Below are 72089 nucleotides of genomic sequence, written 5' to 3'. Positions count from 1 at the left end.
ATTTCCAACAGCAACAAGATAATGATAAAATGAAATAATCATATATTCACACAGTGTAATACTGTGAAGCAATTAAAGATGACGTTTTAGGAAAATATGTAGTGAATATATAAGATTCTTTTTTTTTTTTTTTAAAGATTTTATTTATTTATTCGACAGAGATAGAGACAGCCAGTGAGAGAGGGAACACAAGCAGGGGGAGTGGGAGAGGAAGAAGCAGGCTCATAGCGGAGGAGCCTGATGTGGGGCTCGATCCCATAACACCAGGATCACGCCCTGAGCCGAAGGCAGACGCTTAACCGCTGTGCCACCCAGGCGCCCCATATATAAGATTCTTAAGTGAAGAAAACAAGTGATAAAACAGTGTACAATTATAATTCCATTTAAAATATAGACATATATACATGAAAATAGATTAGAAGACATGTTCTGGGGTGTTAGCATTGCTTATGACCTGGACAGAGGAATTACTGGTGACTTCTTTCTTATTTTTGCTCGTACACATTGAGTATAATGACCAGGCATTGATTTCAATGAAGGGGAAATGTAGGGTTTTTTTTTTGTTTTTTGTTTTGGGTTTTGTTTTGTTTCGTCTTTTGTTTGTTTTTTAGAAACTATAAGCAAAAGATATTCTTCAGTGAATAGAATTCTCTAGCATGGCTTCACATGGCTCTAATCTGTTAATATTAAATTTAATTGTACCAAACAGCTGTAATGGACCACATTCTACACCAACAATGTTCTTATCCTCAAGGTCAGACAAAATACTGTTATTAAACCTAAAGGTGTAGCTAAATAAATCGACAAATTCAAGACTCAGAATTGTTTCTAACAACCAGGAATTGAGGGCTGAAACCAACAAGTTGAAAGTTAAAGGAAACAAAAAATAAAATCTTGTATTTTGAATAAAACCAAAGTTATACAAAAAAGCATAGGAGAAACCTGGCTTACGAAAAAGATTTGGAGGTCTTAGCTGACCTCAGGTTTAATATATGCCAAAAGTATGAGAAGACACAGAATACTAACTTGCAATTTTTGGAAGTATCCTTTCAAGATCAGCAAAGATAACAGCCAAAAAGAGTCTTTGCAGTTCCTGCACTATATTTTAAGGACTTCGACGCACTAGAAAAAGTGACCTGGGTAATGGGTTTAAATGCATACCAAATGAGATCGTTAGCTTGGGGAGGGAAGGAGCTGTAGAAGACGTGATCAGTTTTTCAAATATTGGAAAAACTTGTGATGTAACGAGAATCAATCCCTTCAATGTGAAAGACAGAATAAAGGGAAAGGGATGGATGCTACCAGGGTGTAAATTACAAGGAAAGCTTTCTGAATACAAATAGAAGCTGTTTCAGCAATGGGACAAGGATACTGCGTAAGAGCCCAAACGTGAATGGAGAAACCAACTCCTACTTTTCTCCTTTAGATCAAGACACGTGGTATCAATGATGCTGTTACTTGCCAATATCCCCGGGCTTCAAAAGGGATGTAGAACCGAGCCTGCGTGGCTCAGTCTGTTAATTATCTGAAGCTTGATTTCAGTTCAGGTCTTGATCTCAGGGTTGTGAGTGCAAGCCCCGCATTGGGCTCCATGCAGGACGTGGAACCCACTTAAAAACAAAACAAAAAAAAGGATGTAGAGAATAATGTAGAGAAAGGAAGAAAACCTGACTGTATAAACCAAAGATAGAAAAGGCAAAAAGATAAGAAAAAGGCAAACATTAGCAGGGGACAGATGAAGAAGAGACAAGGGAAGAAGAGAAATCCTTTCCTTTTGCTTTCTATTATTTAATCTCTCCTGTGCCTGTTTAAACCCACATTCTTGCTTCTGTTTTTCCTGTTTCTTAAAGAACGAACAGAGTTTGGTTTAGTGAATTCCAGAACACTTGGGAATTTAATGAGGGAACTTTAGAACCTCAATAACCACAAAGTTTGCATAGTAATAAACATTCCAAGATATTGCACAAAGTGGTAACAAAGTAGAGTTTAGATGTACTGATGGAATATGAATTTATAATGAGTCATTAATGGGACTTGGGGACATATCCTGTCAAGATGGAATCACTGAGCCCACACCGCTCTCTTCTATATAAAGAGGCCCTTGGTTCTTTCCCAACCATTAAAAAAAAAAAAAAAAAAAGTTAAATGCCTGGTGGGCCACACCTGGTTTTGAACTTCCACTGTTTCCCACTCTCCCTCCTTTCTGAGCAACTACCTTAGAAAAGCATTTCGGAGTAGACAAAGTCTGGCTCTGTCTATGGGAGCTAGAGTTACCTGTCCTGGTGAACAGAAAGTTGTATCCGTGGTTTGGTAATTTAAACATAATTAAACATAATGAGTAGATAAAACGAGGAGCTGTGATGGAAGATAAGAAGGAGTGGGACTGTTGTGTCACAGGCACAGGGATCTCTTAGCTGATTTCAAAAGATAGAAATAATTGTCAGTTCCCGAGAAGAAGCGCATGGTCAGTTGGTCAGCACGTTACCACTTCTCGATGGACATTGGATGCATGTCCAATCCCAGGTGAAGTCACAAAGATGGCCTACCTTGGATTCATTTGATGGCTTTGGAGGAAAGGGAGGGGGGCTCACATCTCACAAAATTCTCATTCAGAAACCATTTCTGATATTATCTTGTCTTTGAGAGATGAAAGGGGACTATGTAAAATATTAAGTCTTCCAAATTATATTTTCCTTGGCTGTATGAATAAATAGGTATCATTCCCCATGGTCTTGGCCCGTATCAGCTGGGACTTAAATAAAATGGTTAAACTACTCTATCCTGCTGACTTGTTCCTCTGAAGAGAAAAAAAAAGTAATTGTTTCACAGGGATAAATGGCTAAAGTAAGCAAGAGACAAGTGTGGTCTGGTGCACGTGGACCTGAAGAGTGAGAAGGAGTATAAATCTTAATACCTGTAAATGGCTTGCGATAGCCTCATCGCGTCGACCTGCTTTCACACATGGTGATGCTCTCCGTTACTTTCTTGTGGCTGCTACATCTATAACGTGTGCTGAGGCATCTTCCCGGCACATTTCTAAATTTCTTCCTGCAGATAGTAAAAGAGGCAAGAATGAGCTGCTCCCCCAAACTTGGAAATAACATTGCCCTTCAAGGGCCAAGAGATGGGAACATCATAGGGCAGAGAAGAAAGGTACACAATTACCCTAAAGAGACACATGGCTCCCAGATTGTCAAGACAGACTCTTCCACCACCAGCTACATTAACATAACAAAGGACAGGGGCGCCTGGGTGGCACAGTGGTTAAGCGTCTGCCTTTGGCTCAGGGCGTGATCACGGCGTTATGGGATCGAGCCCCACATCAGGCTCCTCTGCTGTGAGCCTGCTTCTTCCTCTCCCACTCCCCCTGCTTGTGTTCCCTCTCTCGCTGGCTGTCTCTCTCTCTGTCAAATAAATAAATAAAATCTTAAAAAAAAAAAAACATAACAAAGGACAGGTGTGACTGTTAGTGAGAAACCTGCTGTATCAGCAAGGTTCAGGGCAGGAAACTGAACTCACAACCATGGAACCCTCTTCCCAGCCATGAACCCTCTCCCCCAAGAACACTGCAGAATGGACTCTGTCTCAGTCAAGAGGATAAAGAAATTGAGATATTGCCATGGAAACTTTTAAATTCAAGAACATACCATGATAGCAATGATGTAGGGGCCAAAGAAGCTGTCACCACCTGCAACTAGTTCTGAAAGCAAAAGACTGTTGCTCGTTAGCAGAAAACAGTCCTAAAATAAAAATGGCCTCAGCCTCCTGTCTGCATCTCCCTGGAGGGACCTACTTCATCTCCAGAACCCTAGTTATGTCCTAGGGGAGAACAGAAATTGTAACCAGTGCAGAAATGCCCGCTAGGAGGTGAGAATGGATGTTCAGAGCCCATCTACCTTATCGGCCACGGCCACATTCTGATCACAGAGATGGATGCATGAAATTAGCTTAGTCTGATTTCTTTCAATACTTACATCAAAGAACTCTTTCTGATTGGATTCCGTGTTCCCAAGCAACAGTGTGATGATAATTGCGCTTCCTGTGTACCTTGCATACTGGGAGAAAATGCACCGGCCAGAGGGTCCTCGTCTTCTTGCGACTTGTATTTTACATCTTAATTGCCGTTATTTCCTCAACGCTGGATGCTGGTTATAATGCACACCACTCATTTCAAAAAATGTTCAAGTGTTAAAAAAAAAAAGTTTCAACTTAGCATCTGGGGAATCTAGTAATAAATTTCCATCTTGATTTTACAACATATCCTCTAAGGTTAACTAAATTTGTTTTGAGAAACAGATCATTTTTATTGTGTTTATATATTCTGGTTTCTAAGTCAACATAGCTGAAGACCAGGATCTGGACTGCAGTACTTGAACCAGGGCAGTGGGGTCGCTGTGCAGATCCCTCTTGGTGACCAACCCATCTTGAGTGGATGATGTCTGTGTCTGGCCTTTTGTCCATATCACCTGGCCCATTAAAAGCCATAACACTTATTCTTTTGTTCTTTCTTTCTTTCTTTCTTTCTTTCTTTCTTTCTTTCTTTCTTTCTTTCCTTCTTTCTTTCTTTCTTTCTTTTTTAGAGAGAGAGCAAGAGGGGGGTTAGGGGCAGAGGGAGAGAGAGAATCTTAAGGCAGGATCCACGCCTAGTGCAGAGACCGATGTGGGGCTCCGTCTCACAACCCTGAGATCATGACCTGAGCTGAAATTAAGATTCGGACACTTAACCCACTGAGCCACCCTGGTGCCCCTAAAAGCCAACACACTTTTAAATTGATGTCCATTTATTCAATGAATTTCAGTGAGGACAAAAAGGCAGGTCACATTCAGGCCCTCCCTGCCTTACATAAACAGAAATAACACAACTACCTAGGGGACAAATGTTTGCGGCCTATGATGCAGTCCTATTCTTATCTTTGTGACTTTACTGTTTCACAGGTATCTCAAGTAAGGGCTCTCAGTGGTACATGAGGTGCCAATAAAAAAAAAGAAAACTAAGACTTATAAGGCTGATGATTAGAACTTTGTGACCTAATTATATAGGACAGCTCCCCTACCACCACCATCTGTAGCAAAGAAGCCAAGAAGCTAATAATTGCAAGTTGGAGATACCATCTAAAAACACAATATACAGTCAGTTTCCAGGCTTCCCCATCGAGGAAATATAATAGAAGTTGTTACACAGCTGTCCTATGTGCATGTGTTCACATCTCTTATTTGTATCAACGGGCATCTGTGGGTTCCAATCCCCGCTTTGCCCCTTCTGATTCAGATGGCTTTCAGCAAGTTGCTAATGTCAGTGACTCTGTATCTTCACTGGAAAACGGAGGTAATACTCTCTACCTCAGAGAGTTATTGTGAAGACGAGCATGGAGCCAAATAGGTAGGATGCTTAGCACGGAGGGGAGCGATAAGACACGTTTCAGGTAGAGTAGCTTTGGTTATAATTATTAATGAGCACATAATTGTTTCAGAAGGAAGCTGACACACAGCACAAACATGAGTAACTGATGGGCTATCATTCAGTGGAAGAGAAGATGTAACTACGGAGTGGAGTCTACTCTGCCCATGTCTGTGAATTTAATGAAGTCCTCCTCTCAGGGGCCTGATACAGCATGGCATGTGGGAAGGAGAATGCTTTCTAGGAATTCAGGAAAGATGTGGAGCAGAGACAAGTTGTGTTAGGAACTTTGAAGTGAACTACCTCCTACATTGCAAATCATTGTAACATCGCTCATGAATCAGCTATCAGAACACCCAGTGTGGCTCTGGTCCTATTTAAACCTATCTGGCAGAAACCGGGGGATGTCCCCTGGCATTTGCATTTGGTTTATAGTCTCAGACCAGGTTGAGGTGCAAATACCCCCTTACCTTGAAGAATTTATCCCACTCTCATTTGCCTATCCTATGTGTCTTTCCCTCCAATTCTGACACTAATTGGAAAACCAGGATTCTCTTAGGTATGATTTTTCAATGACAAATTCGTAGCAGGTTTGCAAATTCCTGCAAGAGAACAGAAAAATAGAAGATGGAGGAAAAACACAGGTACGGATGCATAAAAACTGAAAAACCATCAGAACCAGGGACCCACTGAGACTTGTATGAAAGAGGGTCCATCTCTTAAATTCAGCTCTTCTTCCTCAGTTCTCTGGTTGTGTGCCAATTGCTTCCTATGCCTTGGCTAGCTCCAGATGGAGGAAAGTGCTGGGCTGGCTCCGAGCATAAGGGAAGTTGTCTCTCCCCTGATGAGTCAAACCTAAGAAGTGTTATGGCCTGCAAGTCCATAAGGACATTTCCATGTCACCTCTTCCCTATTTTGTGCCTGGCCATGGCTATTGGTGCCATTGAATGATTCCTAATTCTATGGTCTTTGCTCTGGTTCTCTGTCATTGCCTCAACCTAACAAGAGGGAAACCAAACCAAGCATCTAACACCACTAGTCTTCCTCCACTAAAAATACCTTTCCATCATTTTATTCTCCTAGTTTTACCATTTGTGTCCAAAGACCCACCATTCCTTCAGTTACACAGACTGACACCCTCCCAGTCATCTTCGACTTTGCTAGGACTTGCCACGCGCAATGAATCATATGCACCTAAGCGTCCCCTTTGATGGCAAGATGTCTATTAAATCTATACTTATTTGTTTCTACTGATGCTATTCTAACTTAAGCTCTCAAATTTCCTACCTGAACTACTCTAATTGGCTCCTAACTGGCTCCCTTTCCTTCTATATCTCCATGATCCCATCCATCCTTGCTCCACTGTCAGCTTGACCTTCAAAGCATAACGAAACCCTGATTATTTAAAAATGCTCACATGCCTACCACCACAGCCTATCAGTAAACTACAGACTTCATAGCCCAGCAGTCAAGACCATCTGTTACCTGGCCTCTTATCTTTCTAGACATTTATCTCCCATGATTCCTGTATTCCAAACTAAATTCCATTCAGACTGAACTATAAATACCATCTCCCTAGCCCCTAACATGGAATATCTGTGTAATGGGCATTTGACACTGGCTTCTAGAATTTTGCTAATGGATTAAGTGTGGTCTCCCACAGTGGTAGCTACTTTGGTGGCACACTCTTTACTGGCTGCTTCCTTCCTTCGTCTCACTCCCCTCAATCGTCTGTGGGCATTTCCTTTACCTCCCATGGTGGACTGATTGTATTCATGGTCCCAAATCATCACCCTTCCCTATATCCATACTCTTGGCCATGTCACTTTCTACTCCTCTCACTAAAAGTCAGAATATATTTTCCCACCTTCTGAGTCTAAGCTGCACTTACGTGGCAGCCATAAGAATGTACCTCGCAGGCCTCCAACTACACGAAACATAACTGACCATGAGCCCCAGCCCCCAGCTGCTATGCTCGAGAACTCATTGCTATATCTGTACTAAGGAAATGCCTCCTAGAGACTGCTCTAGCCAATGACTGACCATTTTTGGGAGACAAAAGATTCTTCTGACAGCCAGCTTTGGCTTGAGGACTCCGCATTGGCCTTGCCAAACCATTTTTAGATCACAGGACAGCCTAGGATGCTTCCACCCAACTCTCCTTCCCTCTCTCGTTCAGCAGGATGGACCTGCATCATGGTCCCACGGATACCCCAGTGTTACCAGGCTCTTCCCCCTATTCTCTCACATAACTGTCCTCTGTAACAAAATTCTAACATGTTTAATCCCATTTTGGTAATCTTGGCATCTGCTTCCTGGCCCTGCTCTGTGACTTTGCTGTGATGAGTAGCAAATATGCCTACATTTAGAAGTTCTAAAACATACTCGTTTGCTTCTGCTTGCTCTTGCCCTATGTCATCCGCATGAGAAGGACATGCTCTTTCCCTGGTTCCAGAAAGAGGATGAGAGACTTGTGGAGCAGAGTGAAGTCACTCCAGTCTTCCCATCTGAAGCCTTCTCAGATCAACAGCCAGTTAACCCCCAGACAGGGGAGCAAGTCCTGGCAAAGTCAACTGAGCCCGGCTCAAAGCAGCTCGATGCTGCAGATCCCTGAGTTAAATGCCTGCTTACTATTGCATGTCAGTATACAGCAACAACTGTTTGTTGTAGCTTTACTGTGTCAATATAAAAGTGAGGAACTTCTCAGATAACTTACTTGCCTTCAAATCTGTACCTGGAGGAACCAAAACCAAGACAATATTCAAGTACACTTTCTATTATGTTGTGAGATAATATATGTGAGATAATATTATATTATTATGCACCCAGTACTTTAGAGTTGAAAACTTATCTTCATTTCCCAAGAACACTGGCTGAGGAACAGAACCTAACACCCTGCATGGCATCAAAGACAAAGGGAGGTAGTGGAGAGATTCAACACAGAACTTTCCGTTGGCTTACCTGGGTCTTTCAGGTTTAGAAGGGAGGCAAAGGATATTTCTGATTAGAAAGCCATATTGTCGGTCAATCCCTGTGCCCTCTCCTGGGCTGAACTGAATGACGTTGGTGTTAAAAGAAAGGCGGATGTTCTTTTCTTTCCTACTAAGGTGAGCAAGAAAGCTGGGATTTAGAGCACGTGCTTAAAGGAGTTCTTCTGTATCAAACTATCAGCTGTACCCAAATGGAGATATTTCTGCTGATCGGCATAAAGGAACATCGGGCCAAAACAGTTCTATTAACAAAAAACAAGGGAGGGGAATCTTTCTACAGAGACATTCTGTTTTCCTACAAGTGTAGAAACAAAGTACAAGCAAAGCAGCCCAGCTGAGACTGGCAGTGGAACAACTGAAATGGTTGGGAGGAAACTGCTGCCCAAGACTTTCTCCAAGAGTCACTACAGAGTCACAGCCATTTTAAGAACGTGTGAGAATAGAACTAGAGCCGTATTCATCATCGTACATCTTTAGTGAAGACAGATATCTATGTCAACTTGACAGCTCCAGTCCCCAGCACAGAGCCTGGCACACAGTAGACACCCACATAGTTGACTGCATGAATAAATGTTGTATGACTACTTCCAAGATCCAACAAAATTTTCAGGAAAAAATGATTTCCTCATTAAAAAAAAAAATGTTAGCGGCACCTGGTGGCTCAGTCGGTGTGGCTCTTGGTTTCAACTCAGGTCATGATCTCGGGGTTGTGGGATTGAGCCCTGCATCATTCTCTGTGTTCAGGAGGGGGTCTCCTCGAGATTCTCTCTCTCCCTCTGCCCCTCCCCCCACTCACAATCTCTCTCGCTCTCTCTCAAATAAAGAAATAAATCCATTTTTTAAAAAGTCCATTTTGCCATCATTGCAAGTCCATGTTATTGTCATAATCCTGATTCGGCCACTTACAAACGGAATCGCTTAACCTCTCTGTGACTCAATCTCCTCTTCTAAAAATTGGATACAATGATAACATTAACTCATAGGGCTGCTATTGGGTAAACTGAAGTTAATATATGTTAAATGCTTAGGACCGTGACTAGCATCTGTTAAACGTCTTATGCATGTCACCTAGTTGAAGCAGTAATAGTAGTGGTAGTGGTGTGAAAACCAACTACACTATTCATAGTCCTATCATAAAAACGCAGCTACGTGAATCTTAGAGGACAAGGGTAACATCTTAACTAAAACTTGCCCGTTTTTAAAAATTGAAGAACTGGGGCGCCCGGGTGGCTCAGTTGATTAAGTGTCCGCCCTCAACTCAGGCCATGATCCCAGGGTCCAGTGACGGAGATCCTGCATCGGGCTCCCTGCTCAGCAGGGTGTCTGCTTCTCCCTTTGCCTGCTGCTCCCCCCTCTTGTGCTCTCTCTTATTCTGTCAAATAAATAATAAAATTTTTTTAAAAAGATAGAAATAAATAAAATTGAAGTACAGTTGACACACAGTGTTACATTCATTTCAAATGTACAACATAGTGATTCGACTTCTCTGTATGTTATGCTACGCTCACCCCGAGTGTAGCTGCCATCTGTCTCCACACAACTCTGTTACAACATCACTGACTATTCCCTATGCTGTGCTTTTATCCATGAATTATTCTTTCCATAACTGAAAGCATGTACCTCCCACTCCCCTTCACCCATTTTGCCCATCCCCCCCCCCCCACAGTTTGTTCTCTGTATTTATGGTCTGTTTCTGCTTTTTGTTTCTTTCCTTATTCATTTGTTTAAAACTTTCCCATTTTGAAGTAAAAAACAGGCCTTAATTATCAGTCTATAACCCATGCCATAAAATATTTTACTGAAACTGGCTTCCAGGAATATAGCTGAGTAAATAACTAAAAGTATTAAGGGATTTGAAAAATAGCAAAATATTAGGACTATTTTAAATTTCTAAGTTGTGATATAGTTTATGTCTCCACTTTTTTCTTAAACAGTTTTGGATACACTTAGTCTTTTCCCCAGTCCTAGGTTCAGAGGCACGAGTCAGACTCACTTGCCAAGAAGAGTTGACTGTCAGTCATTGGGCACATTTGCCTTTCGCTCAGGAGCTCCTAACCTGTCTCTGCCGGGGTGGGTGGTTTCCTGTCTGTATTTGGTTTGAACTTGTTCCAGGGCTTGTGGGTTTTGGCCAGGCTCATACTTTGTGTTATCATCCTACCGCATATTTAATGATAATGTTGATTTTACAATTGGGCATATGACTCCTGCATTTCTCAGAGAGACTTCTGGGAATCTGTCATGTTCAGGTTTGCGTGTTCTTTTCTTTCTTCATTCCTGCACCCTGCAAGCTCCATCAAGCCTAATCTTCAAGCTTAAAAATGTTCCTTCACTTCAAGATGAGAAACACATTTTGAATGCTGGAATCATCAGATAAAAGATAGGAAATTCAATTAAGCTAAAGCAATTAGGAAATGATTTCTCTATTAGAAAATAAAATTTCTTTTGCCTTATCTAGATAAAGAGCAAGGCAATAATTAGAGAATGTGAATTTGTCATGTGACTTGAGCAGAAGCAGAATTGGAAGTCATGAATGCAAAATTATTAGAGAGGCCTGGAGGAGACCCTGTGTGTCCTGTGTCCTCCTTCCCTACTGAAAAGGATGTCTTGCTCTCCAGTTTCTTTTGTCAGGAATCCTACTGTCATGGACATATTTCTCAAATTTATCATTCTATTCTCTATTACTAGACTTCTGGAAGGAGTTAACCTGCTGGTCTGTTCTATATCATTTTTACCTTAACATCAATGTCTCTTGTATATTGATCTCTCTCTATCTCTCTGTCTCTGTCTCTCTGTCTGTCTGTGTCTCTTCATTTGACAGCTAGATCAAAGCACCTTTTGATGAGGAAATGGGTGGAAGTCTGAAATCTAAAGCCGTTTCATTCACTCATGAAGAGTATTGCAAACTCATTTCCTATCGTTTGCAGTTCTAGACACTGGAAGTGCAAATTCTCACAAGACAGATATGTCCAAAACTTCTGAACAGTTGACTGAGGAGAGGGCTAGACATGTAATGAAATCATTGTGACCTTTTCCTCAAGATTCTTCTGAGCTAAATTTTGGTACTGCGGTAAATGTTGGCTGGGCCTCTTTTCAAGCCCTGAGTCTACTAAGCAGAGCAACATTACTCTAACTCACCCACGGTCTCCGCCATGGCGCTATCACCTTGGTATGGACTCTGACTTCACGAGCCTTCTGCAAGAACATCAAACAATGTGTAACCTCTATTCTCCTCACATTTCTCCATTTGTCAGAGGAAAACCCAGGTCCTTAGAACCACCCAAACCTACGTAGCGAGTAAGCAGCCACAGATACTATGGACAGGGCTATGTAGGTGAGAGAGAAGATGGCGGACCCAGCATGAGGCGTTTGAAACAAAGTACCAGCACTAGGACTTTCCTAGTTCAATGTCTTGTCCATTTGGGGACTTCTCTATGCCATATCTATTTGGCATTCATTTCTCTGTTATATGGGAAGTCGTATGACTACTATCACAAATATTTTGAACTCTCTGAAGAAGCAGTGAAGGAGGGTCATGAGATTCCAGATGAGTATCTGGAGTGGGTCCAGTTGGTTAGCTATAGATGTTATTTATCTGGCCATCCTACATCGGAAATCGTTTTACTGAACTAAACATAGACACTATTGCCTACAAAAGGACTTGGCTGCTTAAATGCCTCAAATTGCTGTGTAGTCATTATAGGCCCAGAGAATTCCTACTGGGTTAATTTTACAAAGATAATATCTGATATTAAACGTTTAGAATCATCACTTTGCCCCCGGTTTGACAGTGCTTAGGTCAGTAGGGTTGACAAAAGGACCACTAAGACACACACACATACACACAATGATGGTTTGGTAATAATCCCATGTTTGTATACAACACTGCTATTTACAAAGCCTTTGAACGTTCACAATCCATTTCACATAACCCTTACCACAAGCCTTCGATTTTGGTAATATATCTCCATTTTTTGAAAAGAAGACTGAAGCTCGGGGAAACCATGTAACATATATACCTACTTCAGGGTTGAAGTGACTACGGACTGTGACTACCTGATCAGCAAAAGTCATAAGTGAAAAACGGCACAAATTCTTTATAGCAGGATAAATATGGAGGTTCATGTTTCAGAAAACCTAAAATATAAAAATCTGAACTCAAGGTAGATAAATTAGTGGGGTGATTATTCACTTTATAGAAGGAAAAATTGCTGTTTTTTATAAAGAATTGCACAGAATTTCTTTAAGTAAAAAGTACCAGGCATGTTAAGCATCCAAATTTAATGTACCCACAATAACATCTATAAAATGCCTACTGGGTACAGTAAGTCACAACTGTCTCAAAAGAGGTGGCTCGTTTATGGGATTCACTACTTAGAAGGTCACTTCGTGAAATACAGTTCTTAACGTTTAAAATAATCACTTCCCACATTTAAAAAATAAAACCTTGAGATTAGGAGCTATTCTGAGATATTAAATAAGCAAAACTGATCATTAGTACAAGATTGATTAAACACTCCACAGGGATGGAAACATCAAAGATATTATTAATCAAGAACTCTGTATTTTAAATAAGTTTATCTTAAAGAGAGAAGATAAAGTAGCATAATTTACAAGGTGAGTGTGCTTAATAAGGCAAGAAAGGGATTAAGATGGGAACCACCTCCCAATTCCAGATGCTAAAGCCTCTGACTCATCAATGGCAAATATACCCACCTGTGGGCTCTGGGCCCTGTGGTGGAACCCTGAGGACAGAGTGAGGTCAGAGTGTGGATTTTGTGAGCTCACCCTTCCATTTTTCCAAGAAGGCCTCAGTTAATGTCTGGTCACTAACTCTTATGAGCTTTGGCAAATCACCAAGACTAAATATATGGTTTGGTCATGCAGACCTATGACCTCATCGCCGAACCACTGTCTGGGTGATAAGGCCCCCCTTTGACATTGACGCATGGCCTCCCTCTGTGTGTTCTGCCTCACTATTCATCAATTCATTCCAGGGGCAACTGTAAGATGAACCACATGCCCTTCCGCCTTGAATGCTACCAGCTTCATGAGAGACCCCTCTTCTGATTTCCCAGTCTCAAGCAACTCTACTCTCCTTTCTATAAGCAAGTTTTGTGAGAAGACAAAGATGCTAAATTGTGTAGCGCATATTCCATTAGAATGAGACTATAAGAAATCCAAGCCCGTCCCTAAAAAGGTGCCTATCGTTACAGGTGACAGTAACAGAGGAGGAACTCCAGATCTGCCGTCATAAAGAGGCAGATGACTAAAATTAGAAAAAAACTTCTAGTGAATTCTTTTTTTTTTTTTAAAGATTTTATTTATTTATTTGACAGAGAGAGAGAGACAGCCAGCGAGAGAGGGAACACAGGCAGGGGGAGTGGGAGAGGAAGAAGCAGGCTCCCAGCGGAGGAGCCTGATGTGGGGCTCGATCCCAGAACGCCGGGACCACGCCCTGAGCCGAAGGCAGACGCTTAACGACTGAGCCACCCAGGCGCCCCTCTAGTGAATTCTTTATAGTTTTCGGATTTCCGTTAAATGCTTCCTGCTACCTTTGCTAAGGATATGAAACCCATAAGATACGCGCTCCATTCTCTGCTTATACGCTCGATCTTTACTTGCATACATGTTATTAGTTGACCTGGAGGTGGCAAATTATACTTTAATTCAATATCGAGTCTGATCAGTTAGAAGTGAGGTTTCAAATGCCACATTGAGAATTCTGAGGCTGCATCTAGACTTCAAGAAAAAGTAGCTCCTTGCACTCATCATGAATAAGGAAAAAGAAGTGGTGGCAACTTGCCTTCATTTTTTTTTTTTAAGACTTATTTATTTATTTTAGAAAGAAAGAGAGAGACAGACAGTTGGGGAGAAGGGGCAGAAGGAAAAGGAAAGAGAAACGCAAGCAGACACCACCCTGAGCATGGAGCCAGACGTGGGACTCGATCTCACGACCCTGAGATCACGACCTAAGTGGAAACCAAGAGTCCAACGCTTAACCAGCTACACCACCCAGGTGCCCCATTGCCTCCACATTTTAAATCTCAGAGCCAAGCAATGAACTGTCATTTCAGCAATCACCTGGAACACTACATAGCTTGCTCTCTAGATTGTGATTTATAATATAAATGAAGAATAAGAAAAACAAGCAATCTATACATTGTACTCTCCTTATCATTTAGAAATAACCTGAAGTGAATGTGAACCACATCATAAATTACGGTTCCCCTCAAACAAAGCTCTGGTATTCTCCTCCCATGGAATGTGATAGACTCGAAAAAGAACTTCGCAGTTATTAAATCCTGCTTCCAAACAGTACAGTCATGAATACATAGCTACCCTCTAGGCTCACCATGTGAAAGTCCAAGGGGGAAGAAAGAGAAGAAAAACATTTCTTTCCCCCGCCACCCTCCACTACCACACCAAGGAATCTGTTCCTTTTTTATTATGATTTTCGTGAATATAAAACCTCCAGAGTAAAAGCAGCTAATATTTGCTGGCTGTTCACTGTGTGCCAGGAACTAGTCTAAGTATTTGTACACGTATTTAATTTAATTTCCAAAACCAGCCTGTGAGGGGAGTACTGTTATCTCCATTTTACAGATGAGAAAACTGAGGTATTCAAGCAATTCGTGCCTGGCCACAAAGCTGGGGTTTGGATGCAGGCAGTCTGGCTCCCCGCCCTAGCATGCCACGGCTTCTCAGGATGATACCCCTTCTGAGGAGAGAGAACACAACAGCAGTCTCAAATTGGAAGGCAAGATGCATTTATGTCTTCTAGAAGATTAAGTTTCTTTGTTTTGGTTTAAATAGCAAAGGATAATTCTGTATCATTCTTTTCCTGGATTTGACTTGCTCTCCATTTCCTTATTGTCAGATACATTCCTGAATACCTATTATATACAGGGCATGATTCAGGGATCGAAGGACCTGTGAGGTAAAAGAGGGGTATAAATACAAACTTCATACTTGCTGGTGATCGATAAATATGCTCTTCTCCTCTGACAAGGCCTCAAAGGCCAAAAAGAAAGAAAGAAAAAAAAATCTTTTTTTGTCAGAAAAATCTATTTGTTGTCATAAAAGTTTGGAAATAATGGTAACATTACTATCTATGTTGGCCTGGAACTAAGCACAGAAAGGTGGAAAGTAAACAGGGCATGAGATGGAAGATGACCCTTATATTTTTAAGAAGTTTCATGTGGCAACAGTATTTCTTAATTGTTTAAATAGTTTTTATCAGTTTTCTTAACCTTAGCATTTTTTCTAATGTATATGCTGTATCAACGTTATATTATAGATGGCATTTAATTTTAACAGTTCATTTTTTTTCTTTAACCATGTCTTTAAATAATATGTTTCATTCACAAGGCTTTGCCTCTTTTTCAGTGAAAGAAAATAATGAAGAGACGCTCAGTTTTTCCAGGTTTAAGAGTTCATGGCTCCAAAAATAAAAGTTGAACTTATGTAAAGATAAATTCAATAAGCAAATTAACCATCATCTCGTCAATTACAATTTATTACAAAGAAACACCTTAATACAATAAAAGATAAATGATTCAAACTTTGCAGCAATGGGAAAATTTTCTCACAGGAAGGGCACATTGAATCTCATGGCTCTGACTTTTTTTTTTTTTTTAAGATTTTTTATTTATTTATGTGACAGAGAGACAGCCAGCGAGAGAGGGAACACAGCAGGGGAGTGAGAGAGAGGAAGAAGCAGGCTCCCAGCGGAGGAGCCCGATGTGGGACTCGATCCCGGAACGCCGGGATCACACCCTGAGCCGAAGGCAGACGCTTTTAACGACTGCGCTACCCAGGCGCCCCGAATGGCTCTGACTCTTAAACTAATATGCATCTGCTCCAGAGTTTTCTCCCTGAGAAAATCACACTGGCTACAGGAGCTTTTCATCCACTTCTATCATTTGTCATAAGCATTGGTACCCGCTTTGCATTTAGTAAGTCCTAGCAGAGCTAAGACACAGCTTCAAAATCTAGACTTGACTAAACTAAACCTGGGGAGCCGCAATTGTCAACCAACTGAAAATATTTTAAAAGGTAAAATCACAAGAAAAAACTCATTTTGTATAAAATACCACATAAGTTATAAGCAGCGGAAAATTCAAAGCATTAAACTTTTCTATCGTTACATGAAAAAGAATAAACATGAAAGAAGCCAACTCAAGAAGCTGATAAAACAATCACAAACTTTTGCTTCTGTTAAGTAGGATGGTGAGCTGGACACTTTGAAGGAAACTCTTGATAAGATATAATTAGATTAAGCATAAATTCCAGCAAATAATTGTTAATGCATTGTTAACCTGGCTAGAAATTGAGAAAGGCCTCCAAAGGAACATTGAAATCAAGAACTGAAACAAACAAGATACAAGGGAGGATAAAATGAAAGAAGACCACAGTAGGAAGCTCTAACTAGCAAGCAAATGAGAAAAATATAGACAGCAAAATTTGCTTTGTCCAGAGGAGAAGAGCTCCTATTAGTTAGGGGGAAGGTAATCTTTATAGGGGACTATTCTGCCTCTGGGAAGTGAGCACTTACTGATTCTAGGCTGAAGCTAGTGCAAATCTCTACAGGAAAGCATCACCTTAGGCCTCTTAATTCCCACATCGTATGTTCAGCAAATTAAGAACTCATGATACACACACACACACACACACACAGAGATAAGTCATCATGACTGATAAAAAGTAAAAGCAATAAACAACAGATATGGATCCCCAAGGAATTTTGATATTGACATTGCCAGGCACAGAATATAAAATGATTATGTATAAATGTTAAAAAGAAATAACAAAAAATTTGAAAAACTGAACAAGCACAAGTTATAATAAAATATGGCTGAGACAAGTTAACCATAAGTAATAATAATCTCATCAAGGAAAATATAAGATACATAATTATTAATCTAGTAAGAAACATATATGGTGAAAGCTTTAAAACTTTGATTGAAGGACATAAAGGTAGACCTGAAAAATGGGTGCATAATGTTTGTGAATGAAATACCTCTGTGTAACAAAGATGTCATTTATCTTTAATTTAATCTATGAATTCAATGAATTCCTATCAAAATGCCAACAAGACGTTTGTGGAATCTGACAAGTTCACCTTAAGTACTTATACAGAAAAATATCCAACAGGCCAAGAACCAACACAATCTCAACCAGGTTGGCAGACATGCTCTGTTAGAAGTAAGAACATGGGGGCGCCTGGGTGGCTCAGTCGTTAAGTGTCTGCCTTCGGCTCAGGGCATGATCCCGGGGTCCTGGGATCGAGCCCCACATCAGGCTCCCTGCTCCTTGGGAAGCCTGCATCTTCCTCTCCCACTCCGCCTGCTTGTGTTCCCTCTCTCACTGGCTGTCTCTCTCTCTCTATCAAATAAATAAATAAAATCTTTAAAAAAAAAAAGAAGAAGAAGAAGAAGTAAGGACGTGTATGGAGCTACAGTAACTAAGACAGGGTAATACTGACTCGGAAATAAACCAGCTACACAGTGGAAAAGAAAAGAGCAACTAGAAACTAGGAGATAAATACAATATGGAAATTGGGTATTTGACAGAAGTTATATTTCAGATCATTGGAGTAAGGACAGACCATCCAACTGTCAGAACTGGGACAATTTATTATCCATATAGAAAAAAAATCATATCAAATTCCTACAACACACCATTCTCAAAAGTTGGTTTTAGAGCAATTAAAATCTTACATGTGAAAGGCAAAATTTCTATGTGTTTTTATAACCTCAGAGTAGGAAAGGATTTCTTATACAAAGAAATATTCAAAATTAGTTCCATAATATATATGAAAAGCATTTTTAAAAACTGGTTCATTAAAAGACACCCCTAAGAAAGGGAAAAGACAAGTTACAAACTGCTAGGAAATATTTACTACCTATAACCAATGAAATCTTTTTATCAAGAATAAAGTTTTTGAAAAAGAAAGACTACAATTTAAAGAATAAATATTAAGTAGAAAAATAAGCAAGAGACATTAACACACATTTAAAGAAGAAGGAAAACAAATGATCAACAAATTCATAGAAGGATACTCAATCTTGAAATGATCTGATTTTGAATTTTCCTAACCATAAATTGTCAAAAACTATATATATATATATATATATATATATATATATATATATATATATATATATATATGACATTACTAGGTGTTAGTGGAAATATAAAGCCACAGAGATGTTTACAGTTACTAGTGGTAGTGAAACCCTTTGGAAAATAATTTGATAATATATATTAGAGTTTAACCTAATGCATTTTTCTGGCTCAGCAACCATCTTAAAATCATTGAGGAAAAGCAAACAAACAAATAAGGATGTTAATTACCAAGAAGCAGATTCAGAGGACTTATAACTTAAGCCTCTTTTACAAGAAATTCTATTAATTATAGTTAAAGGCATTCTAAGAGAAACAGTGTTTCTCTTAAATGAAAAAAAAAGTATGAATTTTCACTATATTATTACTTAAAGTGGCCTTGGGAGTTCTGTCAAAATAAGATTCTAAGGGGCGTGAGATATATATCAGAAAGAGAAGGCGCATCATTATTTGCAGGCATGATCATCTATAGGGAAACTTTTATTTTCCTTTTAAAGATTTTAATTATTTATTTGAGAGAGAGTGTATGAGAGAGAGAGCACACGTAGGGGGAGCTGCAGAGGGAGAGGGAGAAGCAGGCTCCCTGCTGAGCAGGCAACATGACCAGGATGCAGGGTTCTATCCTGAGATCCTGATCCAAACCAAAGGCAGACGCATAACCCACTTACCCACCCCAGGCGCCCCTATAGGGAAACTTTAAAAAATCAATGGAAAATTTATTTGAAAATATAAACCCATTTAATCAAGTGGCAGTTTTCCAAACAAGCCTACAAAAACAGGTAGCTGTTCTATAGAATTCTGACCACCAGCTAGAAAAGTCGGTAGATAGAAGGAATAAATTTAAGAATCGAAAGTCGTTCAAAAACTGTGTGAATTATAGGACCATAAAACAAGAAGTGGATAGAAACGCACACAGCACCTGTTTAGGTGCAAAGAATTAATACTGTAGAGATGCTGTCTTTTCCCAGACTGAAAGCGAGTCAAATCAGAATCTCAGTTGTCTTCACCTATTACACTTACTTTAAATCTCTCCGGAAGGAAAGCAATGAATGAGAAAAAGAAAGAAAGAAAGAAAGAAAGAAAGAAAGAAAGAAAGAAAGAAAGAAAGAAAGAAAGAAAGAAAGAAAGAAAGAAAGAAAGAAAGAAAGAAAGAGAAAGAAAGAAAGAAAGAAAGAAAGAAAGAAAGAAAGAAAGAAAGAAAGAAAGAAAGAAAGAAAGGGGAAGGGAAGGGAAGGGAAGGGAAGGGAAGGGAAGGGAAGGGAAGGGAAGGAAAGGAAAAGAAAAAAAGAAACAAAAATACAGTAATAGGGAAGGACTTGTCCTTTCATATTGTAAAATATACCATAAACCCATTGCGTAACAGCAATCTGGAACTAGCAGAGCAATAGATCAATAAAACAGCAATAGAGGACTCAGAAACAGAACCTACTTACACACAAGAACTTTCCTCCAGTGCTTTGTAAATATTAATCATGGGCTTATCTTCAGTGGGGGCTGTTTTCCCTCAGAGTCCTTAGAGTTCCTCTGGTGTCTATGATGGAACTGATATTTAAATTAAGGCCATTTAACTCTAAAGCCCAAGTGATCAACCACCACAAAACATAGCCCACCAATAGACACAGGAGACTAGCTAGGAATATTTTAGAAAAGAGAAGTAATCAAGAAAGATTGGTCTACCAGATATTAAAATACATTACGTAAAATAATGTCATTCACGTGTTAGAACTGCCTACAGCAGAACCTGACACATTTTGAGGACTCAATAAATACTCTTTGAAGGGGTGAATTTACCAGACTCCCCATCTGGTATGGGGAGTCTCCCTATTCTTTTATGCCAAAGGACCTGAACCAGTGTGTATCAAACATTGTAGTAACTATGATCAGAATTCAGTTAGGCTGGTTGTTAAAAATGGAGTTACCTTCCCCTCTCCTCTTCTTCCCACCCCCAGAAGCCCCATCCTGAAGGACTGAGATGAGAAATTTTAATTTTCAACAAACCCCGGGTGATTTCTGATATGAATGTTCTCCCAGAAACACAACCTAAAATATATCCCTCTAGAGGCAGGGAATGGGCACCCCAGAGAAAGCGAGTCTGGCTGACTGAGGAGTTTCATTTCCCATAATAGATACATGTGTTGGCATTACGGTTTATAGGACAATCTCTTATAGGTTTGTGTGAGTATCCTTAAGTAGCTGATCAACTTTTAGGGATCCAACAAAATTGTATTTCCAGATCCGGTGCTAGACCTTAAGGCTTTCTTGTAGATGGCCATGCTGGCATATTCTGGTGGCGTCTCACCATGCCACATACTTCCTTCAACCTTCAATGGCTAGCAGGCGCTCCAACTGCTTTATTTCCCTTTCCCTTTCGCTTACAGTAGGATTTTGGTAACAAAATCCACCGATTGACTTCTCCCCACTGTCTACACTGGTTTAAGTTTAAGGGTGCATTCCCCCCTCTGTCAGCTGCTTCTTTCCATTTGTAAATAACTTGTTTCAGAGAAAGCCGTGAACCATCTCTTTTTCTCCCCTCTCTACTGTTTGAATTTTCCTTTCCTAGATTCGAAATTACAAAGATTGAGAAATGATGACATCGTTTCTCCTAATGCCCTACTAACCAAAGACACGATTCTCATCTTGCAGAAAATGACACGGTTATCTAAATGACGTGGCTCTTACTCAATACCGTTTATGCTAACTCATTCTCGCTTTCCTTCTTTCCAAATGAAAACTTTATTACATTGTGTTTATACTAGATTTTGACCCACTGATGGATCATGAAGCTATTTAGGGATCATGACCAACACTTTTTTTCAAATGAAATAAAATAGAGGAGAACAGAAAATACATGGTCTTGCAAATTACTAAGATAAGTTTTTGTTTCTATTACACACGTGTGAACGTATACAAGGTTGGGACAGGAAATGCAGCCCTTATTTTGAGTCACTGTTAGAAAGTGTATGAAACTTTCTGATTTCATGAAGTTAGGAAATTTTTTTATGAACTCCAACAGTCTTTTCTTCCTATCCTCTAACCACATTGATGTTAGATGACAAGGCCTATTTCTACTGGTGGCTGACAACTTCGTCTGGATCATCTCCATTCCAAGCCCATGCCTTCTCTAAGCAGCTTTCCAGTCCAATTCGAGGACCTCCTATTCCTTTGAGGCTTCCCTCCTTTTCTCTTTTCCAAGATGCTTTAAGCTTAAGGGACCTTGGATATTTTCCTGGCATTCCAAGAAGGATGCTTAATCTGCCTAATGTTCTCTGTCCTTGCTGACAACTTCTGGGGGTCCATTGATCTTCCTGAGTCCTTTTTTGGGGGGAGAAGGGCTGACACTTTCTCTTGCAACCTGTGACACCCTCCATAACTCATTCTTGTAGTCTGCACGCTCTATCCAGGATGACTCGAAGCTCACAGCTTGCTCTTAGACGCTTGGTTACCTTGGTAGGGGCAGGAAAGGAAATACTCTCTCTTTTGACAAAGCTCGATTTTGTAAATCAGAAGGCAAACAGATTCCTGTTTGTGATATTTGCTTATAAAATTTATTTAGAAGTCTGTTCCTCCAGGCCGTCACTGTTCGGTTTTGATGGCAACGGAAGTGTATATGTGTAACTGCACTTTCTGTAGAGTAACCACTAGTCACGTGAGGCTATCAGCTCTTGAAATGTGACTAGTGGGGTTCAGGAACTGAATTTTACATCTTATGTAGTTTTAATTTTACATCTTATGTAATTTTAATTTAATTTGATTGAAATTCAAATAGCCATATGTGGCCAGTGGCTCCTGTATTAGATAGCACAGTTCTGAGCTATATCTGGGCCTTCCCCCCATGGCAGCTTATTTAAAAAAAACAGCTATCACTGCTGCCAAAATCCTGCGGTAAGTGTAAAGCCCACAAGAAAAGGAGAGGGAAAGCAACTTTTTAATATCTCTTCATATAACCCTGCCCCATTTACTTATCTTTTTTACTGAGGCCAGAATTTACACATAATGAAAGGGTACCCCATTTTAAGTGTAGAGTTCAATGAGTTTTGACAAATGTATCCAGTCATGTAACCACCACCACAATGAAGACAAAGAAGATTTCGTTAGCCCCAAGTTCTCCTGCCCTTACTCCCTCTCCCTGCCAGACATTGACCTGCTTTCTGTCTCTGTTGTTTTGCTTCTTTTACAATCTCGTAGAAGTACAATCCAACATACACAACCTTCTGTACTTGCTTTCTTGCAACCAGCATAATAATTTGAAATTTGTTCAGCTGTGTCTGCTCCTTTTCATTGTTAAGTTACATTCCATTGTATGGATATATTACTATTTGTTTATCCATTCAGAAGTCGATTTGGGTTGTATTTGGTTTGGGGCTTCTCTTTTTAAAAGCTGCTATTATGAATAAGGTGCATGTCTTTCTGTGGACAGATGTTTTCATTTTCATTCCTCTTTGGAAAATACCTAGAACTGAGAATCCTGGGTCATATGGTAAGTGTATGTTTATATAAGAAATTAACAAACTGTTTTCTGAAATGATTATATCATTTCGTATTCCACACCACAATAGGAGAGTTACCGAAGCCTCACATCCCTTGGCCTTGTCGCTCTTTAGGATTTTAGTCATTCTTGTGGGTGTGTCATGGTACCTGTCACAGTTTTCATTTGTATTTCCCAGATGACTGACGATGTTGAATGTCTTTTTATGTGCTTTCATGCCATTCATATATCTTTTTTAGAGAAATGTCTGCTCAAAATATTTTTAAATCAGGTTATCCTCTTCTCACTCAGTTGGAAGAATATTTATTAGATATAACTTTGTAAATAGTTTCTCCATCTGTGGTTTGCTTTTTTAGTTTCTGAAGAGCATCTTTCAAAAATATGAGGAATTTTTGGTTGTGGGTTTGTTTGGGGTTTTTTTGTTTTTTGTTTTTGGGGATTTTTTTTGCTCTAAGAGATCTTTGCCTGTCCAAGGTTACAAAGATGTTCACTTATAATTTCTTTTGGGCTTATACTTTCAGTTCTTGGCTTAATGTTCAATTTTGAGCAAATAAGAACTTATTTTTAATCAGAACTCTAAGTTACTTTAGTATTTATTCCAAACTGCAGACCAACATGGAAACTGTCTTATAGAATTGTCATAAGCCTGGCACATAATAACTATTGAGTAATTATTAACCATGGACATACATGTTTATCCCTCCAACACATCCTCTCATAGCACAAAAGGGAATCCTGAATATTATCAATTAAAGTAAGGTGTGAAGAGGTAGGAAGATGTAAGAGGGGAAAGATCTTAAAGACTCCAAATAAAACCTAAATAAAATAAAAAATAAAGCTCATTCACTAGTAGGGGATATTTTTAAATTTTGAATAAAACCAACAATTCTCAACTTCTTCTGTGCCATTCCCCAAATTCTTCTTTCTCATGACACTGATTTGTCCAAATTTAGGACTGAATATTCATGGAAGACTAAAAATGCTCTGATAACTCTTTGGTTGCTGTGATCATACTCTGTATATATGTCTAGGAATTGGCACAAAACTAGGAGAGGAAAGTCACAGATAAAAGTAAGAATATTCTCCCTTCCGCCTTTCCTTAGAGATGAATCTACATCATCTCTTACATCTTTAGAAATCATTAGATTTCGGGTATGAAGAAGGCTAGCTACTCCTAATAACTCAGGGAGAGCAGAGCAGCAGGTCCTGCCAAGGGTCCAGAAAGATGTTTGTGTTGTGTTTCCTGTGGGATTACCTGTTGGCTCATTGGTTTCTATTTGTGCTAAGACTTGGAGCTACAAGTGGAAGAAGGGCTAATTTCCACAGGAAATTAATATCAGCTTTTTTTTAAAATTTTTTTTTAATTTTTATTTTTTTTTAATATCAACTTTTATGTGACTTTTTCCTTCTGCCTTTCTCAGGTGAGAGTGGGGTTTTGAGTCTAGTCAAAGGTCATTTGAACAATGGATCCTCTGACGGACGTGCAAGGGAAGGACACACCAAGGGAATTGACCCCAACTCACTTGACTCGCAATTGTCCTACAATACTTGAAATGCAGCTAAAATTCTGGAGCATGTCCCTAGTTCTCTGCACTCATCTCCCCATTGCGTGCAGAAAAAAGCTGGACTCCTCTGCGAAATTCTTTTCCTGAATGATGCAATAGGTAGAAGGTTTATCTTGTGGGTTGTCTGTTCACCTGGTTGAGCGCGTTATCTGTTCCCCAGTTCACAAGAATTTGCAGGGATGTATTCTGTTCCTCAGACTGTTAAGTGTTTGTAAGTAACAAATGAAGAGGGTCACACAGATCAGAAATCACGAGGGTAGGTTTCCCTTTTGTGACCTGCGCTGAGACCTGAGGTAGGACAGTTCCTTTATCGGGGCGGAACGAACTTTCTGAGTCCAACAACTATGACAGAATGTAAAATCTTCACCAATGCACTGATTAAATTTTTCAATAAATGTTCTTTGATCTTTCTAGACAAGGATGAATAAGCCCTAATCCCTGTCCTCATGAGTAGGCTTCTGACAATTCTAAACCAAAGATGATATAAACTTCTAGCGCTTTTCTTCATGCTTTGAGACATAGCACAGAGGTCAACAATGTCATCTTAATTTATTTCCACAAACTTATTTCTTTACTCGCCCGTCTTTGGCAAAGAGGGCAGAATTTTAAGTTGGGAGAGATTTCTAGGACCTGGGACCATAGCCCATGAGCTATCTCAGTGCAGGGGAACTTAGAAGGGATTGACCCTGAGATGAGTGAAGAGGTCATGTCCAAAGGCAGACTGCTGTCCAAAGGAGATTGACCTTATTGGCTCCTGCTTGCTGCCCTCAGCTCAAGGGGAGGCGCTCCTCGGGTACCTCCCTTGGATAGTGCTCTGAGTTTAAAGCTGAATTTAGCTTATCCCCTTTGGACCCAGGTATATGGATTTAGTTTCTTTATTTTTTTTCAGGCACCTGAAGTTAGAGGTATTTGGGCTGGGGCCACAATGAAGTTTTGGCATGCCTCCGTTTTGACACGATCTTGTCCAGGCCTGGACCACTCCACAGTAACACGAGGCAGCTTGACCCTTGAGCTAAGTCTAGGAATCCAGTACAGACCCCAGAAACCCGTAAGTCATAGTCTAAATGGGTCTGCGTTCCTGGTTTGTGGGTGCATGAAATGGAGAATGAGAAACTAAGATTTAACAAAGGTTAGCCATGAAAAGCAGTTTATGCTAGAAAACTGAAGAGGTGCAAATGAGTTAAAGATATGTAGATAAACATATATTAAATATAATTAAATATAATTATAGAGGGTAAAATTCTAAGAAAGAAGAAGAAAATATTTCATTGCTCCCTTCCCAGCTTCATGCCCTAGACCCGAAGTGGCTGTAAACCCATTGTGGGCTGCCCCAGCTTTTGGAGGAGGCCCCACCTTCTCGGCTTTCTTATCACATTGCTGGGAATTAAAGAAATTCTTTGCGATGAGGGAGGGGAAGAGAAGTCTCACTACCACTACGTATTTGCCTAGAGCACCAGGTTTCCTTGGAGAGGGGTGGCATACGAGTGAAATATCCAAATGTACTTGCACACGTGGAGGCACACTTGGCATGCCTCCATCCGGGACACTGAAATGCACAACAAGCAAAACCTCCAACACCAAAATTCTGTTTCAAACAACATTCAACCCTTTCATTAGAGTTACCTTCGAAATAGCCAACTTTTCCAAGCTTGGTCCATTAGGATAAAGCAGGGAGCAGAGAGCCAAGCCACAGTCCCAAAGATAAGATTAGCATGTCATTTCCCTAAAAGTCAGTCCTAAGAGGTAGCCCAAATATACGATCTGAGAATTGATTATCTATACTGTGTTGTTATTCCCAAACAATAGCCCACCTGGTTTTTGCAATCTACATAATGCCTTTGTTTTATAGACCATGTTTGAGTTCCAAACTAAAGCTGCAACTCTGTTTCCATGCCAGTCTTCTCCACACCTTTTTGATAAAGCAAGAAATGTTGAAAGAAAATTACTTTTGACCCTGGAAACTCATTCCAGCCATTGAAATCTTTTAACCAGTGCAATCTCATGAAATTTTCTATACCGTAGGGTTCGTCCTCAACTTTGTCAAGGTGTGTTGGTGAACATTCTGTACTCTTTTTTGTTAGCTGGCCACAAACTGGTTAGGAAATGAATCTTCTCTTTCATCTATATCCAAAACTGGCATTATCCTTTCGCTTGACCTTTAAACCAATTGCTGTATAGACAAGGTGGTGTTTTTGCTCCCCAGTAGTGCGATGAGGGGAACTATTCACTCATATACCGAATACTGATAAGCTCCTACTGTATGCATGATGGGGATGTACAAAAGCAAACAGATGGGCAGACCCCCTGGTTTAATGGAGCTTTTGGTCTCCTGATGGGAAAAACAAAATAAATGATAAACCAACGAAATAAAAGATAAGCAAACAAAACGGTCTGAATGCAGTAAGGGCTATCACCGAGTAAAATGATTAGGTGACTGCGTGTCTGGGTCATTACTTTTGACTAGCTGGTCTGGGAAGAATGTTCTGGGAAAATGACATTTGAGCAAAAACTTACATAGCAAGAGGGCTCAAGCACTCAAAGATTCCAGGCAGAGGGAACAGCAAACAAACTGGCCCTTCTATTACTATCATTTCCTTTAGAGTCTTTCCAACATAAAGCATCCTCCAGCATAAGTAACATGTACGAACATAAACATATGATGTGCCCACAAATGGCCATTCACTATATCATCAAGGGCAAACATAAGTGGAGAACAGTTCTTTCTAAAGCCTGGTATTTCCTTCCTATGAAAGGAGTTCAAATTCGATAACTCTATAACTGCATCTCTCTTAACACCTTTACTCATTCCATATTTAGGGAGGTGACCGACTTATCTGATTGGTCAATGTGGAGGAATACCTGGGTTTGATTGACTCAGCTCCCAGATATTCCTCCCGAGAGTGAATCTGCCCATAGAAGGCAGATGTTCTGCTCTGTGCTTCCAATGGCAAAAGTACCACGTAGACAAGCCCCATCCTATGGCCCAGCCCTACCATCATTGCTGTGACTGGTTCAACGAATTTACTTAAATCTGAGTTCAACATTAGCAAGTCCACTTAGTTAACAAACTAAAGCTCAGTTCTCCCATCTCATCTCTATAAGGAATAAAAATGATATTTGGACCTCCCTGTCCTGTATTTCTCAACTTGTTTGGAAACTAGATGGGTACCAGTTTGGGAGGGAGGAGTGCTTAGAGACCCCAACTTTAGATACATCCTGAGAACACAGCACTGTCTTAGGTTCTCTAGAAGAGATAAAGGAAAAAGTAAATACACCGTCTGTACCGAGGAAATTTACAATCCCTTGTGTTAAAATATTGTCTTGCTGACAAGAAAAGCAGCTTCTCAGATAGAACAGAAAACCTAATCCCCAGAATTAAAACAAGAACAACAAACAAACAACGGATGAGGTGGGAGTCCCTCAAGACTCTGCCACATGCTTTATTTACACAGAACTGGGCAACCACACAACACAGAAACAGAGGGAAGGACTCACGGAAATTACGCTCACCTGCAGTCAGCATTCTTTTTTTTCTGTTCATTGACTTTTGTGGTCTTCTGAGAATTGATCTGTAAGCTTTGGCTCCCACCACTGCTTTCCTCTCACTTATTTTCAACTCTTTCTCCGGGTTCTCTCTCTCCCACACCAGGCCGTGGGAGAGGGGCACTATTCTTGGCACCTTTTCTCCAACTTCTCATTTGTCCATTTGAACATAATACGTAGTTGAAGCTCTATTGCCTCACGTGTGTAGGATGGTCATGTGGCATTTCAAAGCCTACTCAAACTCTCAACCGGAAGTGTAGAGGCTGACCTGTGTAACCTCCTGCCTAATTCTCATGTGGAAAAAATGAGAGGTAAACAGGTGAGTTTAAACTCATGTCTGAGAAAATGACCCTAGCCATAACGGAGACTTATGTGGTAGAAACAGACTGTTTTGTCAACCTTACAATGAAACCAAAATACGGGTCTACTAATCTTCACTACAGGAAACAAAGCTCTGAATCTCTGGATATGATATCTGAATGAAGGATTGAACTATGCTCTATTTGCCTCCAAGTATTTTGAACATTTTTTAAACTTTTTTTCAAATGAAATAAAGACCCACTTTATTGAGTTTTAGAATTAGAATAATGCAAATGTGTACATTAAAGGTTTACATAGGAGCTCTGTATACCCAGTTTTTTACATATTTGCTTGGGTTTTGATTATTATTATTTCTTAAGTACTTTAAGTTTCGTAATGAAATGTTTTTCAGCCCAAATGTATGGGCAATTACCATACGTAATAGTACATACCTGGGTGTACTTGATCCAAATTTTCTGGGCCTACTCTAGAACCTTGACCCAAGGAATTTGGTTACCCTGTTGGGTCTGTCCAAGAAAATGAAATGGAAGAGATCCCAAGTGTAAGTTGCTGGTCTTTTTTTTTCTTCTACTTTAAAAAACTTGTCCAGAAAAATCTTAGAAGGGATGGTCATCGCCTTTTTACCTGATATGTACCCATACCAAACAGGTTAAGACAGGAGTAGCGTAGGTGTTTGAATGAAAACTTAGAGCGAATTTCCTGTGGTGTCACAGGTCGTAAGTGTGCTTGCATAAACCACTGTATAAGCCATTACGGCCACAACTGAAGTTACGACCTTTAATTCTCTAATTGTCCTCCCGCAAGTTCTGGGGAGTGAATCAGCCTTTTGGCATCCTGCCTCACTTCTGACTGACTCAGAAATGCTTCCATAGCAGCTGCCACATAATTTTTTAAAGAGGGGCTGGAATTGCTGCTATGAGTCATAAGAGAATGGGAAAGAGCAGTAAGGTGAAAGGGGAGGTAGGTGTCCCAAATGCATTTTCCAAGAAATTATCAAAAAGATAAATAGATCAAGAATCAAATTTCCACTAGAAACTTTTGAAAGAATTAGTAATTAAACAAGTTTTTAATGACTTTTATTTCAGAGTCATCCTTTCTTCACTTTCCCACAAACAGGCACCCACACTCACAAACAGTAGAAAGAGAGAGAGAGAGAGAGAACTTAGTTCTCATTTCAAATCCCCCATTGGAAATACGCTTTCCCCATGGCTTTCTCTATCATTATCTAGCATACAGCTTAACTTAACATTCTGAATCATTGATTATAGAATAATTGAATGAATCCAGCTTTTCAACCCCATGCTTGGCCATCAAACAATGCATGGTCTTAGAAGAACTAATTTTTTTAAAAAACTATACGAATTTATTTTAGAGAGAGAGTGTGTGTGTGCATGCATGAGTGGGGAGGCAGGGCAGAGGGAGAGGGAAGGGGAGAGAAACAGATGCCCCACTGAGCACAGAGCTGATTCTGCTCCATCCCACAATGCTGAGATCATGACCTGAGCTGAAATCAAGAGATCAAGAGTCAGATGCCCAACCGACTGAGCTACCCAGGCACCCCTTAGAAGAACTAATTTAAATATCAAGGACACCATTTTGTTATTGATAAGAAAAAGATTTTTTTTTAAGTTCAACCAGAATCCAATTTTCAGCAAAACACATACACATTGATTCTTTTAAGTTAATTTACAATTGGTAATTCAAAATTCCCCAAATAAGGGTGCCTGGGTGGCTCAGTCAGTTGGGCGGCTGCCTTTGGCTTGGGTAAGGATCCCGGGCTCCTGCGTTGGGCTCCCTGCTGGGCAGCGAGCCTGATTCTCGTCTGCCCCCCTCCCTCTCCCCTTCTCATGCTTTCTCTCTCTCAAATAAATAAGATCTTCAAAAACTAAACTAAACTAAAAATAAAATAAAATTCCCCAAATAATGTCATAGTATATGAGTCCAAGGATTTAACCCAGCAGATCTGAAGGGAGCATAAAAATCACTGATCATGAAGGCCTCAAGAACCTCAGCTCAGCACTGGCCAAAGCAAGAGGTTTAGAATTCAGCCAGTAAGTCTCCACAATATTTTGGGAGATTTTTACGAGCCTTTGGGGACCCATGTCAAGTTAAAACTTTGTTGGTGTGGCTTCCTCTTCACAGGGATTTCTTCCGTCGTGTGTGTGGATGGGGGTGGTGGGCACAGCGCATCCCACGGTGGTCAGCAGCACGGGCTGACATGCCAGCTTGGGTCAGAATCCCGGTTCTGCCTCCTCCACCACCCCGAGGATAACTTGCCACCTCTCCACTCTTCATTTTCCCTAGTCTTAAAGTGAAGATAGAGACATTACTCACCTGATGGCATCATAGAAATCAAGTATAAAGTGCTTAGAACAGGAGCACACACATTAAAAGCTCTTCAGAAATGTCCACTACAAAACAAAAACAAAAACAAAAAAACCCCATAGAGGTCTAGATAGGTTAGTGACATTTTCCAGGTGGCAAAGCAACAGAGCTAAGATGTGATCCCAGGTCTCTGAGCCCACTGATCTTCAAGCTCAGATTTGGTCTGTCCGTCACCATTTCTCCAGAATTGTGGGAATGATTGTCATACTGAGTAACTGGTGAAAATTGTTTTAGCACTTCTGCCAAATTGGAAAGTTTTACTTACAACTTTAAGCGAGTTTTTTGTGTTGTTTGGTTTTTGTTTGTTTTTTTATACAGGGCTTGATGGGGTAAGTGAACTCTCCTGAGATCTTTAAATGTGTTAAAATAGGAAAAGCTGCAAACGAGTCGAGGGCTCGGGTACTGACTTTAATACTGTGACTAATGGGTTGTTCTTTCAGGGACCCGTTTTACCTCCAGGCCCCCAGGCTTCCGAAGCGCTGCTCTGAAGGCCACGGCGCTATCTGTAACAACCATATTTTCTGTCCCAGCAAACTGACGGAGCCAGAGGCAATAGAACAGTGTCATTATGTTTAGCTCACTGTCACAATCCTTTGGGTCTCAGCAGAACATATGCTGACGTGTGACTATTGAGGACCTCGTTCATCTCCTCACAGAGTCATCACAACCATTACAGGTTACTAGAGTCTTTCTCCTCAAAGGAATGCATTTTTGACCGTCAAGGAGGAAGTTGGCTGTGTCACAGACTCCTAGTCAAACAAGACTGCATTTTCACTTGCTACAGGATAAGACAAGTAAGCAAGATCTGTGATGAAACACAAGTCTCAGAAATGGTGGCACAGTGGAAAATGTCAGTCACTGAAGATCCCTTCTTCACGTGCCTCATTCAGGTAAGAGAAAGGCCGTTAGTTTTCACACACTGGTGGTCTGGCGGCACTGCCCATCAGAACACCTTGCAGCAAACTCTCTGCACAGTTCTAGAAATTCTCTGCTGACACTGGAGAATGCCCATGAGCGCCATTCTGGGGTCTAATCTGAATGTGACTCATTCTCCCACATGCAGTTTTTGTGTAAAGGGAATGAATTAACCTATAATAAACGTGTTTGATTTCCACTGACCCCACCCCATCCTAACTTCCCAGAAATTCTAGCCCAGCCTTGAGTTCTCGTGATGTATAATGGGTTCTCCAGGTGTGATGACTGTTATGACAAAATCTGAGTAAGAGTTTGTACCACAGCCCCTCCATCCCTAAGGGTATTTACTTGATGTAGTAAACTTAAATAACTGATTATTCCGTTTGTTCTAGGACACAACCTTCCCCTGGACAAATGATGAGTTGACTTATAAAACACTTTTTAAAAGAAATCTTCCCTTCAATAAAGGTAACCCAACTTAATAGTAATTATCTTCACTAGAGATCCAATGACCAGATTCTACACACTTACTTGTCTCTCAAATTACTTGTACAACTGTTTACTAAGGGTTCTGTCAACAATCACAAAGTGTAAAGTTCATAACTGCTGCTGTTTACAGAATGCAAATAAAAAGGAATAAACCTATCTCCTTGGAAATATAAACACTGGAAGAAATACAAGCAGCCTTAAAGACTGCAGAGATTGAATGCTTAAGTTATTTAAAATGAATCAAAGTGGTTTTTTTTTTAATGGGACTGTGTTCATATAAAAACATGTGCATAAAGTCAGTCAGATTAAATAAAACATAAGAGTATCATGCAATGATATATGGTACATGAATAATGACAAGGGAATGTGTTGAGAGTTACAGAGAGACATAATTAAACATGCCTCATGGCATTTCTTATAATATATATGCTTGAAAATGTTATATATGAATATATATCATTGAAAAATTATATATATATATATAATAGGAAAATTCTATCAAGTATTAATTATGAAAACATCTAATGTAAGAGCTGTAACCAGTCAATTCTCTTAAATTGCAAAGACTTATTGCTGTATAGTTTACATTCATTCCATACACCAGGAGTGAAGGTATAATTCTTCAAGAGACAGGTTTACCTCCCTGGCCTCCTACAGTTTACAGTCTAGTAGAGATTTAGTCAAGTTGACAAGCAGTGACGTTATCACCTGGTAAGGGCTATGATGCAGGGCACGCACACAGGGCTCCAAGAACATGTCAGATGCACACCTGTGGCTTCCAGGTGGCTCACTGGAAGGAGAGAAGGATATGCTGAGGATGGTGTAGAGGTAATCTGGCAAAGACACAGGAGTTAAGAGAAAGAAAGGAGGTATTCTCAGCAGATGGAGAGGTAAATACTTCAAAGGAGGAGAGCATTAGCTTTGGAGATAATCAAAGATGTCTATGCAAAGAGTCTCAATTCAAGCCCCAGAGTATTCTGACATGACCTGTAAAATCACAATTATAGGAGAAGCAACTGGAGGCTGTCTTTATCTAAATGTGACCCTTGTAAGCCCAAAGAACATCCGCAGACAAGCCAAGAGTACAATTAGAAATATTCTGATACCAACGTCTAAAGAGATACAGTGAGAAGTTAAATATCTCATCTGAATACAATTAAAGACACAAAACCAAACATGGTTGACCCCAAGATCACCCCAATCTCTAGGTCAGATGTCATATACAAAGGAAATGACAAAGTTCTTCATAAGGGTATTACATGAATTCTTTTTGTTGGGTTAAATCTTTTCTCCTCCCCAGTCACTCAAGCCAAAGGAATTGTTGTGCACTCAGATAACAGAAAACCCTAGAGGATTACATAGCATAGTTTTTGGCCACAAAAAGAATTACACTTTTTCCTCACAAAAGAAGGGCAATTGACACAGGGGAAAAGAAGTTGAAGAGAGTGACTAGTTAATATCTAGTGTAATAGATATAGTTAGAAACCACAGTATTTGCTGTATAGACTGTCAGTGTCTGATTAGTGATGACTAAGTTCGGTATGTTATCCTTGAAAAGGAGAATTTTGTAAAATGGGAGCATTTGGCTTAGCAGGAGAAGGAAAACAGGAACTGGAGAGGACATTCTAGACAAAGAAAATAGAGCAAAGCTTCAGAGACAGGCGCGGTCGTAGTGTATGCATGGGTCAATGAGCCTATTTAAGTCAAGGAAATATGTGGAGAGTTAGAAAGCAATCGCTTTGGATTGGTAGGTTGGGATATGATAGTGGAGAAATTTGAAAAATAGAGGCCATACTAATTCGTACTTTAAGGCAAAAGGTGTTGAGAAGTGTTGAGGTGGACCGTGTAAAAACGGTCTTTACTAGTTATTCAAGCAATGCTATGAAAGAAAAAGATAAGAGAAAAAATTACACAGCCACTGGGGTCAACAGAGAAACGCTTTTAGTCATATATGGTGAAATGGTGAGATCTTGGATGTGAATTAAAAACCAAGAGTCAATGTAAAAGGCATTTCAAAAGAAAAAAAATGAAAAAAAAAAGTGTTTGCAACTATCTGGATAAAGTCAAAAACATGAGAGGCAGGGAGGAGTTAAGAATGACTAAGTAGCTATGTAATAGTGGCTTCCGTTGGTGCAAGTGGGAAAGAAAGATAGAGTGAGAAAAATGGCAGATTTGGTTTTGTCACCATTGAGCTTAACAATGAGGTACTCAAGTAGAAATGTCCACTTAGATAGCTTAAAAAAAAAATCCTAATAAATTAAGTGAGAGGACAAGTTTGGAGTCCTAGGAGATAACGTTACATTGGTTTTCTTCTAAAAAAGGGTAGAATGGTGATTATTTTAACTTTTTTGTTTACAGCAGAATTCTTACTTCAGACAAAACCTAAACGACATGCCAAGTCTTCTCTGGTTTTGTAAACAGAAGGGAGAGGCATTTTTCCAGAGTGAAGGTCCTAGAGCTTCTTTCTTCGCCTAATCCCTCACTCCAGGGCCATGAAGTGAAATGGGACTAGGAAGTATGAGTAGGGGGACATTCATGGAAAGAAGCTGAACCAGCCCGGGAGAATTTCTTTATTGGAGATAGGCATGGCCGGCAATAATGGGAACAAGGCGGGAACCACCCTGAGACAGCCGAGCTGAGTGAGCAGGGCACACAGTCAGCGTAGGAATGGGTTGGGCTGTCTTCAAATGGAGCTGGCAGACAAGAGCCCAGTCAACAGTCAGTCTGAGTCACAGCGCACAGGTAATCAGACTAGGCAGTGGGTCTGACCCAGGTGGGCCGTCCAGGAACAAGAGACTCAACCTTGGTCAAAGGGCAGACAGGCAGTATGGAATCAGGAAACCCAGGCATAGACAGCTGGTATTGGGGGCATTGAGGATTAGTTTCCAGGACACAGAGGCACTTATTTATTCCCTCACACAAAAAAGTATGTTCACTATGGGGCAGGCATTCTGCTAGACCCTAGATACCATGGAAAGGAAAGAAAAGGACACGGTGTCTTGTCTTCATGCACTATGTGCAAGGAAGTTGCCCAGATTCCAGAAAATTCTGCTCTCTAATCTCTTACTTCAAAGATACTTCCAATGAGCAGTGTCTATGGAGCTTCACTTTGTGAATTATCACAATAAAAGAGTGAATTTTGTGATATGTAAATTCTATCTCAATAAATCTGAAAACAAAACAAAAACCTAGCCCCGCCGCTTTCTAGCTGTGTGACATGGGCCAAGTTATTGAATCTCAGTATGCCTGAGTCTCCTCATCTGAAAAGTGGGGATAGTAATAGCACTTACCTTACCGGGTTGTTGTAAGAATTAAATAACTTAATGCATTAAAGGGTTTAGAAGAATGCCTGACACATACCTGGTGATAGATGCATTTTGGCTTTTATTAGTAATGTGAGGAGAAGGAGGAGGACCTTTACTTAGTTGATAGCATGCAGTAAATAAAATTATATTATTAACGTTTCCCATAACAACAACAACAAATCTTTGTAAATGTCATTATAAATCATGCATGCTGTTCCCTCAACGACTCCTTTACTGTTGGGTCTTTAGCTCGTTTCAAGTTAACAGCTATTTAAATTATGCTGCAATAAGCATGTTTATGTGCAAAGGTTTGTTTTTTAATCATTCCCTTAACATAGATTCTCAGAAGTGGCATTAGCTTTTCCAAGGGTAGGACATCTTAGAGATTCAGTACAAGGACTGCCAAAGCCTTGTTGAAAAAGCTCCTTCTAATGTCCCCTCTCGTGCCACCTATGTGTGAGACTGTTTCACAGCCCCACGGCCCACACTCACTGATCTCCCTTCTTATATTCTTTGTTAATTAAATCCCACCAATCTTTTAAATGGCACTTAGCTCATTGTTATTAAGGTGGAATATTTTTCAAACATTCTTTTGTTTTGTTTTGTTTTGTTTTGTTTACCATTTTTCCATCTAGTTCTTAGGAACACTAAGAACTTAAGGTATTTTCTTAGACCGCCAGGAACTCTTTACACACTGACTATATATCTTGCTATTTCATAAAATATAATTTGAATAGAAAAAAACCCCAACAAAACACGTTGATATCAAAGCGAGTACAGCGCAGCCAGTCTTCCTTCACAACCTGTGCAGGTTAGGTTCTCAGCTAACTACAAGAAACTTCTCCCTCTTCAAAATCAAGTTGCAATTGCTACTTTTCTGCCACGGTTCCTTGTTAGGAAGTGGTTCTTGAATGATTAGACAATGCCTGGTCGGTGAGAAGTTCCAACCAACAAGAAGTGAAGGTTGAGATTGTAGGTGGTCTCTTATTTTAATGAAAGGGCTTCCTGAAGAAAGGAAGGTGCTATGTTTTCATGTGATATGTCTTTGATGATAGAGGCTAGCTAACTTCTTTTGGAAGGCATTCTGCCTGCCCCCCACCATTCCAGGGCAAGATTCAAGAACTGTACCCCTCCAGCTCCATGCCTCCATGCCTCTGACCTCTCTCTCTCTTTTATTTTTATAGCTGTGTGCCCAGGAATAGTTCTGAAGGTGAGGTGGATAGCCTCACATTTAATCCCTCTTCAGATAAACCTCATCTGACCTGGCAACTGTAATTTTAAAGAGCTTGTGTTTTAAGGAGTGTTTTATCACTGCAAAACCGAGCTGTGTGAATAGCAAACCTCCCTGGTACGGCTGCACCCATTTGTTTGAAACACTTGCTGTGTTTTATTAAGCAAGGACTGTTACTTTAGCAAATCACAGGACTCTCATGAGCTATGATACACTGTTCGATACCTTGTAACCTTTCCAAGGACTTCTAAACACAAAGCCATCTTCAAAGAAGCAGGGGTCCTCAGGTTTGTTTGCAAAGAAACAGAATTAACTCTTAGCACAAGGCAGCATTTAACAGGGGACAGGCTTTGGGAACAGGGTGCATTTCCTGTAAATGGTGGTCCCTTTTATAAAAGCAAAACCACCTTTTTGTTGGAGATGAAATTCTGCTCATGGATTTTTCCCCAAAGTCGCATTTTGGTTCTGTTTGTTTGTTTCATACCTAGTCTCTCCTCATTGAGGATATAGTGTAGAAGTGGGTACAGATGATGCGGGGGCGGGTGTGATGGGTGGGGGTACATTGTTCTAATGACACAAGTAGGGTTGTCTGAGTAGTTGTATAGACTGAAAATTCAATAGACTCTCTTTTCAGTTGTTGGAGAGGAAGGTTGGACTGAATTTGAAATAACTTAGATATTGATTATAGCCCTGATGTGAAAGAATGCATGTTATCCATTTTTTAAAAATGTAGCATCTAGAAACAAAGAGGTCATACATCCCTTTACTCATTTGACCTATATATTGTAACTACTACAAGCCCAGCACGGCACTGCATTAGGAAAATACAACGATGAAGTCCACGTTCCTACTTGTATGCATTCAAACCTACTATTTATTCCTTCTGTCCTTCTCTCTTTACCTCCCTTCTTGCCTTCCTTCTTTCCTTTCTTCCCCTCCCTTTCCGTACTAAAAAGGGAGTTATAAGAGAATGGACAAAGGGTCTGGGAGGTGAGGGGAGGATGTTCCTATAAAACCTTAAATTCCTAGAGCCTCAGTTTCTTTTATGGTAAAATGGAAGTAACAATACGTAACACATTAGGGGATCTGAGAAATAAATGAAATGTCTTCAAAGTGGCCCACTCACACTAAGCACCCGATAACGACAGATGAAACATTTTGTCTTTCATCAGACAGAAAGGGGAGAAGGGTTTCCTAGGCTGAGGGAAAGTCCTATGTAAAAAGTATCAAGACAGGAGATTTTATTCAGAACCATAAATGTTTCATTATAGTCCTTGCCCAACAGGGAGATGGTACAAGATAAGGATGAAGAAGTGAACTACTCTTACGGGCTTTGTTTTCCCTGTAAAGAGCTTGGGTGGGATGGTGGAGGAGAAGGGGTTAAACACGGGAAGGGTGTGATTGTGCGGATTGGAGGTGAGAGAATAAAGCCAGGCTAATCCCTGTGGAGCCTGTTAGAACAGAGAGAGCTGATGGAGATTAAGTTATGAAGTATCACAAGGGATAGAGATTTAAGGATATTTAAGGGAAAAAAAGATAAACAAACCTTGACCAAAATAGGTATTCCTCAAATCTTATTTCAAAACATGCACACCCACCAATAGGTGCTGAGCGTCCAAGCCCCCGCGGGCCCCTCCCCTCCGGCCTCCCCGCACCCTCAGGAGGAACTGAGAAACATGACAGGCTATTAGGGTTCTGGCTAGCTCCGCTGAGAAGGGATGGTTCCCAAATTCCACTTGTATCACAAGCCTGGTGGAAAATGAATCCATTTCACAGACGAGGAGGAATCTGAAGCTCAGAGACGTTTGGTAACCTGGCCAAGGTCACACAGGATGTGACGGAACCAGAATTCGGAGTCAAATTTGTGTGACTCCAAATGTGAAAAGTCTTCCATCACCAGATACTAATTGATGATTAGTCAAACTTTGGTCTCAACACTGGCTCGACATCAAAATCAAACATCAAAATCTAGGTACCATCATAGCTTTACCCGAATCAGAAATTCCTGGGGAAATGGCAGGGCCCTCTAAGCTTTTTTTTAGACATCTTGAGAAATTCTGGTGTATAAGCAAAGTTGAGAAGTTACTTCATGAGGGTTAGAATAAAGCTTTGCCCACAGCAGAAAGTTAAGTGAAATGAAGGAATTCATACCTCTATTTATTGATCGGGAGAATTATGGATTAAGCTTCTGTCTGGGCCTTATGTTCACCCTTCAGGCAGGTCATACGGTATCAGAAACAGTGAACTACAGCAGGGTGGAAAAAATTAAGTCTCACACCTCTCATCCCAGATTAACTGATAAGTAAATGCGGTGCATAGTGGGCCAATAATTCTCAACTCAGATATGAATTGATAGATGGGAACGGAAGTCAGCATTTCAAAGAGAAACATGGGGGAAAAAAAATCTTTCCTGATCCCTTTCAGTAGATGCTGCGGTAAGCTTATTGTAATACTTTTTTTTTAAAACCCATTTATTTGATGCAGAGAGAGAGAGAGAGCACAAGCAGGGGGAGCAGCAGAGGGAGAGGGAGAAGCAGGCTCCCCGCTGAGCAGGGAGCCTGACCTGGGGCTCAATCCCAGAAGCCTGGGATCATGACTCTAGTCGAAGGCAGGTGCTTAACTGACTGCGCCACCCAGGTGCCCCAGCTGATTATAATTCTTTGGTTAATTTCCTCTATATCAAGGATCTAAACTGAAAGCTCTAAGTTTGGAGTCATGATCTTTCCCTTGTCTCTATCCAGCTTCATACGCTTAACTTCTGTTCAACCCGTATAAATCAACTCAAAGGAAGGCTTGCCCGTGCTCTGTTCCCCCACAGTGTCCTGTGCCTACTGCTGGCAGGGTCTTAAACATGCTCGAGTACAGCCACGGCTTATATTGGCAGTCTCTGTCGGGACTGTGAAGTCTCTGAGGGCAAAGGCTGTTTCTTATTTCACCTTCTATCCTCAGAGCCTAACACAGGATAAGTGTCAACATTTGTGGAACGAATGAATAAAAGACGGGAGGGAGAAAAGCAGAGGAAGGAGGGAGGGTGAGGAGAGAGATGGAAGGAGGAGGAGAAGAAGGAAGGAAAATGGGAAGAAGGAAGCTAGAAATGTCCTTTGGAGATCATCAACAGAACTTCTCTCCAACCTCAGTGGCTGAAAGGTAGAAAGTATGATGCAAAATAACTATTGTAATAATTAAAGGTAAAGAAGCAATAGACAAATATATTGCCTCAGATCCCTAGGAATGTAATAAAATTGAAATTTCTTACAAGGTTTCTTTTATTATTGCATATGAAATTACCTTTTATTTCAGTTTAATAATTTACAGACTACTAATGGGTAAGAAAGGGCAACAGTGCCCCCCAGAGGCCAAAGGCAAGCGGCTTGGGAAGCTACCAAGATTCCTTTTCTATTGGCAGAGTGCTCCGTGAGCTCCATGGGGGAATGACTTCGATAAATGGCAGGCTTGGCCACAATGGGAATTTGAAGGCCGAGGGCGGAGGGTACAGAATAAAGCAGTATACAAGAGGCTTTTTTTTCCACATTGCTTGTTCACTTCTAGGAGGCTAAATGCAGTTTAGTAGTCTCGTTTGGCAGCCCCACCCGACATACCACAAAACCCTCAATAAAATAAAACAGAACTAGTCCCCTTGGGGTCCATTATACAGTGGTAATATTTGATTTTAATATTAGAATCAGTACATGTAGATTGGATAAATCCCTGGGTCCATATCCACCAAAGTGGGAGGGCTGGGCTTTTCTGTTGTGGAATCCTCTTTGACTGCCAGAGCTGCCGGCACAGAGCAGTTGATGAATGGATGAATGAATGGATGGATGAATGAACGAATACACATGCCTGTATATTTCGTTAAGAGGAAACTAAACAATATAGGTAAGTGCTCTTGTTTAGCGACAAGTAAAATGCTTCAGCTGGCTAACACGCACCCAGGACTCCTCGATTAGACTTTGTGCTGAGCTTTCTGTTCTCAGCATCATTGTTTATTATGCTTTCTTATGAAGAGGTTAAAACATCAAAATAGTATTAACAGTAATTAGCCTTGGAAATAAGAGTAAACCCAAGCACAATTTAGTGCTTAGTAACAGCCCATGATGAAGGCAGGAATCATCAAAACCAACCCATTAAGCTGACAGTGTAATTGTAAGCTGCCAGGCATTAGTCAGCCAATAGACGTGAGCTATACCCTTCACGTTTAAAGAACCTTTCAGTGTTTCACTGCCTCAACTCTCCTACACAATCTTTGCTCCCTTCAGCTCCGCACATGACCTTAACACTTACTTCACTAAGGAATACAGGTTGTCGAGGACGCCCTTGCCTCCTAACTATGCTCTACAAATGCCCCTGAGCCTCGGAGTCCTCTCTCCCTCCTTCTCTTTGCCCCAGAGGAAGATGAGCTCCCTCCTTAGACCGAGCTGCAGTCGGGGTCTCATTCCTTCGCAGCTTCCTCATGAAGAGGCAAAAGCTCTCACATAACCTCACCACCATAATTAACTCTAGTCCGCTGGGCTCTCCTGGCTCATTGCTCAACACTGCCGAGGCTTTCTGCATCCTCAAGTCTCTCTCTGTCTCCTTTTCCTGATCTAGTTATTTCCTCTCCTTCTCAAACTTTCCAAAAGAGAAGCCAGCACAACAGATGATCTCTTCCACCCCTTCTAATCACCCCTCAATTCACGGCATCCTGGTCTGCGCCAGCCTTTCCACCCAAACTACAATGATAAATATCATCAAGGACTTCCGAGTCAACGGGCCGGTGCACTGGTTACTCAGCGTTGATTTTTATCAACGTCACCCTCCACATCTACGGCGGTGGCCTTTCCTCCAGGAGTGCAGCATTCTGAGAAGGTAACGCCATACGATCTCCCCCCTCAGTCACCACTCCTCTACATAGGGTGACTCGCCCTTGTATATTGAACACATTTCCACTTACGCACTTTCAAACTAAATTTTAATTCATTTGTCTATACATTTTTTTTAAGATTTTATTTATTTATTTGACAGAGAGACAGCCAGCGAGAGAGGGAACACAGCAGGAGAGTGGGAGAGGAAGAAGCAGACTCCCAGCGGAGGAGCCCGATGTGGGACTCGATCCTGGAACGCTGGGACAGATGCTTAATGACTGCGCTACCCAGGCGCCCCCATTTGTCTATATTTTTGCCTTCCTTTTCAGTTTATGAGATTCTGGCGAGCAGAGGGAATGTCTGGTTTATCTTTGTCTCCCAAGTGCCTGGCACAATACTAGGCAGGTAGAGGGTGACCCGTACAATTTTAATGAAAGAAGAGAGGGAGGGAGGGAGAGAAGGAAAGTCTACAGTTACCTAGATATATCCAGAAGAGGCATGTAAATTTATTGATTTATAATGTCTGGATATAAATGCAAAGAAATAGAAGTACTCTGCTGTCAGAGATGGCTCTGTGTTTTAGGCATCCTGGAATTTCAGGGCACAGGGTTACCTTAAAGAGTACCTTTAAGTGAAGGAAGAGAAGGACAGGAAGTAAAAGTTATGTGTCAAAACCCCCACAACTAATTAGTGGGAAAATGAGATCGGGAACCCACAATTCCGAATCCAATGCTCTTGTTATTATTTACTATATATTTACTTACTTAAAAGTTAGTTGGTTAGTGAACTAATTATTAGATATTTTTTAAAATGGTTGAATGCTTACTAAGTATCAGGATTGTTCCAGGAGTTCAGAGAATAAAACAGCCGTGGTCCCTGTTCTCATAGGGACAGACAATATACCAACACAAGTAATAAGATGTCAGATAATAACTGTTACAAAGAAAAATAAAGCAATATAAAAGGATAACCAGTAACTGGGGAGGTAGTGTGTGTGTGTGTGTGTGTGTGTGTGTGTGTGTGTGTGTGTGTGTGTGTGTATTTATTTTTAGATGGGCTGGCAATAAAAAGCTCCTCTGAGGAGATGATATTTGAACACAAAATTGAATTATGTTCTGAATGATTTAAGAAGCACGCCATGCAAAGAAGTTGGGGAACGGCAGGCATAAAAGCCCTAGGATGGGAATAATCTTGGTGCGAGTGCCTGAGGGTCATGACAGGGAGAAGTAAAACATGATTTCAGTGATGCTGGTGGGGCTCAGATCATAGAAAGTCTCGGAATCTCCCATAGAAATTTGGATGTTACACTGACATTACGGGTTTGGTGTTAGGGATAGTACAGTTCTATTTCTATTTTAAAACCAGTCTAGCTGTTGGAGGAATAGATTATAAGCACACAAGAGGCTTACAGAGGTCAGGGAGGAGGCCACATGAGGGATTGGGGATGGGTGGGGAGCCGAACAGGCTGGAGAGCGGTCAGATGGGTGCATTTTGAAGGCAGAGCTAAGTGACTACTCTCTTAGATCTGCTGGATGGAGGATGGAGGAAAACAGGGAATCAAGAAGGATTTCTAGGGGTTTATCCAGAGAAATCTGATGATGGTGGTGCCGTTCACTGAGACGAGGGAGAGCAGAGGAGTGACAGGTTTGGTGGGCACGGGAGGAAATCAGGAATTCTGCTTGGGCCATGGACAGGTTGAGGTGAACCAATGACTTTTCTTAGATAAGACTTCAGATCAATTTTATTCATAAGAACATCTTACTTCAGAACATAAAATGTCCAAATCCACATAGTAGTCAAAGTTCTGAAGTTAGCTTTCAATGTTCTTCCATTCCCCAATACAGACCTGGTCCTAGCTACTCTTCTGCTTGACACCAGGGACCAAACAGGGGAAGGGCGGGCAGATGCTAGGAGATGGAGAGGTCTCGCTTGGCTGAGAGACTTCAGATGCTGGGTGGTAGGAAGCTAAAGTTGCTCTCTTTCAGGAGACAGTCTTTAAAAATCTTCTTGCACTTCTCTTCTCTAGGTGGGCTGGTCACTTGCACCCCCTTCCTCAGCCCTGGGGCATCCAGCAGCCCACCTCTTTCTCCCTGTGGATTTCCTGGTGGGAGGGAGTCAAGCTCAGTCCAGAGTCCTGTTTGGCTTTCCAGGCATAGGTTGGACACCTGTCCTCTGTGCTTCCCAACGGAGGATCCATTTCATGGTTTCCTCAGTGGCCCCCTGAAGAACCTTTCTAGACTAGGGTTTGGATGACAGAAACACCATCATCCTTCTACTAAAGTGAAAGTGAAGGAGGATGGGGACTAATAGCCAGGCCACACATTCTAAAAAGAAAGACCATCACCAATCTCATAGCCACCTGGCCAACAACCCCTCTCATCCCTGACCTTTTTTTTTTTTTTTTTAACAACCCCCTAAATTTTGTGGCCAAAGGTTTTGGATAGGTTCTCTTTAAGATCATTTTCTTCGTAGACGTGTCCGTAAAGCACGGGAAGTCAGCCTTCTACACAGTTAGATGGCTGACAGCTATTTGGGTCAGTGCTTCCAAGTACCTGTATGTGTGAGCGGCTGTGGGAGAAGCATCTCCACAGGAAGCAAGGGACAGAGGCTCTGTGGGGTCCTTCAGAGACCAGGTCCCAATCAGAACCAGCTTCTCTAATTCACCTTTTCTGATCTGCTTCCGTTCCCTTGACTTGCCCAGTAATGACCAACTTTCATCGACGGATTTTCAGTAGTTAAAAAAACTGCACAAATATACCCCTTCCCCGTAAGCACTCAGTTACAAAGGTAATTTATAAAATGGCATCGTTTCCTTCGATCTCTATTTTTCATTTGTTTGTTTCAAGGTCCTCTCGACCTGTTCCCTTTTACCCATGGAATAGCTGGAATCATCGTGCCCTCTTGTGGTGAAGTCCAAGTTCTTCAGGGTAGGAGACACGCTGTCTAGCTTTTGGACCATTTCCCATCTATGTTTTACTCCCTAGAGGGCGTTTGGATCTACCTAATTCATGAGTCTACAGTTGAGTGATATGAGTGCTCTCAATGACTTTTAAATCTCTACACTTCAAGTAGGTTTTACCATGTGAAACATCTCATCTGAAATTAATGTTAACATCCCATCCCAGAATCAAAGCCACTAGACACGTTTGCCATTCATCTTATTGCTGGCAACTTAAGACATTAAAAAGTAAGCCATCCTGGGGCGCCTGAGTGGCTCAGTCGTTAAGCGTCTGCCTTCGGCTCAGGGCGTGGTCCTGGCGTTCTGGGATCGAGCCCCGCATCGGGCTCCTCTGCTGGGAGCCTGCTTCTTCCTCTCCCACCCCCCCTGCTTGTGTTCCCTCTCTCACTGGCTGTGTCTCTCTCTGTCAAATGAATAAAATCTTAAAAAAAAAAAAGTAAGCCATTCTTGGGGTGCCTGGGTGGCTCAGTCGGTTAAGCGTTCGACTCTTGGTTTTGGCACAGGGATGATCTCAGGGTCATAAGAGCCCCACGTCAGGCTCTGTGTTCATCAGATATTCTGCTTGGGATTCTCTCTCCCTCCCCTCTCCCTCTCCCTCTCCCTCTGCCTCTCCTTCTGCCCTTCCCCCCACTCACTCTCTCTCAAATAAATAAATAAATCTTAAAAAATAGTAAGCCACCCTCCATTTTCACAAACTGCTTTACTTTTTTTAACCAAACTTTTTATTTCGAGATAATTATAAATTGACATGCAGTTAGAAGAAATAATACAGAGAAATTCTCTGTACTCCTTACTCAGTTTCCGTCAATGGTGATATCTTATAAAACTACAGGATAATATCACAACCAGAGTATTAAGATTGCTGCAGTAAGAATACAGAAAATTTTTTACCACAGAGATACCTCATTTTGCCCTTTCAGAGCCACAGCCTTGCCCTCTAGCCCCCACCTACTCCCTGGAAGCCGCTAATCTTTCTACATTTCTAGAGTTTTGTCATTTCAAGAATGTGATTGTATAAATGGAATCATTCAGTATGTAGCCTTTCGGAATTGGCTTTTTTTTTTTTTCATTCAGAATAATCATCTGGAGAATCATCCAGATTTTATGCATACCAGTTTGTTCCTTTTTATTGCTGAGTAGTATTCCCTGATAGGGCTAGACCTCCGTTTCTTGAACCATTTACCTAGTGAATGACAGCCAGATTGTTTCCAGTTCGGGGCTGTTGAAAATAAAGCTTCAATAAACATCGCTGTGCAGATTTTTGTGTGAACATGAGTTTTTATCTCTTTAGGATAAATGCCCAGGAGTGCAACTTCTGGGTTGTATGGTAAGCACATGTTTAGCTTTTTAAGAAACTACCCAGCTGTTTTCCCAAGGGGCTCTACCATCTTCCATTCCCACCAGCAATGTATGAGCGGTCCAGTTTCTATGCACCCTCGTCAGCGCTTCATACTGTCAATAGTTTTTATTTTAGCCATTCTGTTGGGTGAGTAATGACATTGCATTGTGGTTTAGCTTTGCAATTAACGGATGGCAAATGGTGTTGAACATCCTTGAATGTGATCGTCTGCTCTTATTCCCTTCAGTAAAACGTCTCTTCATTTCTTCAACCCACTTCTTAATCAGATCGGTTTTTTTTTTTTAATTATTGAGTTTGAGAGTTGTAGATCCTAGACCCCAGTCCTTTGTCAGATATGTGGCTTGCAAATCTTTTCTCTCCATCTATAGTTTGTGTTTCATTCTCTTAACAGGGTCTTTACAGAGTAAAAGTTTTAAATTTTGATGAAGCCAAATTTATCAATTTAATCTTTGATGAACTATGCTTTTGGCATCAAGTCTAATAACTCATGGCCTAGCCCTAAACCCCAAAAATTTTCTCCTGTTTTTTTCCCTAAACATTTTATAGTTTTCTGTTTAACAGTTAAGCCTGTGATTCATCTTGAGTTAATTTTTGTATACGACGTGAGACTTAAGTTGAGGTATTTTGTGTGTGTGTGTGTGTCCTATAAATATTGAATTGTCCCAGCGTCGTTTGTTGAAAAGGCTGTCCTTCCTCCACGGAATTGTGTATCTGTGTCAAGAATCTGTCAGGCAGGGATATAACCAACAAGTAAGAAGACAACTCACAGAATGGAAGAAAATATTTGCAAATCATATATTTGATAAGGGGTTAATATCCAAACTATATAAAGAACTCCTACAACTCAATAACAGAAAAACAAGCAGCCTCATTAAAACGTGGGTGAAGGACTTGAATAGATATTTCTCCAAAGAAGAGAGACAAATGACCAAAAAGTACATGAAAAGATGCTCAACACCACTAATAATTAGGAAAATACAAAGCGAAACCACGATGTAATACCATCCATTCGTATGGCTGTTATTTTACAGTGTTGGCAAGGGTGTGGAGAACTTGGAAGACTTGTGCACTGTTGGCACAAGACGAGATTGTAAAATGGTGCAGCCATCATGGGAGACAATATGGAAGTTCCTCAAAAAATTAAAAGTTGAATTATCAAATGATCCTGAAATTCCTCTTCTGGACGTACACCCAGGAGGCCTGAAAGCAGGATCCCCCGCAGATATTCGTGCATCCACACGCACAGCAGCCTTTTGTGCAATAACCAGAAGACAGAAGCAACCTACGTGCCCCTAGAAGAAATGCACCCATCTCTAATCCTTGAGGATTTCCACCACTAGCTTTTCTCCCAGCTGCTCGTATTCTCATTTATTGTTATCTTTTGTTTCTAGCCTTCTAGACAAATTCAACAGTCCCTACCAACGCTAATTAGTAACTTTAAAAATCAAAAATCTTCTGCAACCAGGTAGCAAATAATTTCCTGAAATGTATTTGTAGTTAAGAAAAAAAAATAGAGGGTAACCTATATCTTAATTTTATTTTTTAATTTCTACAATCTATGTACACAGAGCTTTAGACAGACGAGGCCTCAGCCAAGAGGTCAGGCTCCAGAGTCAAGCTGTCCGTGTCTGAAACACAACTCTTCTGCACGCCAGTTTTGTGGTTGTTCCTCTCCTTTCTGTTTAAAATTGAGGCACTCTTAGTACCTACCTCATAAAGCTATTGAGAGAACTAAATGCCACTTCCCAATCACAGACCACTCCTTCCCTTCGAAAGCTACCACTGTCCTGTTTATTGTAAACTTTTTCTTGTTTTTAATATAGTTGTATCACTACATGTGCATACCTAGACGCTGCAGTTTCATTTTGTCCATTTAAAAAGTATTTTTCTTTGGTCTCTTTTTAAATAAGTGTTTTATTTTATAGTTTTAGACACACAGGAAATTTGCAAAGAGGGTAGAGAGAGTTCCCATGCGTCTTGCACCCTCTTTCCGCTCTTGCTAACATCTTGCACTATTCCGATAACATTTATCACAACTCAGGAACAACCACTGGTGTGTTACTATTAACTAGGGTCCCTAGGTCATTCAGATTTCCTCCATTTTTACCCAATGTCCTTTTTCTGGTCTAAGATCCCATCCACAAACCATTACATTGTGTCACTGTGTGTCCTTGGACTCCTCCTGATTGTCACAGTTTCTCCGACATTACCTTGCTTTGGGTGACCTGACAGTGTTAGAGATGACTGCTCAGATATTGTGTAGAACACCATTCCATTGGCATTTATCCTAGGCTTTTCTCACGGTTAGCCTGGAATGATGGGTTGGAGCGAAGCAGACCACAAAGATAAAATATTGTTTGCATCACATTCCATCTAGGGTATATACCATCAACATTACTTATCCCTGATGATGATAACCTTGCTTACCTGGCTGGGGTAGTACTTGTCAGGTTTCTTCACTGTGCAGCTTCCCCCCCCCCCCACTTTCCATACTGTACTCTTTGAAATGAAGTCAGTAGAATAGCCCATACTTAAGGAGTGCGCTCCACGGGGCAGAGTAACTACGTGATATACTTGAAATTCTTCCCCCTGGTATTTTTGCCTCATCTCTCCAATTTATTTATTCACTCATTCTTTTGTTTATTTATATCAGTTTGGATTAATGAATATACATTTTATACTTCGCGTTATAATCCAATACTACTTTATTTTTTGGATCGAATTATTCCAGCTTTGACCATGGGGAGCTCTTTCAGTAGGCTCCTGTTCCCCTTTGACAGACCCCCCCCCCATCATTGTGGGGTTAGCACTTGTTAATGTTGTTGGGTTAGCACTTCCTTATTCTCCAGCACAAGAAGCAACAGGGTCATTTTCTGTATTTCCTGCCCCGGTCCTAGGATCAATCGCTTCTCCAAGATCCCCAGATCCTTTTATTGGAGAACGGCATTAAAAATCACTGTCTAGGTTCTGAGTCTGCTCGTTGCTAGCGTGGTATCATCACTCCGGGGCCTCTCAGCTCACAGAGTGAGCCAATAGATGTGTGTATACTAATCCATGTACGTCAGCTCATCTATAAATACTTCTATGAGTATCCATCCGTATCAATATTAATGTAGATTAGAGTTCCAATTCTTTACCACATGGATCATTCTAGCCTTCTCTCTGCTTGTCCATAAACTTCTGATCCAAGAGTGAGAAATCTGGCTCTTCTGGGCATTTCTTTACTCATTGATTCCATAAATATTTTGATTGCCTACAACTTGCCTACTTTTGCCTACACTCTGCTCTAAATAGAAAAGATTGAGCAGTGAGCAAAACAGACAAAATGTTTGCCCTTGCGAAGCTTTGTTCTAGTAGCCATTTGAAATAAACAGAAATCACTTTAGAGGCTACGTCTTCAACCCAGGCCTCAGAGTGCACATTTGTAACTTTCTTGCTAGCTCAGCGGTACCTTTTTAATGGTTAGTTTTTATTTTATCCAGTGTTGTTTTCAGCGGGAAGGTTGTTCAGAGAATCTAATCTGTCATATTGCCAGAAATCGGCAATTTTTTTAAGACACTCATTTCGAGCTCATTTTATGAAATAATCTCTGGATTTTAAAATCAACATATATTTAAATGTATTTACTACGCAGCATACATTAATTCTTGTGCTTTTCCTTTTCTCATTTCCATGTATGTGACCTTTCCATTATTCTCTTAGAGGCATTCACAATGCCTAAAATTAAAGTAATATTTTTGGAGCAAAAATGAGAAGAGGGAGAAAGAGTTGTATAGTTAGGGGGAGGGTGTGTATAGCTTTATTCTAAAACGGTCTTTTGGTAATCACAAGGGAAAGTCGTAAGGAAACCTAGAGATTGCATCCATAACAAAAGAATGAGGGAAAAAATAGGGAAAGACCCATTCCACTCTGCCTTCTTCCTCTCGCTGACCCTAGAGCTCCACCCACTAGAGAGAGAAGGCAAGTTGCCTCAGGGGTGAGGGAAATGTAGGAGGACTATTTGGGAATAGAGGAGGCAGCTCCTGGAGTCCGCTCTGCTGGCAGCTCAAGCCAATGAGGCCAGTGGAGACCAACCATACATAAGTCTTGGGTCTTTCAGAGAAGATCACACGAGCTCTTATCTCCTTGCCCTGGGGTATGGGCCTGCTCTGGTCAGTTGCTTACTAATGCCCATGAACCATCCAGGGGAACATTCCCCAGCCGCAAGGCTATGCAAAAGCTGATCCAGACTGCTCTGAAAGTGTGAATCCCACACCCTTTTTTCAATGGCACATGACAAGTGAAATAAAACGCTGAGTGGGGCCCTTGATCCCTAAAAGAGCAGTGGGAATGTGGGAATGGAAGGCCAGCATAAACATCTGAATGGAACTGGAGATACACATACGTATGGTATGCCATGTTCCATCCATATAGAGGTTATATGTGTGTGTGGGTATACACCAGAGCACACACACTCACATATACACATATAACTTCTTCATTTAGCCACAGAGTCGAGCTGTGCACCATCGAAGTGTACTCACGTTTACTTTATTTTAAGCGAGGAAACTTTAAACCAATTTTGCAGCCATATGTTAGCTGGATGAGAGTGAGGACATGCTTGGACGTTCGAAATTAAGTGCTCTTTCTACACGGCGCTCCGAGCCGACCAGGGAAGTCCTGTAGCAGGCACTTCCTAAGATGGACAAAAATCCACATCCTTTAGAAACATGTTTAACTGAATTATTTATAACAATAGTCTTTAAGGCCAGTTCTTATGACGGATTATACAGCAAACCTTTTAAGGAGTGGGGCGGTCCCTGGTAACCCAGGCCCAGAGGCCAGCAGCCATTCCAGTGGCAGGGCCACGGGCAGCCAGCTAAAATGGATTCCCTGAAGAAAGGGACTTTCACAGGGAAGATGTGAAATTTCATATTCAAAAAAAAGCCAACCTACTGCTGTCTCTACTTCTGCTAACCATGGACTAAAAATACCAAGGGAACATCAACAAACCCACACACCTCATCCATCTCTGTCCTCGGAGGAATGCCGGCAAAACTGCAGCCCCTCTAGGGAAATGTCTGACCAGAGAAGGCAGAACTCCAGGCGGCCGACAGCACGGGAAGGAGGCTTGGAAATCAGCCCAAAGATTTTCTACAGAGAAGAGCTTTCACCACCAATTTAAATCATGCCTTTTAGTCAGAAATCTGCGAATGCCTGTGAAATATGAGCATTTTAAAAGGAATCTCTACAGCACCTCTTCATCGAAAATAGAAGAAAATGTGGGACCCATTTCAGAAGCAGTTTACATCCGAAGCTCTCAGCTTACCAGGGGAAACCGTTGTTGCTTTAGGCACCCACTTAGCGGATACTAAGGAACGTTAGGAGAGTCTCCTAGAGGTAGCAGATGTAGGAGCTCCAAAGACACGCCCTTGACAAACCACTAGTCAGCCATCCTCTTCGTGTGTGTCAAGTGCTTACCATATGCAATGTACTCTTTCTGGACCCATCCATACTTTCCTTTCCTGCTCAAGAGCAGACGATTTACGTGTAAACATTTTACAATAACAGGCATTTGTACCCAATGTAATGGAAGAACAGACGACATAATTAATTCTGTAGGGGATGGACTTGGATTGAGGGTGTTAGGGTGAATTCTAAAGCTTTCTTGGGAACACTGGTTTCTTTTTTAGATAACATTAGGGGCTCTTTGTTTCCTGCCTGAATTCTTCTCATTTTTCATATCCAGCTTATCTTCTATTAATTCCCATCTACCAGGGCTAATTACCTCCCCAACCTAAAAGACTAACACCATGAATGTCAGTTGATGGTGGCTTAGCCAATCCAGCCATAGCTTTTACCTTTGACTAAACCAAATGTGGGTCTTAAACATTTTTCCTGTGTTGTATTTAAAGATGCATCCCAAGTGTCAGGCATGCAGGTGGCTGCAAAGTACTCCATCCTGCAAGAGTAATCTTCTTCTTTAAGATATAAATAAAGTCAGATCGCCCACTACATACAGTGGAAGATTCATTTTCTCCAAAGTTCTGAGGAAGAAGGGGACTTAAATCTTTCCTAGCCACATTTTGTGCCCATCTATTGCTGAAATCTTCATACCCCCCCTACATCCCATCTCCCGTCCACCCTCACCCTTTCCCTCACCAAGTCAACCGACAAGTAGACGTTTCCCTGCTTCTTGAAGTTTCTAAAATGCCACCAAAAGTGTGAGTACAGAAGGAATCTATTATCTCAGCGCAGGAAGGCAGTCAGCCTAAAATCTACATCATCCCCCTGTGCTTAAAATTTTCTTCGGCTTTCCTGCTGCTAGGAACAGCAATGCTTCCCCCTCCCCAGCCCCCCCACCCCGCCCCTCCTCCTTCTCCATTCCCTTTGTTTCTCACTATTTCCTGGGGAAGAACTAATTTGGAGGAGACCTGAAGCCTAGACTATCCCGAGGACCCTTTTTAGGGCAAGCATGACAAACTTATGAATGCAAAACTCTGTACAGCATCCCAGCAAGTATCCATGCAAATGAGGTGCCCTGAACCCATGCTTCAGCAGCTCCAGTCCCCTTCTCTGCTGCTGCTGACACTCCTTCCTCCTCTGGGGGCTGCCAGCCCCAGCACTTCCATCCAGACTGTTTTTCTTACAAAGAACCAAGAAGGATCAACTTTCATACCCTCAAAACGATAGAATGTATTTTGCTAAATCACATCGTTTTCTCTCCAAATATTTCAAAGCCTACTGCTTTTAAATGAACATGCTACTGTTGTGCTTAGCTAACATGCAAATTCTAAATTCTGGATCCCCCGTCCTTCAGTCTGCATAGAAGTCACCCTTCCCCTCCACTGTGTCCACCATCGCCACTCGCATCAGGACATACCAGCTTCAGGTTTCACGTAGAACACGGGTCCCCCGGATGGAAGGTGCTGCCCTTGCTCACAGGTGTGAATAAACTGAGGGACATTGACAGCTGACTTCAACTCTCGTCTTTGGTTGAATGAGGGGAGGCATTGATGGAAAAGAGGCCCAACCTCTTCTGTGGAAGATGGAATAGAAAGAATGTCAGTTTGGGTGAGATATCATGACCTGATCCATCAATTCTAAAGCTGTTTTTCAATACCCTGCATTTTAGGGCAAAAGCTGAACTTCAAACAGGACGAAGAGGTGGGATCTATCTAGAAGGGATACATGGCAAGGAGGCTCTGGGGAAACTTGCGTACACAGAGGCAGGTAAATTGCCCACGGTGAGTCCAGGCTGCAGAACGTCTCATGAAGAGTGTCCGCTGGTGTGCACCTTACTGCTAATGATAATAAGAACAGTAACAAAAATAGCCACCAATTATTAAGAACTTATTCCAGCAGAAACTGTGTGAAGTGCTTTGTGGAATACATGTAATTCTCATATCAGTTCTGAAAGGGAGATGCTACTATTCTCCGTTTCCCAGTAAGGAGATAGAGATTTGGGAGAGGTATGAATCTTCCAGAGTCAGATACCTGGTAAGCCAAGGATGCAAAATTTGAACCTCAAGTCTGTTTCACTTGCAAACTAGATAATATTTTGGTTAAAACATATGGAGTTGGAGCACCTGCTTGGTCAGTCAGTGGAGTGTGCTGCTTTTGATCTTGGGGTTGTAAGTTCACGTCCTGCGTTGGGTGTAGAGATTACTTAAAAATAAAATCTAAAAAAAAAAAAGAAAACATATGGAATTGCTGTTTTGGTAGGTCAAAAGTAGTCAATTGGCAATTTCATATATTCAATAACACCCAACTCTCAGCTTCGAGTTCTGCTGAAAGTCTGATAGCCATTGCTCATGTCGAATGAGGAGTTTCTAGGTTTGCACACTTAATATCCATAATGACCACAAGGAGCAGCAAAGACCCCAGAGAGCTAAGAGCTCCACCACCTGAAGGGATGCAACAGGTGCCGTGATCTGTAGAGTTGGAGTCAACTGCCTGAATCATTCAGAGCTGGGGTCAGCACAATTTTCCTGGAAAGAGCCATATAGGCCATATTTTTGGCTTTGCGGGCTATACGGCCTCTGTGGCACTAGCCAGCCCAGCAGCTATGGTGTGAAAACAGCCATAAACCACAGATGGATGAGGCTGCATTCCAATTAAACCTCCTTCACAAATACAAGCTGCGTAGTTTGCCAACCCCTGACCTAGAAGAATGATTTCCCAGGTTTTCTTAATGGGATCTGAGCAGGAGAAGCATCCCTTGAGCTGACAGAGAAACCCCAGTGGATGTGGAGAGCTTAACTAGACGAGGATCAAGACAGCACAGAGGCTAATCGTCCTGACTCTCAGGTTAGACTGCCCATCTTTGGCTTGCAGCTCAGACACTGGTTCACCGTGTGACTTTGAGAGCTTTAACTAAGCCTCAATGCTGTCATCTGTACAATGGAATCATAGTAGTACCTACTTCATAAGGCTGTGAGAAATAAATAAAAAAACCTAGGAAATATCTTAGAGCAATGCCTGGCTTATCATAAGCACTCGATAAATGTTAGTTGGGTGTTCAAGGGTACTCATCCAGGCATCTTGTCATTTTTTGGGGTAAATCCTTGCAGCTAATGGCACTACTGATAAGTTCCTATGTTCTTGTAGGAGACCCACTCTTTACAACTTCCACACAGGTTATTCAAAGAGAGCAAACCCAGTGCTGAGACCGTCACCCCGTCTCGGCTTTATTAGAACAAACTCAGCCTTCAAAAGGAGGGCTGGAGGAAAGGGAATTCACAGAGGTGAAGTGAGGGTGGCTCAGATGGCTAAGCGTCTGCCTTCAGCTCAGGTCATGATCTGCAGGTCCTGGGATCGAGCCCCAGGTCAAGCTCCCTGCTCAGCGGGGAATCTGCTTCTCTCTCTCCCTCTGCCCCTCCCCCCACTCGTGCACACGTGTACTCTCTCTTTCTCTCCCTCAAATGAATAAATAAAATCTTTTAAAAAAAAAAGACATTTGGGAAGACAGAGTTAATCTGCAGAGATTCTCAGAGGACACCAAGCACACCAGGAGAGACTCTTTTCCCCACCGTCCTAAGGCAAAAGCTTTGTCATCTCAGAAAGAAGAGTATGGGCAGACCACAGAGGTCTACCATGAGGAGCAAGCTCTTTGGCGGTGATTTTTCACACATGAAATTGGCCCAGAGAAAATTGTCAAGAGGGCTACTGAATATTTAAGGAGTAGTGGTGGCAAGAGGATGGGAGGCTTGGCTGACAAGGCCTGTGAGTGTTTAACTCGTAAAGCAAGGTCAGGGTCCCCAAATGTGTGCCACCCGAAGGGAGCTAAAAAAGACGAGAGGTCTCCAAGAAGGGCGTCTGGACTGGGTTAACGGAGAATAACGAATAATGAGAATCCTCACTGGGGAAGAGCTCGGGACTGCCAGTTTGGTTTATTAGAAGGACAGTCCCTTCTTGGTCACGCAGTCTTTGCGATTCTTCGTCAGCAAGATTTGGTATTTTCTATGAACCAAAGATGGATCTTTGTTGGCCGCTATCATATCTTCCTATATGAAAGTTCTTTTTCCATCATTGTATATTGTGTATGTTGAAGACGGATAATGTATCACTTTAGTTATGAGTCACTAGAGCGTGAGCTACGTTCAGGCCTGAGGGAGAAGGTCCTGAACCTTAAGCCGGATGTGGTAACTGGACGAGACCCTGGCGTGCTCTCCACGGGGAGAGTGTGTTCAGTGATGAGGCAGAAGGGCCTCTGTGGATGTTAGTTAGCCAAAGGAATGGGTAAATATTTTGGATTATCTAGCTGGAGACTATTCACCATGCCCTTCCTCTTGACCTCCGCTACCCCTGAGGCTGGAAAGCTGAAACACCCATTTTCTCAGACATGCTTGTGGCTTGGGGTAACCAAGCAACCCAGAGCTGACCCATGAGGGGTAAGTGGAAGTTACTTGTGAGACTTCAAAGAAATATGATTGGTTTTTTTAAGGAACAGACTTGGCTGCCAGTTTCTTTAGCCCTTCCTTCTTTTTTGCTGACGCCTTCTTTTTTCTTCTTGCTTAGACTACATGTAAAATGCCTGGAGCTGTAGCAGCCCTTTTACAACATGAAGATGAAATTCAAGAAGGATGAAATGGCAAGAGAGAGGGAGCCTCTATGACATTGTTAAGCTGCTACTCCAAATCTAGGCTTCTCATTTGTACAAGAAAATAAACTCTTATTTGGTGAAATTAATTTGATTGAATTTTCTGCCGTTTGTATCTGAGTTAATTGGTAACTGATATAATGTAATGAAATGCCCTACAGCCATAAGGCACATGATATAGAAAGAAGATTATTTATCAAAGTATGCTAATAGATTTTAATTTTTAAAATGTCCTGTGGTCAAAGGGTTTGGGAAACAAGTTTAAATCAGATTAAACAGCTTACTTTATTTAAGGATGTATGACATACTGCTTATACTAAACTTAACCACAAGAGTCTGTTTCATTGTCCATCTCAATGCACTAGGTTTACTAGCATAAACTTTGGGAAATTCAGTTGTATAAAATATCAGTAATCCAGGAAATCGTTAATAGCATTGCTAACTGAATTTAAAAAACCAGGTTATAGACAGAATGTATTTCTGTTCCTAAGGTCATGTTTAATGAATAATTTTACCTATCTATTTCTTTATTTATTTTTCTTTTCCAAACCTTCTAAATAAGTTTTAACTACTATACATTATTCACATCATCAGAAAAACACAATTAACACTTTTGTCTCCATACAACTGTTTACTTGTGTGGAGTGGGTAGGAACGTGTTCAGCTCCTGTGCCTCATATTAAGTAACAGAGCTGCATTCCTGCAGTTTACCCGGAGAGCCGGACTATTCTAAGATTGCCTCACAGCTCAGGGAAACACTCTGTGTGCGAAAAACGAGGCTGACTGGGCACGTGACCAGCTGGGGAGAGGGGCAGGTGAAGGCGTAAGGCGGGGTGGGGCCTGGATTCCTCTGATTGCTCTGGAGCAAGAAGCCCCAGCCCAGATTAGTCTACGGCATTAGCAGAACTGGGTTTTTTTTTTTCCTTTTTAAAGATTTTATTTATTTATTTGAGAGCGAGACAGCGTGCGCATGCACGAGTGGGGCGGAGAGGCAGAGGGAGAGGGAGAAGCAGACTCGCCACTGAGCAGGAAGCCAGACACAGGACTCGATCCCAGGACCCTGGGATCATGACCTGAGCTGAAGGCAGATGTTTAAGTGACTGAGCCACCCAGGATCCCCCCTGGCAGAAGTCTTTTGAGGAGAAGATAGAAACTTCAGTTTAAAGATAATCTGAAGAAGCTTCTCACATGAGTTCCAAACAGACAAGCTCCTAGTGAGTATGGACTCTTTCAGTTCTGTCAAAACAGTAAAAATACATTAAGGAATAAATTAAAGAATATTAAAACCACTAGAATATCATTCCATGTATTTAAGTGACTATATAAAGTGGCAATGAGGTCAAAACTAATTTGCTATGAAAAATAGTGGTTATTTGTAACTTATTTGGACAATGGTTGCTTTTCTAGGACATTTGGGAAATGCAAAAAGAATACAACTATAAATTATCAAATCATTATGGGGGACATTAGAAACTTGAATGGGATCTGAGAATTAGATGGAAACAATGTACGGATATCAATGCCTCATTTCAAGAGTAGTATTCTGGTTATATGGGAAATAGCCTTGTTTGTAGAACTAAACACGAACATATTTGGGGACGATGGGATATCAGTTTGGAAATTCCCTCTAAATGATTCAGGGGGAGAGTTCTCTTTTTTCTCGACAGGTATTTTCCTTGCAAATTTTCTATTTCCTTTCAACTTTTCTGTAAGTCTGTGATGATTTCAAAATATAAAATATATATTTTCAACTGATGAGCAGGGAAATAAATATCCTAAATTGCATTCTTTATTCTTACACTTTCCTCTGAGTTGCATTGCTGTGGAAAGTCATTCTGTCAGTAGAGTTCTTTCTAATGGGCACCCTGACAGCATCTGAATTCTACTCAGAGGCTGAAAACGCTTTGTTATCGAGTAACTATTGCCACCAATGAAAAAAACGTAAACTCAAAAAACAGTAAATATTACTACCTCATGATCCGTTGTATTTTCCAAGGCAATTTCACATACCTTACACCACTGGGTTCTCATCAGATTGCTAGGCCACTTGCAGGAACTGAAAGAGAAGAGGCCCCTGGCTAGGGATGATGTGGCTGTGATGCCAGCTCCACAAATCCTAGCTACATGACCTGAGAATATTAGCTAAACTCTCTGAGCCTCTGCTTTATTACCAGAACCTCCTAAACAGTAGATTCACTATTCATGAAAATTATACTTTCTATTTTGAAGACTTAATGAGCTATCAATCACTCAGTCAAGGCATAAATCATAATCAGGGATCATTCATTTATTTGGCTGACAGTTACGGTATATCTGATCAGTGCCAGGCACTGTTCTAGGCACAGGAGACGTAGCTGTGACCTATAGATTTGGTCTTGCTATTATGGAGTTCATGGTCTAGTGGGAGCAGAGAGAGAGGGGACAATTAAATGTGATGGCATAGAGTAAATGGGGGGAAGGTGGAGTGACTTTCGGTAAAGGTAATCACAGGAGGCTTCTCCAAGAAGAGTTAAAACTTCAGTAATGTGAAGCATGCATCCTAAGATCTGGACAAGCAGGGCTTCTATTGTTGCCATCAAAGGTTGCCCTCAGAGGGGAAGACTGCTTTGTTTAAATACAGCAGTGCTTACCAAGGGGAACAGCTTCCTGTCCACACCCTGTGATCTCAGTGGTAGGCTTCAGAGTTGTGAACCATAATCTGCTTGTATTGCTCAAGCAAGTTACTCTCAAGAGTAACAGGATAGATAGATGATAGATAGATAGATAGATAGATAGATAGATAGATAGATAGATGATAGAGATTTGTTATAAGGACTTGGATCACACAATTATGGACGTAAAGAATTCCCACAATCTGCCATCTACAAACTAGAGACCCAGGAAAGCCAGGAGCTAGTTCAGTCTGAATCTGAAGGCCTGAGAACCAAGGGAACTGATGACCTAAGTCCCAGCCCAAAGGCAAGAGAAGATGAGATGTGATGTCCCAGTTCAAGTAGCAAGTCAGGAAACAAAGAGGAAAATTCCTCCTTCCTCCATCTTCTGTTGTGTTCCGGCCCTCAAGAGAGTAGATGAAGCCCACCTACAGACAGTAGAGAAGACAACCCACTCGACTGAATCCACCAGTTCAAATGCTAATCTCCTCTGAAAACACCCTCACAGACACACTCAGAAACAATGTTTAATGTAGCCCCCCCATGGCCCACTCAAGTTAACACATGAAGTTAGCTGTCATATACCTTGATGCCAGTACTTGGGGCACATACATGGAGGAACCGTATCAGAGTGAACAAAGGTACTCCAATTTAAGTATTCCACGCTCCAACTCAGATAGAAGAGATTCTGCGAAAGCATACCCTTAGGCTTCATGGGGTATTCTTTAAAACTGGTTTAGTGCTATGGTGGGTGGGAGATCTATTACTGGATTTTTTAAAAATAGGGTAACATTTTATGAGAACATTACTTCTGAAACCAGTTCTTTCCTGTTCTCCTAACTCAATAATTATACTTCCATTTAAAGATTATATTAGAGCAATTATTCCCAAGTGTGATTAAGGAGCTAAGAAAAAAAGAAAATAAAGTTCTCGTGGCAACATGTAGGTAGGCTGCATTACATTTGAATTGCCGTGACTCATATAAGAGGCATGAAGGAAAAGAAAAGAGAAGTTATCCCAACCCTAAAACCTCCATCCATCTATCATAAGAGTCTTGGATTGTCTTCAAATGCAGACTATTGCCATCGATTTTGACCATTCACATCAGGAAAAGTTTTATCATATGATTAATCCTTCAATATTGTTTAATTGAAAAGTTTTTGTGACTCAAAAATGGAAAACTCCCAAATTAGAAAGCCTCGTTTGCATTTATGTGTCTATTGGTTCTGTAAACGACTTCTCAAGTCGACATTCACATTCCAAGCTAGGATTGCTCTCAAAGAATTCTGAAATGTTTTCTATATTTGGTAGAACCGTATCAGAAACCAAAATATGCACATTTAATTTTAAAAGAACATACCATGCTTTACATGTAATTACAGCTCCCAATTCCCTTTACATTTTTCTTCCCCAGGAAAAAAATGCTTTCCAACTATAGGCCATTTGACCTCAGACCAAAAACCTCCCAAAGTCCTGTGATTTCCTAGGAAGATGAGGTGTCAGTCACAGATGGCCTCATTCAGAGGGCTAGGTGTGCCAAGCATCCCCATGACAAGAGGGAGATGGAGCCAAGATTCTCATCCTCTCCCTCCCCATCTAAATCTCCATTCCTAAGAAGCACTCAAGCACACAGAGCAGGCGTTGAGTCAATATTCCGGAATTAACAAAATGTCCAGAGCCAGCTAATTGTCTCCCAATATCATCCCCTTCTTCCTTTTCTTTCCCATTGGGTGAGCAAATGACTGCCTACCTATAGGCTACTGCTCTCATCTAGGTGGGGTCATGTACCCAAGTGCTGGCAAATGGAGTATGAGTGGAAGTTAGTCCTCAAAGGAAGCTGCATACCCTCTACTACTCTTTCCTTCTTCCTTCGGATTGAACAACTTAGACCACGCAGATGAAGTCAAATTCTGAGGGGGTCGTAAAGCCACAAGATAAAGGATCTTGGGTCCTTGAATGACATCATGGAGCAAGGCCACCTGCTTCCACGGTGTTATAGGAGAGAAAAATAAGCCTCGTTTTGTTTGAGCCACTGTATTTTTGAGTGACTTCATGACATCAGTTCAATTTGTGCCCCTACTGATACCCAAAGCAATGAATTTGACCTATATTCAATCATCTCTGTTCTTTGTGTCACTGTGCTATGCTCAGTGGGGAATAAAAAAGATGAACAAGTATAATTCTTGCCCTGAAAGAGCTTAAAAACTGTAGAAAAAGATATGTACAGAAGGAAGTACAAAGCAAGGGAGGACACAGTCGTGCTTCAGGAAGGAAGAAAGCACAGCATCCTACCAACCTCTCGCAGTGCCAACAAACAGCATTTCTTCAGCACCCAACATGTGGAATGATAAGCTGTCCTCCCCCAAAATAAGAATAGGGAAGCTTATTTTCACCCCTCTTTCCTGCCTGTTTAATATTCTTTCTTCCCTCACTGAGTAACCAGAGGCTTCACGCTAATATAAGCCTCACCTGAATTATTCACCAGTTTCGGATATACTCTGTGTCTGTATTTCCATCAAAACATGTATGTCCAGTGTCCTTGTTCCTTAGATTCTTACTACCCAGATGACTTTTTTTTTTTTAAAGTCAACTCCACACCCAGCATGGTGCCCAATGTGGGACTTGAACTCACAATTAAGAGATGGAGACCTGAGCTGAGATCAAGAGTCAGGCGCTTAACTGACTGAGTCACCCAGGTGCCCCATGGATGACTTTTTTGAAAGTCATCATGGGCCCGCATATTAAAGGTGAAGTGGGTTGCTTCTTCGCTAATAAGAATAGCTAACACTTTCTAAAACACTTCCTGTATTCCAGCTACTACTCTGAGTTCCTTATATGTCACTCACTTAAGATGCACTGCCGTCCCCGGAAGAAAATTGTTAGTAAGGAAACCAAGGCTCAGAGAGTTTCAGTAACTTACCTAAACTTACACAGCAAATAAATGATAAGTATTTGAACTTCTAGACTCTGTGTTCTTACCACCACTTTATACAACTTTTAGCGTTTTATCTGTCATCTTTGAAAATAAGCATCTTGAATGCTAAGCAGTGTGATAATAGAAGTGCAAGCTGCCTTGGAGGGACCATCAGGAAAGAGAATTTGATGTAAAAAGGTCCCCACGTCTGCCCTTGTGGATAAGAACTTATCGATTATGTATCAAACCAAGCACACTGTCCTCTTCATAAGGTTAAATAAAGACTCTTAAGGAGACAAAAGACTATTACCCTCACCTCAAGGACTTACTATGCGAAAGACACCTGCAGCATGTCTGTCTATTCTACGATGGCCTGATGATTCTTTAAGGAAAGAGTAGGCTCTTATAAATAGGCTCTTATAAATAAGAGAATACACTTGGATACCGTTCAGTAGGGTGGTAGTGTTGGCCATAGTGACGGGTGTTTTGATCACCTCCTCTTTACTCCATTGGTGAGGAAAAGATTCGCTCCCTAGGATTATCATGATGGTCAAACGCAAGACACCTGACCCTGGATAGATGGGCTCCCAGCAGTTTTTTAGTCATATATCCACGGCCTGAGGGAAGAGGACACCGCGTGCCACTCTGGAGGGTTTGACTCAGGAACAAAATGAACAAACAGGGATTTTGAAAGGCAGGCTTTGCAGTAGCAAAAGTGTGAGGTGACCCCTGGTTCCTGTGGAAGGATGCAACTGGCTGGTTATATCTTATAGGTAGTCAGGGAACGGGAGTCTGAGATTAAGAGATAAGCAGGCACTGTGCCTGGTCATGGTGATACGGAGGGTTGTTTGGGCAGGGGACTTTATCCACAAGGTAAAGTAAGGGAGGGGAACTTGTGGGTAAGCCATTCAAGGCCCTCCAGTTTCAGATGTCAAAGCAGCAGGTAACATCAACCCTCAGTTTCAGGCCTTAAACCACAAGAAGGGAGGGCAGTCCCGGGGGTAGTAAGATGTGTTCGGACAGCTCACGTACATGCCCATAAGCACACTGAATCTCTAGAGGTGAGGAAGTTACCTCTTTCTCGGGTCTCATTCAGTTCTCAATCTTGTCAAGGAGGAAGTCTGAGATTAAAGCCAGCGTGCACCTACAGCTCTCTAACCCTTGCTAATCTTCCCTTTTTTTTTTTTGCGTTTCTTTCTAAAAATTTTATTTATTTTTTTCACCATGATATGTGCACAGTTTAACCCTCATCACCTGTTTCCCCCACCCCGCCAGCCACCCCCGCACCCCGTAACCATCAGTGTGTTCTGTAGAGTTAAGAGTCTGTTTCTTGGTTTGTTTCTTTCTCTTTTTCCTTTGTTCATTTGTTTTATTTCTTAAATTCCACACAGGAGTGACATTATATAGTATTTGCTAAACTTCCCTTCTGACAGTAACACAGCAAGCCAGGTAACCTGCTTCTTAGGCAGCTGTAAGAGCTAAAATTCAGAAATAGTTTCCTTCTCATTGCATTCATATTTCTAGTGGGTGATAACGATTTTCCAATTATGTGATTGAGTTGCCTTTTAAAGTAAATATAAATTTAAATTGTAAGCATTAAAGGAATATTGAAAAAATGATACTAATTGACAATAATAGAGACAGAAGCAGAATTATTGAACACAGCCCCAACGTGTCCCTCTGTGAGGAACCTGAATTTCCTGGTTCTCTGCTCTGGGCACAGCGCTAACGACTCTTCATGTTAATTGAATCCGTCAAGTTTGGGTATTAACACTATCTGAGGAAGTTTGGGGATTGTTTTGTTTTGTTTTGTTTTGTTTAATTCAAGACATTTAAGGACTAAAGACCACAAAAAACATTTAGTTGCAAAGACTAGAACCCATGGTATGGAATCAGTTATACACAGTTTAGCAAATGGCAAATACACACACACACACACACACACACACACACACACGTACAAGGAATACTGTCAACTATTGTTTTCACCATCCCAGGGGAGAAACAAAGACTGATTTGGAGCGACAGAGGTCAAGTCTATGTCCTGCCTCCAGCCCCGCTGTCCTTTGGGCTATGTTTGTACTTCTTTGTAATAGGTTTTAGGCACTCTTGTTCTTGCTTCAGAAATGCTACAGCTCGGCACACAGATGAGAAATGGAACTCTGCAGCTAGACCTACGTGCAAATTCTCACTCTGCTACCTACTTTCTCGGTAACTTTGGGCAAATGACAGCCTCTCTGCACCCGATTTTCCTCTTCTATAAGGGGAAGCTGATATCTCATTTGAAGAGGTGCTGTAACTACTAGAACTCATTCTGGAAAAGGGCCCACCAGGGTGCCTAGCAGCAGTTCCTGAAAGCCAGAAAACGAGGCCAGGTGATTCACGTTTGGTATTTAAAGTCTAGTGCTTCTCTGCCTGGACTTTAGATGGCATCGGGTGCTTTACTACTCTCTGTATATCTCTTATTTGCTGCTCCAGAAACATGACATCCAAGGACCCTGGACAATGGTGTCTCTTCCTTTGCCATTGCTTCCTAGCAAAACGCCTCTTCAAGAAATGCCTGCTCCAGTTACGGTGGCAAAGAGGGTTCCTATCAACCGACTTGGCTGTAGACTGGGACAAAGTCTCTCTCCTGGACTTTTATCCAGTATGAGTAAGGTGCCCAAAGCTAGAAGCCTCGGGAGGGACCACACAAAGGTTTGAGACCGGAAAAATTATAATGGTACCAACACATAAACATAAAAATCTTACTAAATCAAACTTGCTAAAAGCTTAGCTAAAGAGCTACAAAATGTAATATTGTGCTAGAGGGGGGTGAATGACAGCCCCAAAGATATCAGAATCTCTAGAAACCTGTAAGTGATACCTTATCTAGAAAAAGGATCTTTGCAGATGTGATCAAGTTAAGGGTTTGGAGATGAGATAATCCTGGATTATCTGGGTGGGCCTTAAATGCTGTCACTAGTGTCCTTATAAGAGAGAGGCAGAAGGAGATTACACACTGAGAGAAGAGTGCACAGTGAAAACGAGAGAGAGAGTGAGATGGAGCGATGTGGCCACAAGCCAAGGAGTGCTGGCTGCCTACAGAAGCAGGAAGAGGCAAGAAAGGATTCTTCTCCAGAGTCTCCAAAGGGAGCATGACCCTGCCAACACCTTGATCTTAACCCAGCAAAACAGATTTCAACAACTAAGAAAGAATACATTTCTATTGTTTTAAGTGGTCCAGTTAGTCATGGCAGCTGTAGGAGATGAAGACATATGCCAGCCTGTCATCTACAGCTCAACTTATATAAACCATGGCAAAGTTGATATCCTAAGACCATGCATCCTTACCAGCACTCAACTTTATAAAAGACCTTTCATGCATGTTATAACCCCAAATAATTTGTAATACGCAAAGAGGGTGCATTTTAATATATTTGATATAGTGAAGAATGGAATCTTTGAAATAAAAAACGTTTCCTGATTTGTGGGTCCCTAATTCCTCAGAACTGCTCTTGTGACATCTCTCAGCATAAGTAATTAGGATTAAAGGCTATTTTATTATTAAACTGCAGATCCATTCCCCTTTCTCTCAAACGCCAAATTTAGGAGATCAAGCACATAGCTGGAGAAAAAAATAAAAGTACTTTGTAGGTGAATAATTTTTTTTGTCCAGCTTTACCATTAATTTTTTTTTATAAAGACTCTGTCCTAGCTATCAAATGCATTTAGGTAATCCCAGTTAGCTCAGGCTTTGACTGTAACTCCAAATAGGTGTTTGCTTTCTGCAAAGCTGTTGTTCACTGGGAAAGCTTGAGGATTGGAAGATTTAATGTTTTCCCCGAAATACTTAGAAGATAAAATAATTGAACATGAGAGGCAGCGTGGTGCTGGGCAGAACACTGTGGATGAGCAGTCTGTGAGCTTTGGTGCGCTTGGCTGTGTGAGCTCAGCACTGGCTGACCCTCCTGAATACAGTCCTCATCTATAAACCAAGGGGCTGACACCCTGACTTTTATTTGCTCCTCTCTTCTCTCTGTCTCTGGTGCATCAGAATAATGTCAAAATCAGATTGACATCACCTCTGGCTGGATAATGGATGATGTTTCCCTTATACGCTTTTGTACATCTTGAAATTTTCAACAATATGAGATACTCCCCTTCAAACCCAGAAAATAGTAGGAATAAAGGGGTGCCTTGAGTTGCATTCAATTTGTGTTTATATTCTAAAATAGAAGCTGGGCTCTGCTTTCCTGGCTTTGGTGTTTATTTGCCATCAAAGTCACCTCCTCTGCATTGCCTGAGTCCCAAACCTGGTCCAATGGTCACCTGAAGACGAGCCTGGGCACACAAGATGAGCCCTCCTCTTGACTCTGCGTGTCTGCTCTTGAGACTCACTGGGGCTGCGAAGGGCACCTTACACGATGGCTTAGGAAGGTCTCTGTCATGGTGAAACGGCACGAGCTAGCCCTGAAACACACTTTCTAATGAAACCTGCCATTTATACAGCAACATCTTTTTACTTGAGACAATTCTTAGTCTCCCTTTGACTTGTGAGATGGTCCAAGGAAACTTGCTTAGGCTCGAGATGAATTCTAAATAACCACAAACCTGTATTATTCTTATCGAGCCCTTGCATGTGGTCTCCTACTCAGGCAGAGGCTAAGCCACGAGGTTTGGCAGCTTACCTACGGAGCAGGCGATCTACCTTCCTAAAGACTTCCAGTTTTATCGTCATGAGCACCTTTCAAGTTCACGTCTGAATATAATGAAGTTACGGCTCCCCCAGCTGATAATTCAAAATCCACATATTCAGCTTTCTGTCCTTTCTATTCCTTCTCTCTCACCAAGGTAGTCATGAAAAAGAAACCCTCAAACATCTTCAAAAGCTGTCACAGATCGCTCTGTAGCATAAACTACTCTTAAAAGTCCTGTTGCCATGGGGATAGATTCCTATCATAGCTTTCTTTTCAACTAAAGAGTGACTGGAATATTTTTAGCCGTGAACAGTAAAGTCTGTTTATTAAAAGTTGTTATTAATTTGTGCAAACAAATTTCTGTAGGTTTAAAGCAACTGTGAATCACACATATCCTTGTTGGCTAGATATATATATATATATATATAATTTTTTTTTTAATCTGAGTTTCTAGATCATTTTCATTATGTGAGTGATTTCTTTCTAAAACTAATTACTAAAGGAAGTAGGGCAGGGTGAGAAGAGAAACAGCCAAGCAGAGTGAGAAAAAAGAAAAAAAAAAGGGTTAAACATTTTTCTGGGGATCAGAGAAATCCTGATCGTGTAACAATGTTTTTTTCACCCTGCTCTGAGAAAAACCATTTCCCTGACTCAGATGCTTCGGGAGAGAACTGGGTTTGTGAGCCAGCAAATCATGATGCCTCCGGCGCTGGTTTCCCACAGCTGTGAACGTGGCCTGGGACTGGCTCGCTGGTTTCCAGGCTGCACTTGGAGGAGTCTGGAGGGCTCTGAGCATGTGCCTTAGGGGCAGCCTGGGGTCCCCAGCCTACAGCATTTATCTGGTAGGTACACCAACCCAGATAAAACTTTGCTAGAAAAAAGTAGGATGGGGGGGCTGGTATTGTTTGTTGAAGAATTGAAAAATGGGACTGGCTGGTCGCAGCTATAATGGTAGCTATAATAATAAAACGTGTTGTTTTTGCAGTTTATCAATTCTTTACATCACCATCCATCATCCCTAGTCCTCACGACAACCTTACAAGACAGACAGTATTCTTTCCTTTTCACAGATGAAATCGATGACCTCACACGCGTGCAGTTCCTTCCCTCTCTTTTTTCTATTCGGGATATACAAGCTATAAGTGAGTAAATGGCAAGAAAGCTACTCCCATGATCAACACCTGTATTTTCCCACATAATTTTAATATTTTTCTCAATCCCAAACGCCTTACATATCTTACTACTTTCTCCCTCTCAAATAACTTAGGACACATTCTTCCAGGACTTGTTCCGAGAACCATTCTCTAGTTTAATGCCTCTCACTAAATAGGAATCAGTGACCTAAACCAGACCCTGCACGCGCAGATTCTCCTGTTTGTTCAACGCTTACTCATTCCAAAAAGATGTCTGTGGAGACTTCTCCATGGCAGGCAGGCACAGAGACAGGCCCCACCCCCATGGGTTTGTCATCTGTGCCCCCTGAGTACTACCCCAGTCTTTTGAACATCATGTCAGGGGCCTTACTGCTGACTTCAAGAGAGCAAAACAGTCAAGCCCCAAGTTCCCCTCTACTTACCCAGCGGGCCCTGGGGCTCTCTGCACAGAGTTGAACTATTGTGATACTTAATGAGCCTTTGATCTTGTAGTCAGTTGCCAGGCAGCGTCCAGAAGCAAAAAAAAAAAAAAAAAAAAAAAAAATTGAAGTAATTGGATTCCACAAATCATGGGGAGGGAATATGAAACAGTAACCATGTGTCTCCGCGCACCTTTTCTTCTCGGAGTCTGTCTGCTCTTCTGCCTGCTGTGAGTCTCTCACCCAAACCCCCGGGAGAATTCCTTCCAGGGCTTAATCCCATCCCACCCTTCTTCTCCTGCCTCCTGTCCTCTAGGTTCTTAACCGCAAAACACCGAACCATCCAGAGATGCAGGGAGGGAGGGAAGACCCAGGTGAAGAGGAGAACAAAGGCAAAAGAAATGTAGGTAAAATTACGTTCCTAACAGCTCGCAGCCCACAGACAAGTACTAGGGACAGGCCAGTGGGGCATTCCTCAGAGAACTCACTGGCTGCCTTAAAGTTAATGCTTTGCTGGAGGCAAAAAGCAACCTTCGTTTGACAATAGGCAGACCTCCAGGATCCTGGTAGTCCTCTCTAACATACAAAAAGCCTTTTGGAAACTTCCTTTATCTCTAGCCTCCCCGGCCACCAACCAACTTAAAAGTGGCTCCTCCCAACCCCAGTTCGGTCAGGTCTTCCTGTCCAGGGCTCCTGGCCCTGTGCTTTAATAAAAATACCTTTTGCATGGAAAACGTCTCAAGAATTCTTTCTTGACCACTGCCCACTGGCCCACATCACATCATACATCTATGAGTTAATCGCATCACCACACCAGGAAAACACAGACGATTTTTGCCCACCTTCTTGTATGACACGTTCTGGAGAGGGGCATTCCCTTCTGTTTGATTTATATTTTTCTCTTCCAGGGATACAGCTAGGTAGCTAGCTAGCTGGATGACAGAGGGATAAATAGATGTACTGAGAGATCAATCGCAGGAGGAGAAATATACGTTTATATTTAATATACTTATTATTAAATATATTAATGGTAATATAATTATCATCTATAAACATAAGTATATATTTATATTTAAATACACAAAATAAATATTTCTATATCTAATCTCTATCTCTCTATAGAGAATAGATAGAAATAGACATGTATTTATAGAGAGAAATAGACATAGACCTATAAATACAGATATAGAGAGGATCTGCTTCTAAATTCTACTCAACAACCTCTTCACACACACACACGCACACACACACAGCCCTCTGGTATGTGGCCATGACAGGAAATAACACCTCTCGAGATGCCATCTCTTTTCCAGCTTACAGGTGTCAGCCAGCGCTGCAGTCCGGAGCACTTCATTTGTAAAGCGGCATTCAGTAGATCATCAAATACGTGACGAATGTGAACGGAGAACGACCTGACACTCCTTCCCAGTTCAAATAACACAGTGTTCTGTGGCCACCTGGGTGGCTCAGTCTGGTAAGCATCTGCTTTTGACTCAGGTCATGATCCCAGGGTCCTAAGATCCAGCCCGACATCGGGCTCCCGGCTCAGCAAAGAGTCTACTTCCTCCTCTGCCTCTGCCCTGGCTATGTGCTTGCTCGCTCTCTCTCCCTCTCTCTCTCAAATAAATAAATAAAATCTTAAAAAAACAAATAACTAAGTATCCTGAAAGCCAAATCGAAGTTCCAGAATGGAAAAATACAAAAGAGAGAGAGGCAGATAAGAATTCACTTTTCGTGGTATTTATTAGTGATGGTCCATAATCGCCGCACCTTTAAATATGAAGAGTTAATGAACAGTATGGAAACCAATCTCCTCAACTTACAGATAAGGAAACTGAGAAGATGAGAAATAAGTAACGCGCCCTGCGCAAGGTCCCACAGGGGTCAGGGGCAAAGCCAAGACTCAATTCTAGTCCAGAGTTCTTCAAACAGCCACAAAAACACTACCTCACAGCTTCAGGCGCATCCAGAATTAGGGTCACTTTCACTCAGGGGAACAGTCAACCAGGTGGTCTTTCTTCTGCCAGCTAGTTCCATTTCATGAAGCATCCTAACGCGGATATGAACTGTCTCCATCGGTGTCATGCCAATGCTGCCTGATTAATTAATTAAACAAGGGTTTTCCCCAGAAACACCTCTGCCTTGAGACCTTGCCCGCTCTTTCACTTTCCAAGTCTTAATCCTTCTATTTCTAGTTGCTTGTATCATCGTAGAAGCCGACCTGACTCAGATTAAGTTTGGCCAAGCCAAGAGCTAAGTGCCAGTTTTAATATTTTTAAAACTCAATTTAAAAATAGTTAAACAGAGAACTTCAAATGGGCAACACAGATATTTTACATCACATACTTTTATAACTAAAAAAGCTATAATCCTAAAACCCAGATGCAGTGTACCTTGATATAAAAATATAAGAACAGAAAGAGTAATCCAAAATTGTCTATTTCACAAAAACCTACCAAACCGATTACGTTCAATTATGTCTATCTTGATGGAGCAATCTCCAGGAAGACCATTTTCAGACCTAGCTCCACCACCAAGAAGCATGTGAACTTGGACAATCCAATCCTCCAGGGCTCGCAGTTTCTTTCCTGTGCCCTAGGAGAAGAGAAGACCAGAGCTGACGATCCCTCAGTTCCCTCCCAGACCTAAAATGCTGTTGTGAGGTCCTAAACACTCTATACTGAGCAGGAAAAAAAGTGGGACCTTATATGAACTCAAATGCTAAAATGTAAAACTAACTCTGAGCATAGATCTTGACTATTCTAGGGTTCTTTCCTATGGCAAAGTAGTTATTGTGTTGGAAGATCCTCAAATCTGTACCCCTTTTATCACAAACAGTGGGTATGTATGACCAAATAGTATGACAAGTCACTAGGGGGAAAAAAATGTGTGTATCAGAACAGCTATCTGCCCTCGGGTTCACTGCTTTTCAAAGCAAAGTCCTCAAAGAACTCCATTATTATTTCCTGGGGGTACTTGTTACACAGAATCTTAACCTGCCCCTTCCTTTACCTAAAAAATCAAACTGTTGGCTGGCATTTTTAACAAGCTCTCCAGGTTATTCTTTTGCACACTAACATTTGAGAACCCCTGGCTAAGCTAGGCTCCAAGGAGAATTAATTTACCTTCAAATAGCAAAATTTGAGATCGTATATTCTTTCTTATTTTCAGACCACAATGAATAAAAAAATGCGAAAGAATGGGGAGCCTGGGTGGCTCAGTCATTAAACTCTGCCTTTGGCTCAGGGCCTGATCCCAGGGTCCCGGAATGGAGCCCCACATCGGGCTTTCTGCTCAGCAGAAAGCCTGGTTCTCCCTCTCCCACTCCCTCTGCTTGTGTTCCCTCTCTTCCTATCTCTCTCTCTGTCAAATAAATAAAATCAGAAAGAAAGAAAGAAAGAAAGAAAGAAAGAAAGAAAGAAAGAGGAAAGAGAAGAGAGAGGAAAAGAGAGGGCGGGAGACAAAGATAGGGATGGGGACAGAAACACAATGTGCTGAACTAAAAATGAGATTTACATAGAGCTTGTCTTTCAAAAACTTATGAACAGACAAAAGACCCCGCAATGATGGAAGTATGTTAAAGGGACACAGGTGTCAACTGAAAGAGATCCCATGGCCAGAGTGGAGACAACATAAGCAATAAAATAATTAGTGCTGGATTATAACCCAAAGCATAAAATAAACATCCATGAATCCATACTAATATAAATAAATAGTGAGAGAAAGAAGAAAGAAAGAAAGAAAGAAAGAAAGAAAGAAAGAAAGAAAGAGAAAGAAAGAAAGAAAGAAAGAAAGAAAGAAAGAAAGAAAGAAAGAAAGAAAGAAAGAAAGAAAGGGAGGAAGGAAGAAAGGACAAGTGTCCCATGCAGAAGAATGTCAAACAATTTGTGCAGACATTCCACCCTCAAGGTGATGGAGCGTAACTTCCCACTCTTTATGTGTGGAATGTATATAGTAACTTCCTTCTACAAAATACATTATGAAAAATGTGAAAAAAAAGAGTCGCTTTACCATGGAGAAAGGTAACAAACACTGCCTGGGCCAGACGCTCAAGGTCAACATCAAGACTGATAAATCATGTTGATAGTATGTATCCTCGACATGATATAATAAAAATGGCAGTATACCTCTGTGGTTTTCCTCCTAATAACCCACAATAGTCTAATCATGATAAAGAACAACAGACATATCAAAAGGGATTTTACAAAACACCTTTACTCCTCAAAGTATTCCAGGTCATCAACAACAAGGAAAGGCTGAAAAACTGTCCCGACC

At 41.3% G+C, this 72089-nt stretch overlaps 1 long non-coding RNA gene across 1 annotated transcript; it reads right to left on the bottom strand.

Annotated features, from left to right (window-relative positions):
- Nucleotides 1-29530: 29530 nt before the first annotated feature.
- On the bottom strand, nucleotides 29531-68261 carry LOC148109539 (uncharacterized). Its single transcript, XR_015725398.1, has 3 exons — nucleotides 67818-68261; nucleotides 52779-52934; nucleotides 29531-30733 (listed from the first exon to the last, which is right to left on the bottom strand). It is a non-coding gene; the product is annotated as an uncharacterized LOC148109539 (long non-coding RNA).
- Between the last annotated feature and the right edge of the window lie 3828 nt (nucleotides 68262-72089).

This window comes from Ursus americanus, chromosome 8 (genome assembly GCF_024610735.1).
Source record: "Ursus americanus isolate L20-20 chromosome 8, mUrsAme1.1.p, whole genome shotgun sequence".
Taxonomy (NCBI): Eukaryota; Metazoa; Chordata; class Mammalia; order Carnivora; family Ursidae; genus Ursus; species Ursus americanus.
Note: the sequence above shows the minus strand (reverse complement) of the source record. Positions and strands in the feature narration are given on the sequence as shown.